The sequence below is a fragment of the Podarcis vaucheri genome, assembly GCF_965113315.1.
Source record: "Podarcis vaucheri genome assembly, chromosome: 16".
NCBI classification, from domain to species: Eukaryota; Metazoa; Chordata; class Lepidosauria; order Squamata; family Lacertidae; genus Podarcis; species Podarcis vaucheri.
The window spans coordinates 10,090,943-10,160,466 of NC_138754.1; the positions used below are offsets into that span (position 1 = coordinate 10,090,943).

A 69,524-nucleotide genomic window follows, 5' to 3' on the forward strand; every position below is an offset into this window, starting at 1 on the left:
AACTCAAACACCAGACTCTGCTCTGTTCCAGTAACAAGAAGCCGAAAGCACCAGCCTGAAGATGACGAGTGAGACCTCGTCGAAACGTCGCACAGACACCCCGACTCTTACACGGGAAGACACCCGAAGACACCAAAACCTGCATATATATATATATATATATATATATATATATATATATATATATATGAGAAGAAGGTTTCCCCAGACCTGTCATGAGCTGTGTCAGCTTGCTACCAGTCAGTGTTGACAATACTGAGTCTGTTGGGCCAGTGATCTTTCAGCATCAGATGTTCCTGTGATATTTTATTAGGGGATGAGCTCTTGATGCCTGGGGTCCTCTCTGTGTTTTCGAATGCAATACGCACCTGGGTTTGGAGCAGGCCAGCATTGGCTGGTGGTCAGGGATCATGGGAGTTGTAGTCCACCAACATCTCTGAGGCTACAGGGTCTTCAGCCCTGTCCTAGATACAGTGGTACCTCGGGTTAAGTACTTAATTTGTTCTGGAGGTCCGTACTTAACCTGAAACTGTTCTTAACCTGAAGCACCACTTTAGCTAATGGGGCTAAATGCTGCTGCCATGCTGCCGGAGCACAATTTCTGTTCTCATCCTGAAGCAAAGTTCTTAACCTGAAGCATTATTTCTGTTTTTGTTTTTTTTATAGAATTTTTATTGGTTTTACAAAGTTTTTAAATAACAAACAAACACTTAAAGAGACAAACATACACGTATAGTTTCATAACATATTTTCATAAACCTCTTTTCTTGGACTTCCCCTTCCCCCAGTTAAATCAGTTATGATCAAGTGGGCACAGGATATTGGTCATAATATTATGTCTGCTGACTGGGAAAGGTTGTGGAACACTGGTATTAAATTTACGGCATGTAGTGCTTTAAAGGAAAATGTTATGAAAATGGTCTATAGGTGGTACATGACCCCAGTTAAGCTAGCAAAAATTTTCCATTTGCCTGATAACAAATGTTGGAAATGTAAGGAAACTGAAGGTACTTTTTATCATCTTTGGTGGACATGCCCGAAGATTAAGGCTTTCTGGGAGATGATATATAATGAAATGAAAAAGGTATTTAAATATACCTTCCTTAAGAAACCAGAGGCCTTTCTCTTGGGCATTGTCGGCCAATTAGTGCCAAAAAAGGATAGAACTTTTTTCATGTATGCAACAACAGCAGCAAGAATACTGATCGCAAAGTATTGGAAGACACAAGATTTACCCACCTTGGAAGAATGGCAGATGAAAGTGATTGACTATATGACATTGGCGGAAATGACGAGCAGAATTCGTGACCAGGGAAAGGAGACTGCGGAAGAAGACTGGAAGAAATTTAAGATTTATCTTAAGAACTATTATAAACTTGATGAAGCTTAGAATGTCGAGATTTTACAGAGAGAAAGGGTTGCAGTAATATAAGATCAGATTAAGAAAGGACTATGATGAATTAGGATGGGAAAGAACATTTATAAGTTGCTATAAAATTTGGACATGAGGATGCAGAAAGGGGAGGTATGGGGAAGTCCGAGGAAAGAAGTCTATGAAAGGACATTTTGAAATTATATTTGTTTGTTTGTCTGTTTTTCTTTTATGTTTGTTTGTTATAAAAACTTTTGTAAAACTAATAAAAATTTTATAAAAAAAAAAAGCAATTTCTGTTCTCATCCTGAAGCAAAGTTCTTAACCTGAAGCATTATTTCTGTTTTTGTTTTTTTTATAGAATTTTTATTGGTTTTACAAAGTTTTTAAATAACAAACAAACACTTAAAGAGACAAACATACACGTATAGTTTCATAACATATTTTCATAAACCTCTTTTCTTGGACTTCCCCTTCCCCCCCCTTTCTGCATCCCAATGTCCATAATTTTTAGCAACTCCCAATTGTTACTTCCAACCTCTGTCATCTTAGTCCTCTCTATATTCTGACCTTATATCACTGTATCCCTTTATTTCTAAAAACCACAACACTTTAACATTCATTAAGTTTATAATAGTCCTTAAGGTAGCTTTTAAATTTTCTCCATTCTTCTTCCACCGTCTCCTTTCGTTGGTCACGGATTCTGCCTGTCATCTCAGCCAATGTCAAGAGTCTGTAACCCAGTGGCGTAGCGTGGGGAGTGCAGGGGGGCCCGGCCGCACTGGGCGCAACATCTGGGGGTTAGGGTTAGGGGGCGCAAATCCACGGGTTAGGGGGCGCAAATTACTTGCCTTGCCCCGGGTGCTGACAACCCGCGCTACGCCACTGCTGTAACCTGAAGCGTATGTAACCCGAGGTACCACTGTTCTTGTCCCAACCAATTGGGGATCGCCCACCAAATGCCCTCACGGAGGTGTAATATTCTCTTACCTAGAGCAGGGATGAAGAATCTGCAGCCATCCATTTGCTGTCAGACTACAACTCTCATCAGTCCCCAGCCAGCGCTGGCCAGGCGTCATGAATCATGGGAGTTGGAGACCACGACATTTGAAAGGCTACAGTTCTCCCCATCACTTTTTTGGGGGAAGTCTGGCTTCAGAGAACGATCTGTTTGCTTCCTCTCTTCTTCTACTGAGATAGCTCAGGTGGTGGAGCTTGCGGTTCCAGCCCCATGTTGGGCAGAAATATTCCTGTGTTGCAGGGGCTTAGACTAGATGATCCTCCCCCCCCCCCATTTTTATTGGCTTAAAAAAGAAAAAAAAATATATACAGACAGCAAAACAAAGAAATCTAAATTAACATTGCCTTCTACCAATAAGAAATAATAATAACTTAAAGGTAAAGGTAAAGGTACCCCTGCCCGAGCGGGCCAGTCTTGACAGACTCTGGGGTTTGTGCGCCCATCTCACATCTATAGGCCGGGGGCCAGCGCTGTCCGGAGACACTTCCGGGTCACGTGGCAAGCGTGACAAAGCTGCATCTGGCGAGCCAGCGCAGCACACGGAACACCGTTTACCTTCCCGCTGGTAAGCGGTACCTATTTATCTACTTGCACCCGGGGGTGCTTTCGAACTGCTAGGTTGGCAGGCGCTTAGAATAATGAAAATACTAAAAGTACCTTTACTTCCCCTTTTAAACTTCTATTCTGGCTACAACATATTACTATTCTATAAGAACCTATTATATCCTTCGCTGTCCCATTTATTATTTTATTCCCAAATTCAACCCAACCCTCCCCTCCTCCCCACTGCTTCCCTTCACCTGTGTGAGATCTCCCCATCATAATATATATTTTTTCTAGTTTCTTTGATAAAATAGAGTAACTTGAAAACTGTTAAATTATAATTACTTCTTTTGTCCTTACACGCTTAACAATTGCCTACTAAGAGTTCTGCTTTAACACCATATTTCTTCATATATTCCCCTATGCATTCCCATTCTGTATAGAATTTTTGATTGGAGCAGCCCCTGATTGCTGAAGTCATTTTTTGCCATCTCGGCAAACTCACAAATCTTAACTTGCCATTCTGTCATTTGCGGTACTTTTTCTGTTTTCCGATATTTTGCCCTAAGTATTCTTGCGGCTGCGGTTATAATAATAATAATGCAAAAATATATTCCTTTTGTCCTTGGGTATGTCGTTTCTCAATAAACTCAGTATGACTCTGGTTGTTGTTTTTTAAATAGAGCTCCTGAGGATCTTTTTGATCACCTCATGTGAAATATACTCAGAGTCAAGAGTGGATTCCATGCTCTTTATTCAGCTCATAGTGGTGAGGAGGAATGGAAGTCCCCTCAAAGTATCTGCTTTATATACATTATTTACACAATGGGCTGCACATGATTGGCTAATTCCGGAATTCTCCTGTAGGCCAATCAGGTTGTGGAGTCACTTCCACCTGGAGCTGGATTGGGTGGCTCCTGCAGACCAATCATACTGCTGCATTGTTCTAGGACCAATCAGACTGCTGTATTCTGAATCCTATTGTTCTAGGACCAATCAGACTGCTGCATTTTGGATCCTATTGTTCTAGGACCAATCAGACTGCTGCAATTTGGATCCTATTCAACTCAGTACATAACATCATGTATCTCGTTCCAAAATTGTCTTACCATCTTACACCCCCACCACATATGGTATAGACTAAATGATCCTTATGGTCCCTTACAACTCTACAATTCCATGATTCTAAAGCAAATAATGCAAAGCCTTCAAAAGTTTCCCAGTGTTCTCTTAACCAAAGGAATCTTAACCAGGCAGCACCACCCATCTCTGGTACTCAAGGAAGCAGGATGATGTAAAATATATAGCAGGGACAGTCACGTTGGAACATCTGTTTGGGGATTTCCCAGAAGGGCTCACATTCTTGTTTACCCTGTCCTACCCCAATTCCTGGCAGTGATTCTTGCACCACAGACCCAGCCCTTGGCACTCAATTAATTGCCCTCCCAGCCCACATTTTCTGTGTTTAATGGACTCCTTGCCCGTCTCACCCAGTTACGCACAGGCTGGATTTGACTGGGATTCCAGTTTTGATGGTTCCTGCTTGCTCCTCTTTGCCCCTGATTCCACCAGGCACTGGCAGGATTTTGTGGGGAGAAATTTGACAGGGTGAAAAATGAGTATCAGAAGCGCTTTTTTTTACTCTCGTTCTTTTTTGGGGGGTGAGGATTTTTAATTTCGTTTTACTACGTATATAAAACAGGGGGAACACTTGTGACAACAGACAAAAATGAAAAGAGGAAAGGCGAACTATAAAATAGGCCTGTAGGGTGAGTAGGAGTTGCGCATGGGTTAAAAGAACGAGGTCCAAATAAAGAACATGAGTGTTATTCAATTGTCAAGTGTCGTTCCAGATCTGCCAGGCTTTTCTTGGAAATGACGGTTGCGCTGTATGTGTCATAAAGGAATGCCAACTCATGTAAAAAGGGTCTGCAGGTTGTAGTCCTTGTCGCAATCTCAAATTGTGAAAAATTTCCTTTGTGATTTCTTTTTTCAAGGCGGGGAGAACTGGGCTTTAAATGTATGGTGTGTACACAGCCCAAAATTGGCTCAAGGGCTGAATTGTGTGGATCAAAGGAACTTGGCTCCTCAAGTCTTGACTGAAAAAAAGTGGAAATTGGGGTGTGTGTGTGTGTGTGTGTGTGTGTGTGTGTGTGTGTAAATGAGGGGCTCACTGCCAGTTCCCTTCACATCTCTCTCTGTGCACACAAACCTTCTATCTTATTCTTTTCTTTCGAAAGTGTCATCCATCACTTTCGCAGCCAGTTGAAATATTAAGTTTCGTTTCCTCATTTTTCCTCCGTTTATTGTTTGCCCAGCAGATTCTCTAGGACTCTGCTTTGGAACGGTTGACTGAGGGAAGAAAAAACACCTCAAACCATGTTGCAAGAGGCAAACTGGAGGCATTTCCCCCCGCTCCCCCGCTATTCCACAAATCAGCGTCAGAAGCTGTCTTATGCAGTCAGACCACTGGTCCATTGAGCTGAGTAATGCCTACACTGACTGGCAGTAGCTCTCCAGGCAAAGGTTTCTCCCAACCCTGGTTGCCAGGAGTTGAAGCTGGCACCTTTGATGTATGAATCATGTGCGCTCTCTCTCTCTCTCTCTCTCTCTCTCTCTCTCTCTCTCTCTCTCTCTCTCTCACACACACACACACACACACACACACACACAGTTATGGTCCTTCCCCTAAAAATAAAGCAAGATTCTGGTCCTCATCGTTCTACCTCGAGATGATGGGGATTGAAAGCAAGTCCCTAGGTTCCTTTTCTCAGGAGAGATGCCTAAGTCCAATAAGGAAAGGTTATAGCATTTGAGACTTTTTAGTTTAGGGAAAAGGCAAGTAAGAGAGGACAGGGTAGTTTATATAAAACACTTTCTGGCTACTGTTATTATTAACATTTGCATGGCAAAACAGGCTTTAATTCTACTGCGCTTTATCCAGATTGGAGGTCTGGGGCACTGGTGGGGGGAAACCCTACAATAACCAGCTTTCTGAAAAGGCTGGCTTTCTTTTTCCTTTTCCCAAGCAAGTTTCTAGTCATTATGGAGAGGAATATAGGTTCGGAAAGCACGTGGGTGACACCAGTCAAAATCTTAGAAGTCAGAGATTTGAAGCAGGTTTCCTGCTGGAGGAAGGGGGACCCCCCACCCTTGATTTCTCTGCTCAGCGCTGCTCATTGCCCCTCTGGGAATAAATTATGCAAGCTAAGCAGAACACCAAGGCAAAGGTGCCGAATCTGTAAAAAATATATATATACTGATTTCAGAATTTATTTCACATGCTCCTGGCTACAAATTTTGTGCCAAAGGTTGTGAAAGCATTTTGAAAAGTTGGCCAGTGGACAGAGTATTTGCAGCCCTGTGCAACGTGGCTGCGTCATTCGTGGCTCATTTGTGGTGATTTGGGAGCCTGCCAAGAAAACTCTTCCTGGCGCAGATGGGACAGTTGCCTTGTCCCGGTGTTACACACCAGCTGCTGGAAGCCTTTTGACCATTCACCGTTTTTTATCATCTCAGTATAATCTTCTTACTTTATGGTCTTATGACCCGCAATTTGCCATGTAATTCCTTTTGAAATGGCAAGGGGTGGTTGTATGGGACAGAAATGTGGTCCGCAGGCTTCCAACTGAGTCAGCAAGTTTTTTTACTTACAAGCACATCAGACTTTTCCACGAAGGAGCTCAAAATGGCCAACGTGGTCCTCAACATCTTCCCAACAACTTTGCGAGGTAGCTTAGGCTGAGGAGACAGGGACTGGTCTGAGGGCAATTCTCCATTCCATTCCCCTACAGCTTTCCATTCCCTTCTGTCCCACAGATACTAGGGGATCTCTGGCCACTGAGAATGTTTCTGTTTCGGCCACCCCACCCCACCCTGTTCCTGCCCCACTTACAGGATTGTGCCGGTCAGTAATGACATTGTTCAAAGTTGGAGTGATCTCTTTATTAGCAAAAGCATGATCGCCACAGATGTGGTTGAGCGTCAGGCCTAATAAGCAGATCAGCTCATTCGCGGTAGCCTTACTCTGAAAATCAGTTGCAGGGACTGAAATCCCTGCCTCTCCACAGCCGTCAGTTAAGCCCCCTCCTCCCCAGGGCTTTTCCCAAGCAATCAGAGACTGCGCCTGTGTGCGGCTAGCCTCTCCTCCGCCTTTTTCATGCCTCTTCTGGTTCTGGGAGACAAGTGGGGAAGGGAGCTTGTCACAGCGGGTGGGAGAGACACCTGTGACTCTTCACCAGCCTGACTTATCTCCGCCTCTTGGCCTCCCTCATCCCACTCTCCTGCCTCCGATTCTGGACTCCTCTCTGCCACCGACTCTCCCAGCTCACTAAACCCTGTGACCTCTTCCTCTTCCGAAACCTCCTCTTCCTAGTCTTCTAAGCTAAATCCTTTGAAGACAGAAGTCCTGTGGCTGGGACGGGACGATATGGGATTGGGGGGGGGGCAACTCCCATCTCTTGCGGGGGTGCAATTAGTGCCAGCACCATCCGTTAAGAGTTTGGGTGTAATCTTCGACACCTCCCTTTCCATGGAGGCGCAGATTGCAGCTACAACAAAGGCGGCATTTTTCCATCTCCGCCAAGCTAAGCAGTTGGCTCCTTATCTCTCTCGCCCTGACCTAGCCACTGTGATCCACGCAATGGTCACCTCCAGACTGGATTATTGTAACTTGCTCTACGTGGGGCTGCCCTTGAGACTGACCCAGAAACTCCAGCGGGTACAGAATGCTGCAGTGAGACTCCTTATGGGGTCTTCGCTGCGAGATCACATTCACCCGGTGCTATACCAGCTGCACTGGCTCCCGGTGGAGTACAGGATCAGGTTTAAGGTGCTGGTTTTAACCTTTAAAGCCCTATATGGCCTAGGACCCTTGTACCTACGGGACCGCCTCTCCTGGTACGTCCCACAGAGAAACTTACGGTCTTCAAATAAAAACATCTTGGAGATCCTGGGCCACAGGGAGGTTAGGCTGGCCTCAACTACAGCCAGGGCTTTTTCGGCTGTGGCTCCGATCTGGTGGAACACTCTGTCACAAGAGACAAGGACCCTGCAGGACTTGACATCTTTCCGCAGGGCCTGCAAGACAGAGCTGTTCCACCAGGCCTTTGGCCAGGGCACAGCCTGACCCCCTCCCTCAGCAATCTTCGCGGAGCTCTGGCCCAATGGTTGCCAGTGGCCTGAATTAATTAATTTTATAATGAATGATTTTAGAGTGTTGTTTGTGCTGTACTTTTGTACTGTTTTATTGTTGTTAGCCGCCCTGAGCCCGGCTTCGGCTGGGGAGGGCGGGATATAAATAACATTTATTATTATTATTATTCTCCCTCTGACCACTTGCATCGTCGCCCCACCACCAATCCCAGGGCTCTGAGCCTTCCTCCTTTGGTGGTTTTCCAGCGGGTTCCTTGCATTCCTCTGGAGCCAAAAAGTCAGTGACACGGGCCCAGAGAAAACACGGGTTCAGACGCATCTTCCATCGCCTTGTGTGTGTCAGCCAAGCTAGTAAAAAAACTTTGCCGCCTTAGCCAGGTGATAAAAAGAGACCCAGTTCTCTCTGAAGTTCCTAGTCGCTACCCCAAAAGCAAAGAAGGCAACACACCCTCGATACCAACGTAGATCCGTTTATTGTTAAATGTTATAAATATAGAATTTGTCACAGAAGCCACGGCACTTCCTCTTCCTCCCCACGCCCTGTTTGCCTCCCCCCACAACTCCAAAACCCTTCACCCAAGAATTTTGAGGTTTGCTGTTGTACAAAACTGTACACCGAGACACCACCCACAAGCACCAGGATTTGCAGATAAGGCAGTTGCCAAATTTGGCTTTCAAAAACCTCCCCTCCAAAGCATTTACCATAACAATGCTGACTGGTTAGGAACCTGTATGGAGAGGACTGTGGACTATCTCCTGTACAATGCAGATTTGGAACGACAGCATCCCTATGGAAGCATAGGATTTTTGGAGGGGAGGGGAGAGGTAACCCCAGCATTGAAGCTTAAGGATCCTGGGTTGGCAAGAAAGGGCACACTCTTTTCCTCTCCACCTTAAATAAATATTTCGGGTTAATCTTGTTCCTTCATGCGTCTGGGTTTGACTCCTCTGGAACTTTTTCGTGTTGAGGTGGAGGAAATCAGGTCAAGACGCAACTTGCCCCTCTGTATTCTCACTTGGGGGGGAACATGCTGTAGCTTAAGAACATAAGCAAAGCCCGGCTGCATCAGGGCAATGGCCCACATAATCCTGTATCTATTCTCACAGATGCCCCAACAAGAAGCTCACAACAGTGGCATAGCGTGGGTTGTCAGCACCCGGGGCAAGGCAAGTAATTTGTGCCCCCTAACCTGTGGATTTGCACCCCCTAACCCCCAGATGTTGCGCCCGGTGCGGCCGGCCCCCCCTGCACCCCCCACGCTACGCCACTGGCTCACAAGGAGGATATGAGCACAGCAGCGATTCTCCTCACCTGTGATTCCTCGCAACTAGTATTCAGAGATGGCAAGGTTGTCTGGAGCAAGGATTGTTCCATGTGTGGAGCAGGATTGCGGGGGAGAAAAGATTGGAGCACGGCTATTTTGATTATTGCACTCTGCCCTCTCCCAGGTTTCACAGGGGTTGAGATTTTGCATCCTAATCAGACTTATGTCCCCCAAAAGGCAGTACATTCAGGTCCCACTATCTGAACACAATGCGTCCCCTGGAAATCGTTCGGGAGGCAAGAGTTCATATAAGGAGTCAACGATTTCCATTGATTCCTATGGGGGAATTTCTAATGTGTTCCCAGCCATGGAAGTTTGGCCTCTAAAAGCCATAAGAAATAAATACAAATTAAACCCACCCCTTAGGAAAGCCCCATTAAACCTTACTAAAATACAGATCACTAACGGTTCAGTTCTGTTCCTCAGCCAACCAGCAAAAGGCAAACAAGGAAGTAAAAAATGCTCTCTGTTTGCATATCTGAATTTGCAATGTGTAGGTTTGGGTAGTAATTCCTCATGTTTGGATAAGTGAATTCTTGCAGAGTGAGCGTTTGGAAAGCAGGACCTGCATATTTATGTACATGTTGATCTCCTATATTGCAGTTTGAATTTTTTTACAAAAATCACTAATAGAATATTAATATTAATATTAATAAAAATAAAAATAATTAGTAAAAGTAAAAGCAAAAAAGTTCAACTTTTTCATAGTGGTGATGGGGGAAATAGTCTGGAAACTCAGAGTTTACAGTTCAGCAGCTTAGGTGGTTTCCTTTCGTCCTCATCTTCTTAGTTAATTTGTCCAGTGCAAGAGAATCTTCCATTGATCATTTGAGCCCTGGTGAGATCCTTGTGACAGGGAGTTCTGCTGAACAGAGCATAACATTCCAAGCTTGAGGGACACAGCTAGCTTTGCAAAGCATTCTCTAGTTGTCCTCATTGCTTTGGAGAGGGTTGCTTGCTCACCACACGTTTGTAAGGGGTGGATTTTTTTGGCACATCTATAGAAGAGATTCTTTCAGTTGTTGAAATTGTGCTGCTTGTTCGCCTTCAGGCAATTTGAAACTCACCACAGGTGAGTAGGCGAGTGTCTATTTCCAAGCTTGTTTGCAGAACTCATCCTTCCCATATTCACACTGAAGCCCAACAATATCCCTAAATTTACCTGGCTCAGCCAGGTTCTGGCTAACCCCCCCTTGCCAAGTCCAACTGTAGGGTGCGCTCCACCTACAGTTCATCATTGGCCATTGTGGGGTTGGTGTAGGAGAAGGGAGCGTTACCATTCCTGGGAAGATTCTGTGGGGAAAACACACAGTTAAAGGAAATGGTTAGTACAATCACCTAAGACATGTAGGAAGTTGTGCTTTGGCGCTAAACATCCCCTGCTGAGCGACTAACCATAGTCACATATTTGGCTCCAGGGTTGCCAACTTCTCTCTACTGGCCTTGCTCCTCTTCCATTAGTAAGAGAGAAATGGAACAGGAGATGCAATGCTTCTTGCATTGCTGTGCCAGAAAAAGTTCCCCCAATGGAATTTCTATCTGTCCAGTGTGTTGTATTCAATATTATTCAAACTCAAACTGAAGGATGGGAGAGAAAATAGATTCAGTTTGCATTTGCAGCAGAACCTACTGAATTCGGACTTTCCAAAACAATACAAGAATGGAAACACAGCCCTTCTTTGAAATCTGTACTTTGAATTCTGAGATGCAATTCCCCAAATAACGTTTACTTAAAATGTCTATATTGTGGGGATATAACACATACAAAATGCATTATATTAGAATAAATCATTTGCAAAAATATGTATGTTAAGTCAAAACTGCATACAAAAATGTGGGTTTTTAAAGGAGAAATTTGTACTAATAAGCTGATGAGTTTTCATGAGGATTCCGCCTCCCTACTCCCACCCCACCCCCCCAAAAAAAATCACAAACCACAGTAGGAAGGTGGATAACTGAAACCAAGCTTGGAAAAATGAGAAACAGAGAGACTCTAAATGGGCGGGACCATTCATCCCTACTTAGAGCAGATCCATTAACATGAATGGCCATTAATGGCTAACGGGCATTTCAGTTGATTTAGTTTTGAGTAAAACTGGATACAGCATAGAGAGAAAGAAGAGTAATCTGCACAGGCTTGCCAACAGTTTTACGCGCTCTGATCCTGTGAACATTCAGCAGCAGCCTGCTTATCTGAAAGGGTTTAAACTGGGAGACGTGGGTCCAAATCTTGACCCAGTCACAGACTCGTGGGTTTATAGCTTGGGGGCAACAAAGCCTCCTGGCCATGTAAAACTTCATCCTTCTTGATTTGACACTGGACTGAATAACTTACGCATGGACAAACATAGGTTTTAAAATTCTGAATATTGGCATGTCCTGTGTAAATTCTATTTACACAGAAGGCCACTGAGACCTTTACCTTGGCAACAGGGAAGTTCAGAAGCGAAAATGTCCAAAATTCTTTTGTGAGGCGTGCCAGTCATCAGGCCCCATAAAAGACGTTTTATGCCTCCTGTTCCCAGCAAAGGCACGAGGAGTTATTTTGTCACGTAACAATAAAAAGCAAACAAATGTGCCTCTTTGCATGCTAAAAAGGTTGGAACTTGGAGGATATGAGCAAATAAGGGCAGCTCAGCTGCAAGGTGTACAGGTGAGGCAAGTGGCAGAAATAGGGTACTATTGCAGAGTGGGGAGGCAGATTTTGGATGACGCCACCTGTGGACAGCTTTGCCTTGGTAAGGGCCGGCATGTGTGAAGGCTTCCTGGAACATTGTTAACATCCCTTAGCCTTGCTTTTGAAAACATCTTTGTGAGCGACCTTGAGCCAAGGGAACACGAAAATGGGTTGTACATTTAAACCAGGTGGGCCCAGTTGCAACACAGAGTGCTGAGGCTGCAGCCCGCCCGCCAGCCCCGCCCTTTTGCAGCATTCTCCATTCCACCTAGAAGGGATGCGGGTGGCGCTGTGGGTTAAACCACAGAGCCTAGGGCTTGCCGATCAGAAGGTCGGCAGTTCGAATCCCCGTAACGGGGTGAGCTCCCGTTGCTCGGTCCCTGCTCCTGCCAACCTAGCAGTTCAAAAGCACGTCAAAGTGCAAGCAGATAAATAGGTACCGCTCCGGCGGGAAGGTAAATGCCGTTTCTGTGCGCTGCTTTGGTTCGCCAGAAGCGGCTTAGTCATGCTGGCCACATGACCCGGAAGCTGTACGCCGGCTCCTTCGGCCAATAAAGCGAGATGAGCGTCGCAACCCCAGAGTCGGTCATGACTGGACCTAATGGTCAGGGGTCCCTTTACCTTTTACCATTCCACCCACCCCAAACAAAAGGCACTAAGGCTCACTGAACATGCTCTGTCTTTACTCGGTTGTTTTTGGGACCCCTGCTCTTTAGGTTCCCCCCTTCAAAATATTTTCTTCAAGGGTCTCCCAAAGGCTGCCGGTGCCTCCATCTTGTGTAAGTGTGGGGAACCTTTGGCCCTCAAAAAATTGATGAACGGCAACTCTCATCATTGCTGGCGGTGGGTCATACTTGCTGGGACTGATGGGAGTTGTAGTTCAGCAGCATCTGGGGGAGGGGGGGGGGCTAAAGGTTTCCCACATGGGGGCTCTGTCCCAGCTGTGGGTCATGAGCTTCACAGGATGGTCTGATTGGCCATTGTTGGAACATAAAAACGCCCTGCTGGATCAGACCAAAGGCCGATTTAACCCAGCATCCTTTTCCCCACAGCGGTCCATCAGAAAAGGAAGTCCACTGGGAGGGCATGGAGACCCTTCCCTCACTGTAACCCATAAGAGCATCAGAAGGGGCCTCCAGGATCCGACCAGTGGCCCTGTCCTCACAGTGGCCAAGCAGATGCCGCCATAGGAAGACTGATATGCTCCACGGAGGACCTTAAGGTCCATAAATAGCAACACTCTAGCGGTCCTGGGCCCTAAGGAAGTCAGATTAGCCTCAACCAGAGCCAGGGCCTTTTCAACACTGGCCCCAGCTTGGTGGAACGCTCTGTCTCATGAGACCAGGGCCCTGCAGGATCTGATTTCTTTCTGCAGGGCCTGTAAGACAGAGTTGTTCCGCCTGGCCTTTGGCTTGGAATCAATTTGATTCCCTCTGCCTCTTTCTTTTTTCCTTTCTCCTTCTGAGTTGGAACTCCTATTTGGGGGCTTCCCTGGCTTTTTTCTGGCCCACATAGGACCAGTCTGGATAGTTAGCCTTGGTGAAGACTTGATGTTTTTATCCCCCAAAAAGTTTTTGATTGAGATCCACTGAAATGAGGCTGCATTTTAATGTTTTAATGTTGTATTTTAATGTTGTTTTTAAAGCTGTATTCTAATCAATTGTTTTGGTATTTGGTGTTAGCCGCCCTGAGCCTGGTCTTGGCTGGGGAGGGCGGGGTAAAAATAAATTATTATTATTATTATTATTATTATTATTATTATTATTAAAGCGGGACCTGAGCACATCAGCAGCTCTGCCTCCAACAGGGGAGGTAGAATATAGCCATCGATAGAGTGGTTTAACAGTCAATCCCAGGAAACTCTGGAAATTGTCACTCTAGGAGACAAATTGAGGGTGTCCTAACAACTCTTAGCTCCCCAAACGAACTACAGCTCCTATAATTATTTTTTGAGGGGGAAGCCATGACTATTTAAAGTGCTACTATAGTGCTTAAGGTTGTGGCCTAAGTTCTCCTTAGAGTTGACCTGTTGGGGAGCTATGTTTGCCACCACCATCCATTGCAATGGGTTTGCTCTGAGTAGCACAGACACTGGATACAGCCCTCCATTTCCTTCACTTCCCCTGTTTCTCTGCTGAGGAAACGGAGAGAAGCGAAGGGCTCCGGTGCATTTCCACCTTTCCCTGTGGAACACTGAGGGCTAGCGCCTTGCTTATCCCGATAAGGAAAAAGCCAAGGTGGAGCAAGCCGACCTAAAGGGCCGTGCGCATGCAATTGCCCCAACATCCAGGGGGCCCAGATCGACCCCACTGAATGTCGCTTTCCCAGAGGGGTTAAAAATGCTGGGAGCAGCAGCCAGCTGCTGAGGACAGAGCCTTGGAAGGCAGCCAGAAACATCACAAGCAGCTCAATGTCGTGTGTAAACATTGCCCGGTCACGAGGCTGGGGAGCGGCCAGGCCAGCTAAGGTGCTGGCCACGTACCCCCAGGCAACCACACCAAGGGCAAAGGGGCTCAGTCCTAGCCTGGGACCACCACCACGTCCCCCCCGCTCCGGTCTAACCAGCGATGCCCGCTGTATTCATTTGCAGCAAGGGGACAGGGCGGGAGGGAGGAGGGTGAAGCCATTCCAGGGACCTGCGGTGCCAGGCTTGACCCTGCCCTCCCCTTTCTCTCTCCCCTCCTCCTCGATTTGCAAACAGTCCCAGGGTGCCGAGCTAAATATTTGCTCAGCGTCTCCATGTTTGCTCAGCAGAGCCGCTTAGGGAACAGGACAGGTGCGCCCGGCTCTGTGGGGAGCGAGCGGGGGGTGACTTTAGCAGGCCTCTCCCTGCCACAATGGCGCAATGGCGCCCACCCCTTCCTGAGAGCCACCTAATGCCCGGGAGGCCCTGCCGGGGTCGGTTGGCGCAGGTCGCCTTGGCAACGTGGCCTACCCAGCCATGACGGTCACGCTGACCCCGTTCTCAAGGGTCAGCGGCCTGTCAGGAAGCAGGGTGGGTGGGTGTTATCTGTGGAAGTTCCCCAGGCCTCAGCCTTGGAGGAAGGAAAACGGTTTCCATGGCAACTGGTCGAAGGCTGCCTCGGGTGCGCTAGGCCGAAGCCTTGGCCGAAGCAGCCGTTGCCACGGTGACCACAGCTGCGGCCTTTCGCACCGGCTGCCCCATTAAAGATTAACTCAGGGGCAGAGGTGGAGGGCAGGGAAACCCGCTCTGGGGTCCGAGGGCAGCGGTGAAACCGTTGTGTCATGAAGGATGAGAGGCAGGGGCTTTTGGGTGTCCTCCATCAAGACTGGCAGAGATGTTGGCTGCAGGGAAAACCCCAGAGGGTCTCTGCCCGCAAGTGGATTGCAAAGTAAAGGCTGACATAGGGGGAGTAATACAGGGTAGAGAAATGGGTAGGACAGGCAGGGATAATCAGAGGCAAACAACTGACTCGCAGCCCCATCTCACCTGCAAACATGGTGGGGCTTGGGATAGTTCCCATTAGGCCCCAACCCCTCCAATTCTTAGGGCCTGACTGAAAGTCTGCGTTTGTTTACCTTCTTCTGTCCAATTTTTTCAGATTTTAAGCTCCTGGAGTCCCTCTAATGTCAATGTGGGTGGTTTTTTAAAAAAATATTATTATTTCAATTTATATCTCGCCCTTCCTCCTGAAGGTGCCCAGGGTGAGAAAAACACTAATAATAATAATAATAATAATAATACACACACCATTCTGAAGACATCTGAAGGCAACCCTGTACAGGCAAGTTTTTAATGTTTGATGTCTTTTAATGTGTCGGACGCTGCCCAGAGTTGCTGGGGTAGCCCAGTCAGATGTACAGCATAATATTATTAATAATAATTCTAAAAACAGTTAAAACTTTCTAACAGCATTTAAAAACAGTCCCAAACAGGGTTGCCAGGAACAATGTCTTCCAGCCATCAAATGCCTGGATGAACAGGAATGCTTTTAAATTGTTCCTGAAAGCTACCAGGCGCACCTCCCCAGAGCCCCACATAAATAACACTGGTGACAAGTAGGTGCCATGTGGCAAATTCATGCCTGCCTGCATGAAACCATTAACTGTTTCTATGGGGCTTCTTTTTTTGGGGGGGGGGGAGGAGAGGAATTAGATTAGAAAGGTATAGGTAGGGGAGGCACTAGGAATGGAAACAGAAACTGAGCTCGATTGACCAAGGGCCTGACTCTGTATAAGGCAGCTTCCTCCATTCCTGTTTCATAGAATCATAGAATTGTAGAATTGGAAGGGACCACGAGGGTCATCTAGTCCAACCCCCCTGCAATGCAGAAATCTTTCAACCAACATGGGGCTCGAACCCATGAACTTCAGGTTAAGGGGCTCATGTTATACCGACTGAGCTATGGTCTCAGGCCTGTGTTTAGAATCATGAGGCCTTTCTTTCTGAGGGAAGAGATGTAGCTCAGGGGTAGAGCATCTGCTTTGCATGTAGAAGGTCCCAGGTTCAATTCCCTGCATCTCTAGGTAGGGCTGCCAGTCAGTGCAAACAACACTTAGCTAGATGGACCAACGATCTGAGTCTGCATAAAGCAGCATCCTGTTTTAATCAGCCCTTCATTCAGAAACTTGAGGACTAGAATCTTTCTCTTAAGCGGAAAGGCCATAGCTCAGGTGAGAGCATCTCCGGCCCCCCTGTCTGAAATTATGGAGAGCCCCTGCCAGTCAGTGAAGACAATATTAGGCTAGATGTACCAATGGGCTTATTCGGGGGCATGGCAGCTTCTAACATTCCTATGTACTATGTCCTTTGTCACTAAAGAGCACCCCAGGATTGGGGTTGGGTGAGTGACTCTTGCTCACCTCGCTGTATGGGTTAGGCTTGCTTCCGGGGGCAACGTATCGCCCGTGTGTGTGGTACGTCGGGTACTCACTCATGACGTGGTAGGAGTCTTGGTTGCTGAGCAAATCAAGTTTCCCTCGGTGATTCCGTCGACACCAGTAGATGATCTGGAAGGGAGTGAAGAAGAGTAAGTGTAAGGAAAGGTCATGTTACTGGGAGAGATGGATTGGGAAGGTGAGAGAGAGCTGTGAGAGCAGGGGTTGGACTAGATGACCCGTTGGGTCCCTTCAAACTCTACAGTGCTAGGATTCCAAGTTCTACTTCTGAGTAACAACGTATGACAGAAATGGGGAGCCTATTTTCATCAGCGGGCTGCATTCCCTTCTGGGCAACCTTCCGAAGGCGACATGCCGCTAGTAGGTGGGGCCAAAGAGCTATTACCAATCAAAGGGTATTAGCTAGGGTAGCTAGAGGAAGCCTCCAGCTTCAGAGGCACTCTACCTCTGAATGCCAGTTGGGAAAGAGTAACAGCTGCTGCTATTGTTGCCCTGTTTGTGAGTTTTTGGGAGGCAGGCGCTTGGCTGCTGTAGTGGAAAATGGGGCTGGAATAAATGGGTCTTTGTGGCCTGATCCAGCAAGGCTCTTCTTAAGGCTCTTTAGCCACAGCAGCTCAATGGCACTTCCATGCTCCGTGGCAGTACCTCCAAAGGGCATATACTGGGGTGGCAAGGAAGACAGGAGGGTTGACGGGACAAGAGATTTAGCTCTATGTTTCATTTTACCCAATGCACTATGGTGCATACGCAGCCTGGCAATCACCCTGTTGTTCTGTGCAATGGAATCTGCAACGTGCACACTAATTTGCCTCATTTATTCTGGTTATATACCAGAATATTCTGGTTATATATATATATTATATACTATATACCAGAATATTCTGGTTATAGGGATGCGGGTGGCCCTGTGGGTTAAACCACAGGGCCTAGGACTTGCTGATCAGAAGGTCGGCGGTTCGAATCCCCGCAACGGGGTGAGCTCCCGCTGCTCGGTCCCTGCTCCTGCCAACCTAGCAGTTCAAAAGCACGTCGGAGTGCAAGTAAATAAATAGGTACCGCTCCGGCGGGAAGGTAAACGGCATTTCCATGCGCTGCTCTGGTTCGCCAGAAGCGGCTTAGTCATGCTGGCCACATGACCTGGAACCTGTATGCTGGCTCCCTCGGCCAACAAAGCGAGATGAGTGCTGCAACCCCGAGTCGGTCACGACTGGACCTAATGGTCAGGGGTCCCTTTACCTTTATTCTGGTTATTGCAATGAGGACTAGAAATCGCCAGGCACGTCTGATTCACTACTGAGTAATAGGCTGCTAAGCTAGATAGACACGAGGCCTGATCCTGCAGGTTCTTTCTTATGTTCCCCATATCTGCCAGGTGGTCCATTGGCTCTGCCCCAACCACACCCACTAGTCTTGCACCTCTGACTCTGAGTCTATATAGAGCCAGCTCCCTGAGTCTCCAGCCGCCTGGTGGGTTGATGTAGCTGGTGGCGGAGCTGTTGTTTTGGGCCCAGTGGGTCTGCACCTCCACCAGCTTGATTTTGAGAAAGAAGGCTGAGAGGCTTACCAGGATCAGGAAGGCGATGAGCGCCAGCAGAAGAAGGATGCAAACTAAGACGAGGAGAGCAATGCCCCAGCCTGGGACAGTCTCTGGGTGAGTGGTTGGGGTGGTTGTAGTCGAGGTTGTTGTTGGGGTGGTTGCCAGGGGGGAGGTTGCTGTTGAGGGCGGGGGGTTGGGGGGTTCCGTGGCGTCTGAGGTCACTGGAAGATAGCAAAGAATCCCATTAATAACCCACTTTAGGGAAACACCTGAGGGATTTGTGGCTGATGAAAAAGAGACATGCCTGTGGTCCTCTTCGGGGATTGGTACTAGAGGTGGGCAAGATTTGATTCAATTTTCAGGGTTCCATACGCCTTTGTAACTGAAAGCCTGCTTCACTGCATTTAACCACCAGCCATTTTCCATTTCATTCAAGAGCACTTTTTTAAACTCTGTTCTCCTAGCTATCTGAGGGTGTTGTTGATGTCCCACCCCCTGTTTTATTGTCCCTTTCTGTTTTTTCTTTGGACACTGCAGATCCGTGGGGGGAGAGGTGCCCTCCCCAGCTGCGGCAGGAGCAGCCTCTGGAGAAGCCCAGTGAAGCAGCTAAGCCAACCTTAAACCTGCAGGAATGGGTATGAATGGGCGTCTCAAATGGGAGTCTCCTCCATGACCATTTTGGGAGGAATGGAAAATTTGTGGGGAAGATCCATGGCTCATCTGCGTTGCATGCAGATGGTTCCAAGTTCAGCCCCTGGCATCTTCAGGTAAGGCTGGGAGAGACCCCTGTCTGAATGGAACACCCTGAAGGATTATGGGATTTGTACTTTTCTAAAGGTGCTGGGAATTGTAGCTCCCTGTGGTAAAGTACAGTTCCCAGGATCCAGGGGCGAGGTTTGCTTAAATGTTTGGTGTTTAACCATTAACAAGGATTTCTGCCTGTGAATGAGACAGTCCTCGCTCTCCTCCCACCTCCCAAAGTGAACCCTGTGCTCCCTCCAGATCTGCTCCAGAAGGCCATGGGAACCCCAGAACAGTTTCAGGAGGGGTGTGGGGAGAGGAGAGCGTCCCCCTGTGCAGGGAGAAATCCTCATGCTGATGGAGGAAGAAATCTAGCGCTACGCTGCAGTCCACCCAAGGGCCTTGAAATGTATGGTGCATTCTCTGCTTTGAACATCATGCCATTGTGTTGCATAATGCAATGTGCAATGAGCATACTAATATGTAGAAGCAACACTGAGTGCTAGAAACCTGCCTAGACTTCCAGGAAGGGAATTCTGTGTCTTGAACTGCACGAGGGGCTCTGAGTCTTGTGTCGCAGACCCAGCCCGAGGGATGCTTTGCTGTAGTACCCAGCCCCCCACTGTTCATCCTTCAGCCCTTCACCTTCAATCTGAGTCAGGTTGAGACCCTGCCGTTTGTCTTCAGGTGCGTTGCTCAGAGCAGTGCGGAGCTTATTGGCGGAAACATCTGCACTTTCCTGGAAGCGTACCGTTGTATCTGCCAGCACTGAGCCATTTCTGTACGTTAGAAAGGGAAAGAGAAGCGTTGGCGGATCTGGAACTGCAGCTTGACAGCCCCACACTCCCATCACTCAGCAGAAGAGCAGCTGCTTTGCATGCAGAAGATCCTTGGTTTAAAACTCTGGCTTTGCCAGGGAACGCGGCCAGAGAGGATTGTTTTCTGCCTGAGCATATCATGGCATGAAACCAGAATTGTAGACGTGGAGGGGACCTCAAGGGCCATCTGTTCCACCCCCTGCAGTGGAGACATGTACATGCTTAGCAGAAACACAGGAAGCTGCCCTATACTCAGCTGGACCCACCTAGCTCAGGTGGGTGCCCGCATATAATCCCCCTTCCGTACCTGAAAGAATTCACCGTGTATCCTAGATATTTCCCTTCAGCAGAGCATCCTGAGCAGTTGAAAACGTCCTCATACTGCGGAAAGAAAAGGGTAGTACGGATGTTGTATTATGCTATTAACTCTTTTTCTGAGGCTTGAGACATGGCTGGGATGAAGTCAGCCTTCTCACCTTCTGTTTGCCCCACCCCACCCCACAGGAAAAGAGAGGCACAGAGGAGAACCTGCGAAGCAGTAGGGACGAGGGGAATTGAAGACTGTATATAGGGGCTGACAATCCCCAGGAAACTGCGTCACAAACCTGGAAGCCCCATACTCTGCAGTGGCACAGAGATATCTGCCCCATTCTTTACAGATGAAAAGGCCGCACCCGCGGACTGAGAGGCTGGGGGGCAGCATTTTCCTCCCCTGTGCGAGGGGGCACCCAGGGGGTGGAAAGGCCACAGAACTTACCATCTTCTCGATTTTCGCAGTCAGGTTCTGGTACGCTTCGGAGGACGGATTGGACAAGTCCTCAGTAAAATCCATTGTGATGTGGTAAGTGACGGTGAACGTCTGCTCTATGGGAGGCTTAGGTGTGGTTGTCTTTGAGGTGGTGCTAGCTGTGGTAGGAGAAGGTGGCGTCGTCTCCTGCTTGGTCACTGAGGTGAAAGGAAACGATCTCATTAGGACCCCTCCCTGAAGGAAAAGATTTGTGGCGGAGGAAGAAGAGGCAGGCCTGCTGTCCTGCTCAGGGATTGTGCCTAGAGGTGCTCAAGCTTGGGTTGGAGTCTTACTTTCAGGATTACGGGAAGCCCCCTTCTTTGCATTTGTCCCACTCCCAGCCCTTTTCAGTCCCATTGATCTCCATCCCCATACATAGTCACCTGCGAGGGTTGTTGAAGTTTGAGCATCTCTTTCTGCTCTTTCTATGGGCACCACCTGAGCAGGAAGCAGATCAACGGGGCGAGAGGGGCCCCCCAGCTGGAGCAGGAGGAGCCTCCGGAAGGAGACCTGGAAGCTGCCTCCACAGTCAAGCGTTCCAGCCCACCATCACCCCGCAATGGTAGGAATGTGTAGGTAGGAATGGGTGTTTCCAGTGGGAGTCCCCTCCATGTCCATTTACACCTCTCCCTTTGGGGAGGAATGGGAAAGCTGTAGGGAAGACCCATAGCTAACTGGGTAGATCATCTGTGGTAGAATAAGCTGGATTCTGCAACCTCACTACATCCCTCAAGCTCTGTACCCACCATATGTTTAAATGCATGGGAAATCTGCAAGGATCCTGGGAACCAGGTTGCTAAGGATGCTTGGAATCATAGCTCTGTGAGCGCTCAAGGACTATTCCCAGGATACCTGGGGGCAAGCTGAAGCGGGCGGCATTCAGCTATTGCGTCCTGTCCTCGCAAGGCTTGCTGTTTGCTCAATGGGACATTTCCTCCTCTCCTCCCTCCCGGCCCAAGTGAACCCTGTGTCCTCTCCAGATCTGCTCCAGAGGGCTGGGGGGAACCCCCAGAGCAGTTTCATGAGGGGTGTGGTGAGATGAGAGCGTCCCCCTGTGCAGGGAGAAATCCTTGTGCCAATAGATGGAGAGGTTGAGTGCTACTTTGGTGTCCAACCAAAGGGCCTTAAATATTTGGTGTGTTTCCGGCCAGAGCGTCATGCTGTTGTTTTGCATAATGAAATCTACGGTGTGCATATTAATCTACAGAAATCATCCCAGTTTCAGCACTGAGGGCTGGAAACCTGCCTAGACTTCCAGGAAGGGAATTCTGTGCCTGGAGCTGCACAAGAGGCTCTGAGTCTTGTGTCGCAGACACAGCTTGAAGGATGCTTTGCTGTAGTACCCAGCCCCCCACTGTTCATCCTTCAGCCCTTCACCTTCAATCTGAGTCAGGTTGAGGCCCTGCCGTTTGTCTTCAGGTGCGTCGCTCAGAGCAGTGCGGAGCTTATCGGCGGAAACATCTGGACTTTCCTGGAAGCGTACCGTTGTATCTGCCAGCACTGAGCCATTTCTGTACGTTAGAAAGGGAAAGAGAAGCGTTGGCGGATCTGGAAATGCAGCTTGACAGCCCCACACTCCCATCACTCAGCAGAAGAGCAGCTGCTTTGCATGCAGAAGGTCCCTGGTTTAAATCTCTGGCTTTGCCAGGGAACGCGGCCAGCGAGGATTGTTTTCTGCCTGAGCATATCATGGCATGAAACCAGAATTGTAGAGGTGGAGGGGACCTCAAGGGCCATCTGTTCCACCCCCTGCAGTGGAAACATGTACATGCTTAGCAGAAACACAGGAAGCTGCCCTATACTCAGCTGGACCCACCTAGCTCAGGTGGGTGCCCTCATATAATCCCCCTTCCGTACCTGAAAGAATTCACCGTGTATCCTAGATATTTCCCTTCAGCAGAGCATCCTGAGCAGTTGAAAACGTCCTCATACTGCGGAAAGAAAAGGGTAGTACGGATGTTGTATTATGCTATTAACTCTTTTTCTGAGGCTTGAGACATGGCTGGGATGAAGTCAGCCTTCTCACCTTCTGTTTGCCCCACCCCACCCCACAGGAAAACAGAGGCACAGGGGAGAACGTGTGGGGCAGCAGGGACGAGGGGGAATTGAAGATTGCATATAGGGGCTGACAATCCCCAGGAAACTGCGTCACAAACCTGGAAGCCCCATAGCTCTGCAGTGGCACAGAGATACCTGCCTTACTCTTTACAGATGAGCAGCCCCCCCCCCCGGACTGAGAGGCTGGGGGGCAGCATTTCTCTCCCCTGTGCAAGGGGGCACCCAGGGGGTGGAAAGGTTGTAAAACTTACCATCTTCCTGATTCTCGCCTCCAGGTTCTGGTACGCTTCGGAGGACGGATTCGACAAGTCCTCAGTAAAATCCATTGCGATGTGGAAAGTGACGGTGAACGTCTGCTCTATGGGAGGCTTAGGTGTGGTTGTCTTTGAGGTGGTGCTAGCTGTGGTAGGAGAAGGTGGCGTCGTCTCCTGCTTGGTCACTGAGGTGAAAGGAAATGATCTCATTAGGACCCCTCCCTGAAGGAAAAGATTTGTGGCGGAGGAAGAAGAGGCAGGCCTGCTGTCCTGCTCAGGGATTGTGCCTAGAGGTGCTCAAGCTTGGGTTGGAGTCTTACTTTCAGGATTACGGGAAGCCCCCTTCTTTCCATTTGTCCCACTCCCAGCCCTTTTCAGTCCCATTGATCTCCATCCCCATACATAGTCACCTGCGATGGTTGTTGAAGTTTGAGCATCTCTTTCTGCTCTTTCTATGGGCACCACCTAAGCAGGAAGCAGATCAACGGGGCGAGAGGGGCCCCCCAGCTGGAGCAGGAGGAGCCTCCGGAAGGAGACTCGGAAGCTGCCTCCACAGTCAAGTGTTCCAGCCCACCATCACCCCACAATGAAAAGAACGTGTAGGTAGGAACAGGTGTTTCCAGTGGGAGTCCCCTCCATGTCCATTTACTCCTCTCCCTTTGGTGAGGAATGGGAAAGCTGTAGGGAAGACCCATAGCTAACTGGGTAGATCATCTGTGGTAGAATAAGCTGGATTCTGCAACCTCACTACATGCCTCTTCCTGTGTACCCACCATACGTTTAAATACATGGGATCTCTGCAAGGATCCTGGGAACCAGGTTGCTAAAAATGCTGGGAATCACAGCTCTGTGAGCGCTCAAGCACTGTTCCCAGGATACTTGGGGGCAAGGTGAAACGGGCGGCATTCAGCTATTGCGTCCTGTCCTCGCAAGGCTTGCTGTTTGCTCAATGGGACATTTCCTCCTCTCCTCCCTCCCGGCCCAAGTGAACCCTGTGTCTTCTCCAGATCTGCTCCAGAGGGCTGGGGGGAACCCCCAGAGCAGTTTCATGAGGGGTGTGGTGAGATGAGAGCGTCTCCCTGTGCAGGGAGAAATCCTTGTGCCAATAGATAGAGAGGTTGAGTGCTACTTTGGTGTACAACCAAAGGGCCTTAAATATTTGGTGTGTTTCCGGCCAGAGCGTCATGCTGTTGTTTTGCATAAATGAAATCTGCGGTGTGCATATTAATCTACAGAAATCATCCCACTTTCAGAACTGAGGGCTGGAAACCTGCCTAGACTTCCAGGAAGGGAATTCTATGCCTGGAGCTGCACAAGAGGCTCTGAGTCTTGTGTCGCAGACACAGCTTGAAGGATGCTTTGCTGTAGTACCCAGCCCCCCACTGTTCATCCTTCAGCCCTTCACCTTCAATCTGGGTCAGGTTCAGACCCTGCCGTTTGTCTTCAGGTGCGTCGCTCAGAGCAGTGCGGAGCTTATTGGCGGAAACATCTGCACTTTCCTGGAAGCGTACCGTTGTATCTGCCAGCACTGAGCCATTTCTGTACGTTAGAAAGGGAAAGAGAAGCGTTGGCGGATCTGGAAATGCAGCTTGACAGCCCCACACTCCCATCACTCAGCAGAAGAGCAGCTGCTTTGCATGCAGAAGGTCCCTGGTTTAAATCTCTGGCTTTGCCAGGGAACGCGGCCAGCGAGGATTGTTTTCTGCCTGAGCATATCATGGCATGAAACCAGAATTGTAGAGGTGGAGGGGACCTCAAGGGCCATCTGTTCCACCCCCTGCAGTGGAGACATGTACATGCTTAGCAGAAACACAGGAAGCTGCCCTATACTCAGCTGGACCCACCTAGCTCAGGTGGGTGCCCTCATATAATCCCCCTTCCGTACCTGAAAGAATTCACCGTGTATCCTAGATATTTCCCTTCAGCAGAGCATCCTGAGCAGTTGAAAACGTCCTCATACTGCGGAAAGAAAAGGGTAGTACGGATGTTGTATTATGCTATTAACTCTTTTTCTGAGGCTTGAGACATGGCTGGGATGAAGTCAGCCTTCTCACCTTCTGTTTGCCCCACCCCACCCCACAGGAAAACAGAGGCACAGGGGAGAACGCGTGGGGCAGCAGGGACGAGGGGGAATTGAAGATTGCATATAGGGGCTGACAATCCCCAGGAAACTGCGTCACAAACCTGGAAGCCCCATAGCTCTGCAGTGGCACAGAGATACCTGCCTTACTCTTTACAGATGAGCAGCCCCCCCCCCCGGACTGAGAGGCTGGGGGGCAGCATTTCTCTCCCCTGTGCAAGGGGGCACCCAGGGGGTGGAAAGGTTGTAAAACTTACCATCTTCCTGATTCTCGCCTCCAGGTTCTGGTACGCTTCGGAGGACGGATTCGACAAGTCCTCAGTAAAATCCATTGCGATGTGGAAAGTGACGGTGAATGTCTGCTCTATGGGAGGCTTAGGTGTGGTTGTCTTTGAGGTGGTGCTAGTCGTGGTGGGAGAAGAAGTCGTTGGCATCTCCTGCTTGGTCACTGAGGTGAAAGGAAATGATCTCATTAGGACCCCTCCCTGAAGGAAAAGATTTGTGGTGGAGGAAGAAGAGGCAGGCCTGCTGTCCTGCTCAGGGATTGTGCCTAGAGGTGCTCAAGCTTGGGTTGGAGTCTTACTTTCAGGATTACGGGAAGCCCCCTTCTTTGCATTTGTCCGACTCCCAGCCCTTTTCAGTCCCATTGATCTCCATCCCCATACATAGTCACCTGCGGGGGTTGTTGAAGTTTGAGCATCTCTTTCTGCTCTTTCTATGGGCACCGCCTGAGCAGGAAGCAGATCAGTGGGGCGAGAGGGGCCCCCCAGCTGGAGCAGGAGGAGCCCCCGGAAGGAGACCCGGAAGCTGCCTCCACAGTCAAGCGTTCCAGCCCACCATCACCCCGCAATGGTAGGAATGTGTAGGTAGGAACGGGTGTTTCCGGTGGGAGTCCCCTCCATGTCCATTTACTCCTCTCCCTTTGGGGAGGAATGGGAAATCTGTGGGGAAGACCCATAGCTCACTGGGTAGATCATCTGTGGTAAAAGTAGTTGGATTCTGCAACCTCACTACATCCCTCATGCTCTGTACCCACCATATGTTTAAATGCATGGGAAATCTGCAAGGATCCTGGGAACCAGGTTGCTAAGGATGCTTGGAATCATAGCTCTGTGAGCGCTCAAGCACTATTCCCAGGATACCTGGGGGCAAGCTGAAGCGGGCGGCATTCAGCTATTGCGTCCTGTCCTCGCAAGGCTTGCTGTTTGCTCAATGGGACATTTCCTCCTCTCCTCCCTCCCGGCCCAAGTGAACCCCGTGTCATCTCCAGATCTGCTCCAGAGGGCTGGGGGGAACCCCCAGAGCAGTTTCATGAGGGGTGTGGTGAGATGAGAGCGTCTCCCTGTGCAGGGAGAAATCCTTGTGCCAATAGATAGAGAGGTTGAGTGCTACTTTGGTGTCCAACCAAAGGGCCTTAAATATTTGGTGTGTTTCCGGCCAGAGCGTCATGCTGTTGTTTTGCATAAATGAAATCTGCGGTGTGCATATTAATCTACAGAAATCATCCCAGTTTCAGCACTGAGGGCTGGAAACCTGCCTAGACTTCCAGGAAGGGAATTCTGTGCCTGGAGCTGCACAAGAGGCTCTGAGTCTTGTGTCGCAGACACATCCCGAGGGATGCTTTGCTGTAGTACCCAGCCCCCCACTGTTCATCCTTCAGCCCTTCACCTTCAATCTGGGTCAGGTTCAGACCCTGCCGTTTGTCTTCAGGTGCGTCGCTCAGAGCAGTGCGGAGCTTATCGGCGGAAACATCTGGACTTTCCTGGAAGCGTACCGTTGTATCTGCCAGCACTGAACCGCTACTGTACGTTGGAAAGGGAAAAGAGAAGCGTTGGCGGATTTGGAAATGCAGCTAGACAGTCCCACACTCCCATCACTCAGCAGAAGAGCAGCTTCTTTACATGCAGAAGGTCCCTGGTTTAAATCTCTGGTTTTGCCAGGGAACGCGGCCAGCGAGGATTGTTTTCTGCCTGAGCATATCATGGCATGAAACCAGAATTGTAGACGTGGAGGGGACCTCAAGGGCCATCTGTTCCACCCCCTGCAGTGGAGACATGTACATGCTTAGCAGAAACACAGGAAGCTGCCCTATACTCAGCTGGACCCACCTAGCTCAGGTGGGTGCCCTCATATAATCCCCCTTCCGTACCTGAAAGAATTCACCGTGTATCCTAGATATTTCCCTTCAGCAGAGCATCCTGAACAGTTGAAAACATCCTCATACTGCGGAAAGAAAAGGGTAGTACGGATGTTGCATTATGCTATTAACTCTTTTTCTGAGGCTTGAGACATGGCTGGGATGAAGTCAGCCTTCTCACCTTCTGTTTGCCCCACCCCACCCCACAGGAAAACAGAGGCATAGGGGAGAACGCGTGGGGCAGCAGGGACGAGGGGGAATTGAAGATTGCATATAGGGGCTGACAATCCCCAGGAAACTGCGTCACAAACCTGGAAGCCCCATAGCTCTGCAGTGGCACAGAGATACCTGCCTTACTCTTTACAGATGAGCAGCCCCCCCCCCCCGGACTGAGAGGCTGGGGGGCAGCATTTCTCTCCCCTGTGCAAGGGGGCACCCAGGGGGTGGAAAGGTTGTAAAACTTACCATCTTCCTGATTCTCGCCTCCAGGTTCTGGTACGCTTCGGAGGACGGATTCGACAAGTCCTCAGTAAAATCCATTGCGATGTGGAAAGTGACGGTGAACGTCTGCTCTATGGGAGGCTTAGGTGTGGTTGTCTTTGAGGTGGTGCTAGTCGTGGTGGGAGAAGAAGTCGTTGGCGTCTCCTGCTTGGTCACTGAGGTGAAAGGAAACGATCTCATTAGGACCCCTCCCTGAAGGAAAAGATTTGTGGTGGAGGAAGAGGAGGCAGGCCTGCTGTCCTGCTCAGGGATTGTGCCTAGAGGTGCTCAAGCTTGGGTTGGAGTCTTACTTTCAGGATTACGGGAAGCCCCCTTCTTTGCATTTGTCCCACTCCCAGCCCTTTTCAGTCCCATTGATCTCCATCCCCATACATAGTCACCTGCGGGGGTTGTTGAAGTTTGAGCATCTCTTTCTGCTCTTTCTATGGGCACCGCCTGAGCAGGAAGCAGATCAACGGGGCGAGGGGGGCCCCCCAGCTGGAGCAGGAGGAGCCCCCGGAAGGAGACCCGGAAGCTGCCTCCACAGTCAAGCGTTCCAGCCCACCATCACCCCGCAATGGTAGGAATGTGTAGGTAGGAACGGGTGTTTCCGGTGGGAGTCCCCTCCATGTCCATTTACACCTCTCCCTTTGGGGAGGAATGGGAAAGCTGTAGGGAAGACCCATAGCTAACTGGGTAGATCATCTGTGGTAGAATAAGCTGGATTCTGCAACCTCACTACATCCCTCAAGCTCTGTACCCACCATATGTTTAAATGCATGGGTTATCTGCAAGGATCCTGGGAACCAGGTTGCTAAGGATGCTTGGAATCATAGCTCTGTGAGCGCTCAAGCACTATTCGCAGGATACCTGGGGGCAAGCTGAAGCGGGCGGCATTCAGCTATTGCGTCCTGTCCTCGCAAGGCTTGCTGTTTGCTCAATGGGACATTTCCTCCTCTCCTCCCTCCCGGCCCAAGTGAACCCCGTGTCATCTCCAGATCTGCTCCAGAGGGCTGGGGGGAACCCCCAGAGCACTTTCATGAGGGGTGTGGTGAGATGAGAGCGTCTCCCTGTGCAGGGAGAAATCCTTGTGCCAATAGATGGAGAGGTTGAGTGCTACTTTGGTGTCCAACCAAAGAGCCATAAATATTTGGTGTGTTTGATGCCAGAGCGTCATGCTGTTGTTTTGCATAATGAAATCTGCGGTGTGCATATTAATCTACAGAAATCATCCCAGTTTCAGCACTGAGGGCTGGAAACCTGCCTAGACTTCCAGGAAGGGAATTCTGTGCCTGGAGCTGCACAAGAGGCTCTGATTCTTGTGTCGCAGACACAGCCCGAGGGATGCTTTGCTGTAGTACCCAGCCCCCCACTGTTCATCCTTCAGCCCTTCACCTTCAATCTGGGTCAGGTTGAGGCCCTGCCGTTTGTCTTCAGGTGCGTCGCTCAGAGCAGTGCGGAGCTTATCGGCGGAAACATCTGGACTTTCCTGGAAGTGTACCGTTGTATCTGCCAGCACTGAACCGCTACTGTACGTTGGAAAGGGGAAAGAGAAGCGTTGGCGGATCTGGAAATGCAGCTTGACAGTCCCAGACTCCCATCACTCAGCAGAAGAGCAGCTGCTTTGCATGCAGAAGGTCCCTGGTTTAAATCTCTGGCTTTGCCAGGGAACGCGGCCAGCGAGGATTGTTTTCTGCATGAACATATCATGGCATGAAACCAGAATTGTAGAGGTGGAGGGGACCTCAAGGGCCATCTGTTCCACCCCCTGCAGTGGAGACATGTACATGCTTAGCAGAAACACAGGAAGCTGCCCTATACTCAGCTGGACCCACCTAGCTCAGGTGGGTGCCCTCATATAATCCCCCTTCCGTACCTGAAAGAATTCACCGTGTATCCTAGATATTTCCCTTCAGCAGAGCATCCTGAGCAGTTGAAAACGTCCTCATACTGCGGAAAGAAAAGGGTAGTACGGATGTTGTATTATGCTATTAACTCTTTTTCTGAGGCTTGAGACATGGCTGGGATGAAGTCAGCCTTCTCACCTTCTGTTTGCCCCACCCCACCCCACAGGAAAACAGAGGCACAGGGGAGAACGTGTGGGGCAGCAGGGACGAGGGGGAATTGAAGATAGCATATAGGGGCTGACAATCCCCAGGAAACTGCGTCACAAACCTGGAAGCCCCATAGCTCTGCCGTGGCACAGAGATACCTGCCTTACTCTTTACAGATGAGCAGCCCCCCCCCCCGGACTGAGAGGCTGGGGAGCAGCATTTCTCTCCCCTGTGCAAGGGGGCACCCAGGGGGTGGAAAGGTTGTAAAACTTACCATCTTCCTGATTCTCGCCTCCAGGTTCTGGTACGCTTCGGAGGACGGATTCGACAAGTCCTCAGTAAAATCCATTGCGATGTGGAAAGTGACGGTGAACGTCTGCTCTATGGGAGGCTTAGGTGTGGTTGTCTTTGAGGTGGTGCTAGCTGTGGTAGGAGAAGGTGGCGTCGTCTCCTGCTTGGTCACTGAGGTGAAAGGAAATGATCTCATTAGGACCCCTCCCGGAAGGAAAAGATTTGTGGCGGAGGAAGAAGAGGCAGGCCTGCTGTCCTGCTCAGGGATTGTGCCTAGAGGTGCTCAAGCTTGGGTTGGAGTCTTACTTTCAGGATTACGGGAAGCCCCCTTCTTTGCATTTGTCCCACTCCCAGCCCTTTTCAGTCCCATTGATCTCCATCCCCATACATAGTCACCTGCGAGGGTTGTTGAAGTTTGAGCATCTCTTTCTGCTCTTTCTATGGGCACCACCTGAGCAGGAAGCAGATCAACGGGGCGAGAGGGGCCCCCCAGCTGGAGCAGGAGGAGCCTCCGGAAGGAGACCTGGAAGCTGCCTCCACAGTCAAGCGTTCCAGCCCACCATCACCCCGCAATGGTAGGAATGTGTAGGTAGGAATGGGTGTTTCCAGTGGGAGTCCCCTCCATGTCCATTTACACCTCTCCCTTTGGGGAGGAATGGGAAAGCTGTAGGGAAGACCCATAGCTAACTGGGTAGATCATCTGTGGTAGAATAAGCTGGATTCTGCAACCTCACTACATCCCTCAAGCTCTGTACCCACCATATGTTTAAATGCATGGGAAATCTGCAAGGATCCTGGGAACCAGGTTGCTAAGGATGCTTGGAATCATAGCTCTGTGAGCGCTCAAGGACTATTCCCAGGATACCTGGGGGCAAGCTGAAGCGGGCGGCATTCAGCTATTGCGTCCTGTCCTTGCAAGGCTTGCTGTTTGCTCAATGGGACATTTCCTCCTCTCCTCCCACCCGGCCCAAGTGAACCCCGTGTCATCTCCAGATCTGCTCCAGAGGGCTGGGGGGAACCCCCAGAGCAGTTTCATAAGGGGTGTGGTGAGATGAGAGCGTCCCCCTGTGCAGGGAGAAATCCTTGTACCAATAGATGGAGAGGTTGAGTGCTACTTTGGTGTCCAACCAAAGGGCCTTAAATATTTGGTGTGTTTCCTGCCTGAGCGTCATGCTGTTGTTTTGCATAATGCAATCTGCGGTGTGCATATTAATCTACAGAAATCATCCCAGTTTCAGCACTGAGGGCTGGAAACCTGCCTAGACTTCCAGGAAGGGAATTCTGTGCCTGGAGCTGCACAAGAGGCTCTGAGTCTTGTGTCGCAGACACAGCTTGAAGGATGCTTTGCTGTAGTACCCAGCCCCCCACTGTTCATCCTTCAGCCCTTCACCTTCAATCTGGGTCAGGTTGAGGCCCTGCCGTTTGTCTTCAGGTGCGTCGCTCAGAGCAGTGCGGAGCTTATCGGCGGAAACATCTGGACTTTCCTGGAAGCGTACCGTTGTATCTGCCAGCACTGAACCGCTACTGTACGTTGGAAAGGGAAAAGAGAAGCGTTGGCAGATTTGGAAATGCAGCTAGACAGTCCCACACTCCCATCACTCAGCAGAAGAGCAGCTGCTTTGCATGCAGAAGGTCCCTGGTTTAAATCTCTGGTTTTGCCAGGGAACGCGGCCAGCGAGGATTGTTTTCTGCCTGAGCATCAATTGGCATGAAACCAGAATTGTAGAGTTGGAATAGACCTCAAGGGCCTTTTATTCCACCGCCCTGCAGTGGAGGAACACGCATGCTTTGCAGAAACAGAGGAAAACAAGAAGTTGCTATATGGTGAGCTACACCATTGGTCCACCCAGTTCAGTATCATCTGCACTGACTGGAAGCAGCTCTCCAGGGTTTTAGACCGGGGGTCTTTCCCAGCCTTACCTGGAGAAGCTGGGGGTTGAACCTGGGACCTTCTGCATGCCAAGCAGATGCTCTGCCATTGAGCATTCTGCATTCTGGCCCTTGAATGTAGTGCTTGGCTGTGGTGAGCATGCCATGGCACTTCAATATTGTACAATGGTTTTTGGAAACACGCCTTAGAATCATAGAATCATAGAGTTGGAAGAGACCACAAGGGCCATCGAGTCCAAGCCCCTGCCAAGCAGGAAACACCATCAGAGCACTCCTGACATATGGTTGTCAAGCCTCTGCTTAAAGACCTCCAAAGTAGGAGACTCCACCACACTCCTGGGCAGCAAATTCCACTGTCGAACAGCTCTTACTGTCAGGAAGTTCTTCCTAATGTTTAGGTGGAATCTTCTTTCTTGTAGTTTGGATCCATTGCTCCATGTCCGCTTCTCTGGAGCAGCAGAAAACAACCTTTCTCCCTCCTCTATGTGACATCCTTTTATATATTTGAACATGGCTATCATATCACCCCTTAACCTCCTCTTCTCCAGGCTAAACATGCCCAGCTCCCTTAGCCGTTCCTCATAAGGCATCGTTTCCAGGCCTTTGACCATTTTGGTTGCCCTCCTCTGGACACATTCCAGTTTGTCAGTGTCCTTCTTGAATTGTGGTGCCCAGAACTGGACACAGTACTCCAGGTGAGGTCTGACCAGAGCAGAATACAGTGGCACTATTACTTCCCTTGATCTAGATGCTATACTCCTATTGATGCAGCCCAGAATTGCATTGGCTTTTTTAGCTGCCGCGTCACACTGTTGGCTCATGTCAAGTTTGTGGTCAACCAAGACTCCTAGATCCTTTTCACATGTACTGCTCTCAAGCCAGGTGTCCCCCATCTTGTATTTGTGCCTCTCATTTTTTTTGCCCAAGTGCAATACTTTACATTTCTCCCTGTTAAAATTCATCTTGTTTGTTTTGGCCCAGTTCTCTAATCTGTCAAGGTCGTTTTGAAGTGTGATCCTGTCCTCTGGGGTGTTAGCCACCCCTCCCAGTTTGGTGTCATCTGCAAATTTGATCAGGATGCCCTTGAGTCCATCATCCAAGTCGTTGATAAAGATGTTGAATAAGACCGGGCCCAAGACAGAACCCTGTGGCACCCCACTAGTCACTCTTCTCCAGGATGAAGAGGAACCATTGACGAGCACCCTTTGGGTTCGGTCAGTCAGCCAGTTACAAATCCACTGAGTGGTAGCAGAGTCAGAGGCCTTCAGTGCCTGGCCCGAAAGAAACAACCCTGAAAGTCTTTCAATAGTGGAACTTGCTGATTCAGAAACTGTTTCACCCCTCTTTGTTGGGGTTATTGTGGAGAGTGCCACCTATCAAGAATGCTGTGGCCGTGGATTTACTGCACATTGGCATGCGGTTGCACTAGGTGACTTTTCAGTTCCCTTGCATCACTATGATTTGTACCAGTGGTGGTGCACAGAATTCATATTGAAAGTGGAAATGTTGTATTTGAAATGTGAACGTTCAAAAGTGAGTGGAGAAACTGTATGTTTCAGAGCAAATTGTGTACGAGTGGGTGTACACAGATGCCACATCCAATGAATTTTGAGCTGAAATTATTTGTATTTTAAGAAGCCAATGAATTTTGAGCTGCATATTTGTATTTTAAGAAGCATGATTAATATAAGAAAATAAAGACACAACAGGTCTCAAGGATTGACTCTTCCCATAGGAACCAACCTGGACCCTTCAATCATCATCTGAGGTCCTTCCTCTGTGAGAGGTTCAGTAGGCTTGTGGGATGTTTTCCCTAAGGAGGTTCACCTGGCACCTTCATTACATATATTTAAGCGCCAGGTAACAATATTCCTCTTATCTTGGGCCTTTGGTTAATTAAACCATCTATCTCGCCTTTTAATTTTTTCTATTACTTTTGTTTGTTAGTATGTTATGTATTTTTGTGGTTTTATATTGTAAACCACCCTGTAATCCTAGGAGGAAGGTACACAACTTATCTATCTAACTATCTATCTATCTGTCTCTCCACATCATCTATTTACAGCAAACGTATACCACACTGAAGAGATGTAGATTTCCCCCAAAGAATCCTGGGAGTTGCAGGTTCTTAAGGGTGCCAAGAATTGTTAGGCGGCTCCTGTTTCCTTCCCAGAGCTAAAATTTTCAGAGTGGTTTAACAACCAATCCCTCTCCCCAAGGAAATCTGGGAATTGTAGCTCTGGGAGGAGAAAAGGGACTTCCAAACAGCTCTCAGGACCTGTAACAAACTACAGCTCCCAGGATTCTTTGGAGGAAGCCATGACAGTTTAAAGTGACATGGTAACACTTTAAATGGAAGATGTGGATTTGAACAGAGTGCGGTTGGGATTCATGTGCAGAAGTGCACACCCCAATTTGGTGGCTTCCAACACATATAAAAATCAAAAATTTTTGCTTTCATGTTTCCGTGTGGCTGTGAAGTACTTTACAGGTAATTGGGCAACACTAAAGGATACTGAAGAGCATGGTGAAGGTATTTCTTAAGCTTTCAGCAGCAAGAGCTGTATTTTGCAGCACTACGGAAAGAGAGCAAGCTGTTCTTAATGAGACCCTTGCAGTCAACCTAGGGTTGGGGGCAGGTGGTGGCAGTTAAGCTGCTCTTGTTTTTGTGAGAACCAGAAAACCCAACATGACACTTTTCACCAGCCCTCATTTAATCCACCTTCCATACCTGAATCCGTTCACAGTGCATCCAAGATATGTCCCATATTTAGCATGGCACGTAGAGCAGTTGTAAATGTCATCATACTGTGGAAGAAAGGGGAGGTGTGCATTTTGTATTAGGAGATAAACTCAGTTTCTAGGGCCCAATCCTTGACTGGTTCTGCCCTCCCCTGTGATACAGAGTCACAGAGGGAAAAGTGTGGGGCAGCCATAGCTAGAGGAGATCACGCACGGAAAGGGGTTTACAATCACCATTAAGCCAAGGTCTAGATGGACCTTGGATGCAGCTCCCCGACTCCTTCATAGCTCCGTGGAAGGGGAGAGATACCTGCCTTACTCTTTACAGATGAGCAGGCCCCACCCCACCCCCGGACTGAGAGGCTGGGGGCAGCATTTTCCCTCCCCTGTCCCCCCTCCCCCAGGGGGGTGGAAAGGTTGTAAAACTTACCATCTTCCTGATTTTCGCCTCCAGGTTCTGGTACGGTTCGGAGGACGGATTCTTCAGGTCGTCAGTAAAATCCATTGCGATGTGGAAAGTGATATTGAAATTCGTCAAAGGGGGCTTAGTCGGGGCTGCTGTTAGGGTGGTCCCAGGTGGGGAAGTTGCTGTGGAACTTTGGGGTTCTCCTGAGGATGTGGAGGTTTCCGTGGATCCCTCTGTAGAGGCGCTGAAGATTTCTGTCACATGGGATTTTGTGGTTCCCTCAAAGGTGGTTGCTGTTGCAGAGGATTCTGTAGGGGATGTTATTGGTGGGGTTCCAGTTTTGGAAGTTGCTGTGGAACTTTGGGGTTCTCCTGAGGATGTGGAGGTTTCCGTGGATCCCTCTGTAGAGGCGCTGAAGATTTCTGTCACATGGGATTTCGTGGTTCCCTCAAAGGTGGTTGCTGTTGCAGAGGATTCTGTAGGGGATGTTATTGGTGGGGTTCCAGTTTTGGAAGTTGCTGTGGAACTTTGGTGTTCTCCTGAGGATGTGGGGGTTTCCGTGGATCCCTTTGGGGAGGGGGAGGGGTTTTCTGTCCCTTGAGAGTTCGTGGTTTCCTCAACGGTGGTTGGTCCTGTGGAGGAATCTTCTGTTGAAGGGGTGTCAGACGTGATTGCCAGTGGGGAAGTTATTGTTGAGGGTTCGGAGTCGGTGGTTTCCATGGTGGTCGAGATCACTGGGAAGATAGCAAAGAATCCCATTAATGACCCACTTTGGGGAAACACCTGAATGATTTGTGGCTGGTGAAGAAGAGGCCTTCCTGTTGTTCCTACCCATCTCCTAGACACATGTCCCAACCTATCAGGGATCACACATGAAATGCACTTAGGTGTAAAATAGGGATGGGGACATTGTTATACTCCAACTCCCATCAGCCCCTGCAGCCAGCATGGCCAGTGGTCAGGGATGGTAGGAGGTTGTAGACATTCTGGAGTGCCACAGGTTCCACTTCACTGGGCTAGATGGAGCGATATAAGGATAGCACATTCAAAAGAACGGTTTTGGGTAATCAGTCTATTTTTCTAACGTTGGACTGCTTCCAAAAATCCTGAGGAAAATACCAGCTGTGTATAGTCACCAGAACAGCTGCCTCTTTGATAGGCGCAGGGAAACTTAAAATACTAGGCAACGAGTGAGCATATGCAGCCACGTCCAATCCAAACTGTAAGGGAGTTCAAGGGCAGGGAGATACGACATAGGCAAGGAAGAGTGACATCTCTTTATTGATCTCTGCCCTGTGCTTGCTTTTGTAGGAGACTGGCAGATGGCATGCACAAAAACAGGCGTGTGTGGCCAGTATCATCCTGGAGGTTTCCCCATCCGCTGTGAGTCTGGAAGTGGCGTCATTTATCCAAAGAGCATTCCACCCATGGGTTTTGCTCCAAAAAGCCTTCTGCTTTTAACATGCCTGGCCAGGCCTTAAGAACTTAAGAAGAGCCCTGCTGGATCAGGCAGAAAGAGACCATCTTGTCTGGTGTCCTGTTCTCACGGTGGCCAACCAGATGGGAACCCCACAAGTAGAACCAGAGTGCAACAGCAACTCTCCGCAGTTGCAATTCCCAGCTAGCTGGTATTCAGAAGCACATTGTCTCTGGCAGTGGAGGAAGATGGCCTTGGAATGGCAGGGGTAGCTTTCTTTTTAGAAGACACAATAAACAGTCCAGGTTTGGACTGTTCTCTGTTCTTTTATTTAGTTCTGTCCCTAAAAAAAAATACTAATTTAATGAATACCTTCCTAAAATGGACACTGCAACGAAATGCTGCAGCGTGGAGTACTCCCTGGGTGAGCCATCCATGACTCTCTTCCAGGATACACTATTTCTGTGGTGGAGAACCTGTTGGGACGCCATCAGACCCCATCTCCCATCAGATCTCCCATCAGATGATCTCCCACCAGACCCAAGCAGCATGGCCAGTGGTCAGGGATGATGGGAGTTGGGAAACTGGCGGCCCTACAGGTTTCTTACTGGTGGTAAAAATACAAAGGCAGTCAAGGTGATACCCTCCAGGTGTCAGGCTCCAGTTCCCATAACCCCCCTGTTGGCAGCTGGGGATGATGGGAGTTGTAGTCCAGCAGCATCAGCTGCATAGGTCAGTTGGTTAGCGCATGGTGCTGATAACGGCAAGGTTGCAGGTTCAATTCCTGGAAGGGACAGCTGCGTATTTTTGCATTGCAGGGAGTTGGATTAGATCAGGGGTAGTCAACTTTTTTATACCTACCACCCACTAATGCATCTTTTCTGTTGGTAAAATTTCCTTACCGGCCACCAGTGCTTGATGGAAGGAGGATTCAGCTTGTGTCGTAGAACCCCCTACTGCCCACCTAGAGTCCTGAAATGCCCACTAGTGCGCGGTAGGGACCAGGTTGACAAACCCTGGATTAGATGATCCTCAGGGTCCCTTCCAACTCTGATTCCATACCCACTAACATTTTCCCGATGAAAATAGGGACGCCCCATTTCATAATGATAATTTTACTATTTATACCCCACACATCTTATGGGGTTGCCCCAGCCACTCTAGGCAGCTTCCAACATACAGTACAGTGGTACCTCGGGTTACGTACACTTCAGGTTACATACACTTTAGGTTATAGACTCTGCTAACCTAGAAATAGTAACTCGGCTTAAGAACTTTGCTTCAGGATGAGAACAGAAAACATGCTCTAGTAGCGCGGCGGCAGCGGGAGGCCCCATTAGCTAAAGTGGTGCTTCAGGTTAAGAACAGTTTCAGGTTAAGAAGGGACCTCTGGAACAAATTAAGTACTTAACCTGCAGCTCCCCATTACTAACCTGCAGCTCCCCGACTCCTTCATAGCTCCGTGGAAGGGGAGAGATACCTGCCTTACTCTTTACAGATGAGCAGGCCCCAACCCTTAACCATACTGAGAGGCTGGGGGGCAGCATTCCCCCTCCCCTGTGCCCCCTCCCCCAGGGGGGTGGAAAGGTTGTAAAACTTACCCTCTTCCCGAGTCTCGCCTTCAGGTTCTGCGTATGATGAACAGACTAAGATTTCTGTAGTGGGAGGATAATTATAGCTATCAGCTATCAACTCTCGATGAACATAACCCCAAAGCATCCCCCCCCCCCCCCCGTCTCCCATAAAGGGATGGCCAAGCAATGTGGATTCAGTTTGCATTTAAAAGTGAAGTTATGTCATTTACACTTTCCACAGTAATTGGCAAACTGAAACCCAGCGTCTATTCGCAGTTCTTCAAGTTTTGCAGATCTCCATGCAAGTAATAGGCATAAAAGTGCATGTACTAGGATCAGATCTGCATAAAAATGCATCTGTTACTGCAAATAAACTGAAAAATGTATGATAAGCAAATTGCTTTGCAAAAATGTGTACTTTAGGCAAAGTGTAAGTTGGGAGAAATTTGCACTAAAATGCTAATGAATTTTCATCAGGACATTTTTATTTTTTTTAAGAATGTAGAGAACTGAATTTAATTTTGATGTTTAGCTTATTTTTTAGTTGCTGTTTTGTTAATAGTGTTTTATAAATCCAAATTGTTTTATTCGAGCCTTTTCCCCCAGCTGGAACCTGCTTGAACTCAGTTCCGGCACCTCTCAGGTGGGCGTCATTGCCATTCTAACTAAGAGAACGAGGTAGGTGTTCATGGTGAGTTCTGGCACCTCTTTTTCTAGAAAAACAGTGCTGGTTTGATTGATTATTTTATATGATTCATGCTGTATTCGTGGTGTTCTGTTATGTTTTATTATGTTGTTGCTATTTATTGCTTGTGAACCTCTATGAGATTCACTCGGTTGAAAAGTGGCCTAGAGATACAACAAATCAAATAAAAGATTGGAAAAATGAGAACTGGATGGGAAACCGAAACTGTACCTATTCCAGTGTGAACCGTAAGCAGTTTCTGTTTGCTGGCCTCCTCTGGAACCTACACCCTTAGACCGGTCCAGAGCAGTCAGCTTGATCTCTCTGGCAAAGGCCTGGGCATACCCTTGATGGCGAGAATGACCCAAGGATTGTGCAATTTCCTTTCCAGAGTCCTTCCCTCACAGCACAGCACATTGCAGCAACACCTCTGGGACCAGGGTGGATCAAACCTCAGATTGCCGCAGTTAGTGCTGTCTTCTGAAAACCATCGCCAGCCTCTCCCGATCCCTCTTGAAATGTGGGGCATCTGCCAGAAGTGTGGTTTGGGGGCCAGGAAACCCCAGAATTGGCTTGATTGGGAGGGATTCTGGCATGCATGTTTGCAGCGTCAGGGCAGGAAATGGCCAGAACCTGTCAATTGGGGCTTGAAATGGGCTCTAGCTCAGTGACAGAGCACCTGCTTAGCCTTAGCATGCAGAAGGTCCCACATTGTTGTTGAATAAAAGGTAAAGGGACCCCTGACCATTAGATCCAGTCGTGACCACTTTGGGGTTGCGGCGCTTGCCCCACGTCACAACAGCACTCATCTCTCTTTATGTGGCCAGCATGACTAAGCCGCTTCTGGCGAACCAGAGCAGCGCATGGAAACACCGTTTACCTTCCCACCGGAGCGGTACCTATTTATTTACTTGCACTTTGACGTGCTTTCGAACTGCTAGGTTGGCAGGAGTGTTGTTGAATAGGGTGTTCCTATTTTCACCATAGAAATGTTGGAAGGTATGCAAGACCCCCCAGTCTAAAGCCCTGGAGAGAGGCTGCCAGCCTGTGTTGACAGAGCTGAGCTAGATGAACTCACGGTCTGAATCAACCTCCTGGACCTTTGTCATTCCCCCCTTCCTCCCCCACACAAAGAATGCAGGATTTTTTGGGTTTTAAAAAATCTGCATCCTGCATCACTCCGAGAGGAAAACGATCGAGGAGACAGGCTTTCCGCAGGAAGTTTAAGGGGCATGCACTGATTGGAAATGAAGGACGATGTCTGCCCCGAAACTTTTGCAGGCATAAAAAACAGGACTGAAAACAGGGTCGCGCATAAAGAGGCGGAGCTAGCAAGTGTCACACATGCTGTGCACATGGCGACAGGGCGAGCGTCCCAGGGGGGCACCACGGCCAGCGTCCCAGGGGGCAAGCTACCCATGGGGGGTGGAGCGAGCCGCCCATGACAGGCTGCTTCCTGGACAGGGAGGGGAGGGAGCTGTGCCGCTTTGCCAGCAGCCTTCCTCCCTTCCCTCTTCCTTTTGACAGCTCAGGGGAGGCTTCCCCCGCCCCAGGAAGCAGCCCGGGTGTCATCACTGAGGGGGGTGACATTTGACATTCCACCTGCCCGCAACTCCCAAGCCTCCCCTGAGCTGTCGAAGGGGAAATGAGGGAAGTGTTAAGTTGTGGGCGGACATATCAGACGACACAGCGATTCTTCAAACAGCTCTTGTTTATTCAGAGGCCAGAACTGAACTGAAGAGCTCAGTCAGCCTGCTTATATAGAGCTCCAGAACAACGTAACTGTAGCAACTGTCTAAAACTATCCAATCACTGAACGTCACTTTCGATCCTTCATTTGCACAACTATCTACAGTATCCCCCTGCTGGCCCAGGGTGAGAACTTCAGTACATAACAGGAGGGCCTCCACCAAGGCGGCGCAGCTCCCCCCTCCCTCGACTGCTTGAGGTAGGCTTGGGAGTCGCGGGCAGGCGGCACATCGAATGTCACCCCCCTCAGTGATGACACCCGGGGAGGACCGCCCCCACTGCCCCCCTTCCTCCGCCGCTGCACGCATAACGGCCCTGGTGATCATCATGAATGCACAAAAAAGGACATTTGTAGGGGGCTCTAGGGAGGTTCTGAGGAAAGGGGAAATCTCCCCACAGCCCCACAAAAAGCAGCCTTTGCTTTTTCCTTAGTTGAAGTATTACAGCTCTAATAGCTGGTAGAGCTTCCACGTCCAGGAGTACTGTACCAGAGGAAAGCTTGTTTGTCTTAACAAGGTTTGTTATTGACAATCGCATCACACTCCCAGTTTGGGTTGAGTCAGAATTTGTTTCTCCCCCTCCTCTAAACGGAGGACAGTTCTCCTTATCGAAAAGCCTTCCTCCTTATTGCAGCAGGAAAATCTGTTTGGCCTTGGGATCGGTCTGATTTGCAGCCCTTCCTTCCCCTTTCTCTTGTGTCCCCCATAGACATCCCTGCACTCCTGCCTTTGCATTAATCTACAGTGTGTGTGTGTTTAAAAATGGATGGAAATCCACATTTAGATATGTTTGAAATGCATTTTTCTTTTAAACATACATTGGGTTGCATCCAAGTAGCTTCCGCCTAGCTTTGCCATATTTTGAAGAGCAAAAAAGAAGACACATTTGCCGACTTCTGCTTTTAACTATGGATCACTATGACAACTCTACCCATGAAAAAGGGGACGTGTCCTGGAAAAAGCGGACATATGGCAACCCTAATTTGCTCACACTAGACATGTTTAAATTAACCAACCTAAGTCATTCCTGTTTATTAACTTTAATGGGCTTACTCTAATTAGGATTTAGCATTGGCTACAACCATCTCAACTTCCACATTTCTAAATACATTTTCTTTCCAAATAGCATTTTTAAATGACTCTTTTTTTAGCCGAAACCTGCATGCCCACATTCAGGGAAGTGCGAAACTCGATGGATCGCTATGTTCCGCTCCTCTCGCGCCTTAGAGATGTGCATTAGAGCTGGCAAGCAACCATAGCTCAGGACAGAGTATTTACTTTGCAAGCAAAAGGACCCAAGTTCCCGGCATTGGCTGGGAATCTCTCCTGCCTGAAACCCTGGAGAACTGCTGCCAGTCAGTGTAGGCATTGCTGAGCTAGATGGTACAAGGCAGCTTCATATGTTCCTGTTTAAAAGCAGCCGTTTGTTCAAAACCATGAGGACTAGAATCATACTATTATATTTAAAAGAAGGGCTCCAGGGCAGCGGCAGAGCACATGCTTTGCCTGCAGAACACCCCATATTTAATCTTCAGGTAGGGCTGGAAATCTCTCCTGCCTACAAACCTGGAGAGCTGCTGCCAGCCCGTGTAGGCAACACCAAGCTAGAATGACCTGCTTCCTAAGATCAAATTCCTTAAGGAACCCTTAAGGAATGCATATATATATATATATATATATATGCAGGTTTTGGTGTCTTCGGGTGTCTTCCCGTGTAAGAGTCGGGGTGTCTGTGCGACGTTTCGACGAGATCTCACTCGTCATCTTCAGGCTGGTGCTTTCGGCTTCTTGTTACTGGAACAGAGCAGAATCTGGTGTTTGAGTTCCTATAAATACTGTTGAGGGGTGTGGTGTATAGCCTCCAACGTTCTGGGCAGAGAGGAAGTTCCTAGATTAGTGTGCCTTTTCTTCTTTTGTTCCTTAATTACTTGAGGGATATCTTGAGTGATTTCATGAGTGATATTCTGAATACCACTGGGTGGGTCATTAAGTGTAGATTAGTTGCTAAAGCTTTTGTGTCTTGACCTCTTGAGCTTGTGAAGAGTTTTTCTGAGAAGATGGCTGTGCTGCATTTAGTTGTGCTCTGGCTTGGCTTCGTGTATAGGGGCGAGCTGTGGTTTTGTGCCTTGTGCCAGCCAGATCTGTGTAGGGATTGCAGGGGGGTGCAGCATCCGGAGGTGCCACTATAGTTTGGCTACTGGATGGAGTCTGTAATATGTCTGTGGAGAGGGTCTGGGTTTGGGTCTGGTGTGGTTGATTGGTGACGGCGTTCTGTGTGCCTCTGGTTCTGGTGTCGGTTTTTGTGGGGAGGGCTAATTTCCAGATGTCTGGCAGGCGGGACGTGTCGTCACGCTTGTTCATGTTGTGAGGGTGTTTCTCTATCTCGATGGCTTCCATGATTATTCTCTTGTGGTGATGTTCCATGTTAAAGAGCAATTTGGAATCTGCAAAATTAATTTCGTGTCCTGTTTCTTTCATGTGTTGGAAAAGAGAGGAAGTTTTTTCTTCTTTTTTGACGGCATTCTTGTGTTCTGCGATACGTGCATTTATTCGTCTGTTTGTTTGTCCAATGTACGTGGCTGGGCAGACTTTGCAGGGTATTTCATAGACCCCTTGGTTTTCCAGCTGGATTTTGTCTTTTGGGTTTCTGAGGATATTGGCTATTTTTTGGTTGGTGCAGAAGGCTGTTTTGATATTGTGTTTATGGAGGATTTTGCTGATTTTGTCTGTAGTGAGTTATAGGAACTCAAACACCAGATTCTGCTAGTGAGTAGTGAGTTATAGGAACTCAAACACCAGATTCTGCTCTGTTCCAGTAACAAGAAGCCGAAAGCACCAGCCTGAAGATGACGAGTGAGATCTCGTCGAAACGTCGCACAGACACCCCGACTCTTACACGGGAAGACACCCGAAGACACCAAAACCTGCATTCCTGTACCCGTGAAAATCTACGAAAGCAAATATATATATATATATATATATATATATATATATATATATGTAAAAAACCCCGCCTAACCTAAGCAACAAAGAGACACTTTAAAGCGTTGGCACCTGAAGGCCAACAGATTTATTGTAGGATCAGTTTTCCTGGAAAAGAGGCCAATACTTCAAAAGGCCTCTGCCCACTCTCCCATGCCCCTGATTTGTTTTCCTTTCATCTACATTCCTGTGCTCAGGAACGATAACAAATGAGCTGGAGATTAAAGTGATCTCCTTACAAAACTGGACCCTCTCCAGATCTCATTTTTTAAAAATTGTACTTTCATGATTATGTTGGTACAGGGCTGCTATAGGGCACTCCACTCCCAGTCCTGGCTGCGCCTGGAAGAGTTTCTGAGCAGACAGACTGCTTCATTCCCCCATTTGTACACATCCTGTAACTTCACCTGCTGAAATCCTGAAACTTTTTATACCACAAACGTCTGCATTTATTTTATTGGTGGAATAGCTCAGTTGGTAGAGCACGAGGCTCTTAATCTCAGGGTCATGGGTTTCGGCCTCACTTTGGGCAAGAGATTCCTGTGTCGCAGGGGGTTGGACTAGATGACCCTCGGGGTCCCTTCCAACGCTAGGATTTTGTGATTCTGCCTAGGGCCCCTCTGGACCAGGTTAACCAGGACGGGATGAAGGCACTTAGAGGCCCCAAGCACTGAAATGATTATTGTGCCCCCTCACCATATGCGGTTCAAAATACAATGCTAAACCATAAAATAAAATCTGTAAAATAACACAAAACAAAACACAGATTTACAATTTGATTTCCTCACACTGTTTCGGTCGCTGGTAGTAGGAACCCCCCCTAGTTTTGTGGGGAATAAGTACCGTAATCAAAAGAGAGCAGAAAAATGCAGAAAAGAGAGGGAAGGAAATGTAAAGAAGTCTAACGAAGTCTTGATTTTTCCTGTGGTGACTTCTTCAAATGTCAAATTCTTTCCCCCCAAAATTCCTCGTTTTCTGAGGTGCCCCTGATTTCCTGGTGCCCTAAGTAACCCAGCACTGCTGCCAGCACTGGGGGAAGCATTGCAAAACAACTTAGCGGAATGATGTCCGGACAGCCCAGTATAAATCCATAGCTAATGAATTATTATTGCGGCAATGACATGTAGCAGGATACATCCACCGAAACACCCCCCCCAGCCTGAAGGAGCCTCAGGTCTTATCCTCGAGGCCCCCACAACATCCAGCCCATCTCCATATAGAAAGAGCACACCGTACCCTAGAATAACCACTCTCCTTCCTTCCACCTTCTCCAGCCACACCCGTCTACCATTCTCCCTTTCGACACACCTGCAAAAGGTGCCCAACACCCCTTTGTTATCGCTCTGCCTGACAAAAGTCCAGCACAAGATTTGCCACAGGTTTTTGCCCCTGCCCGACAATATCTGTGGGGCTGATCTCCCTCCCCATTCGCTCCCCCCTCCACACGAAGCTCCAGGCCACCCACTTTGCCATCTGCTCACCTGGGCACAATGCCAGGAGCATCAAGGCCAGGGTGACCGTCTGCAGGATATTCCGTTCCATGGCAAGGATCCGGGGATGTGGGGTGGACAGGTGTCCGAGGCACACGGGCTTTTGTAAACTCCCAAGGCAGGTCGACCGAGCAGCAGGGTGATCAGGGATTGCCAGCGAGCGCCTCCAGGTAAGAATTTATAGCCGAAGCACCTGAGCACAGGTAAGGGGCGGGGAGGGAGGCCACCTCCCACAGGACTGGCTGGGCTGAGCACTCAGAAGGAAACACGGGCCCCTGGGGAGCTGTTTCCTTGAAGAGAGAAAAGGCTGCTCCTTTCCTGCCTCGCCTGTTTTCACATTGGGGAAGGGAAGGTTTGCTTTCAGTGTGGGGATGCCTTGTGGGGGAGTCATAGGGGAGCTAAAATACGGGAGAGGTCAAGAGCTGCAGCACGCTGGGAGCTTAATCTGAATACTAAAGAGACCCTGGAAAGTGTTAGATCCCAATTCCATGTCATTATTCTAGAATAGAAAGGGACATAGATCAGTGGGAGAGCATCTGTTTTGCATGTTGAAGTTTCAATTCCAGGGAGGGCTGGGAACGCCTGAATGCCTGTAGATGCCCCCGTGGTCCTGCTATAAGTCAGCTTCTTATTTAAATCAACCCTCTTCTCCATACCTTGAGGGCTAGAATATTGCTTTATTTTAAGGGGGAACACCAGAGCTCAGCGACATAGCATTTGCCTGAAATCCTGGAGAGGCTGCTGCCAGTCAGTGTAGAAAATGACTAGCTGGATGGACCAGTGGTCTAACAGGGTAGAAAGAAGTTTCCTGTATTCCTAACAGGGATGGGGGAGAACTCCAACTCTGTTCTTATTTAAAGGAGAGTTCTCAATTCATACTTCCCAAAACAACAGGTGAACCAAAATACAGTCTTCCGTCGGAATTCACACTTCTCTTGAAGCGCAGTTCCCCAGCCAAGTAATGTGTGCAAAGAATGTACATGCTAGGGTAAAGTGTGCGTAGGAATGTATATATTTGTGAAAATACAGTGGTACCTCAGGTTACAGATGCTTCAGGTTACAGACACTTCAGGTTACAGACTCCGCTAACCCAGAAATATTACCTCGGGCTTCAGGATGAGAGCAGAAATTGTGCTCCAGTGGCGCAGCAGCAGCGGGAGGCCCTATTAGCTAAAGTGGTGCTTCAGGTTAAGAACAGTTTCAGGTTAAGAACAGACCTCCGGAACGAATTAAGTTCTTAACCCGAGGTACTACTGTAACACATGAAAGTGCATAGGAGAACCCGGGATTTCTGTGAGGAGAATAGGTGTGTCTCCCAGCCACCCTCAGCACCCTTAACTCACTACAGTTCCCATGGTTCTTGGGGGAAGGCATGACTGTTTAAAAAAGATGTATCACCTTTTAATGGCTGCTGTGGATGTGGCAAGCAAGACCCAGGTACAAGGGTGGGTGGGGATTACAAAAGCAACTTTGGAGCGGGGAGGGGGGGATCCTATGGGTTTGTGGGGCAGGAAACCTCAAAAGAGCTCAGCCAGGAGAGTTGATCCTACTCAGTGGACATGAAGTGCTGGCTGGCTGTTGGAGGGGGCAGGTGTCCAGGAATGGAAAACCAAGAGGGAAAGGAAACTGATATATACTCAGAGTCGCAAAGTGATTTCATGCTCTTTATTGAGCTCATAGTGGTGAGGAGGAATGAATGAAAGTCCCCTCAAAGTATCTGCTTTATATACATTATTTACACAATGGGCTGCACATGATTGGCTAATTCTGGAATTCTACTGTAAGCCAATCAGGTTGTGGATTCACTTATATCTGGAGCATGATTGGGTGGTTCCTGCCAACCAATCATACTGCTGCATTGTTCTAGGACCAATCAGACTGCTGCATTCTGAATCCTATTGTTCTAGGACTGCTGCAATTTGGATCCTATTGTTCTAGGACCAATCAGACTGCTTCAGTTTGGATCCTATTCAACTCAGTACATAACAGAAACTCAATGGAGTATCTTGGAAAAGGGCACGTCCAGCTGGACTCCAACCGGGTAAGCAAGAGCTGAAGTAGACAGTCAAAGTTCAAGGGCCTAGTCCAGCCAGGCAGAGAGCAGTTTAACAACCATTCCCTCTTCACAGGAAACCGAGAACTGTAACTTTGTGAGGTGAATGGGGGTGGAGGTGGGGTCTCCTAACAACTCTCAGCACCTGTAACTAATGGCAGGATTCTTTGGAGCAATTCACGGCAGTCATGGGGCCAATTCCTAGGTGCCGAAGTCCCTTCACCGCCGCCCCAATAAAATATTTGAGGGGCCCCTCAAAATTGATAGACATTGCCATTCAAATGGTGACATGGGCTGTGTTCTGTGGCCGATTATGCAGGCCAGGGCTTACCTGGCCTTACCCCACCACCTCTATATTTTATTCAAATTGGCACCCCTGATTCCTGTTAAGAATGCTTAGAGTTGTTCGGAAGCCCATGTTCCACACCCAGAGCTACAAAGTGGTTTTAACCAGGGATTTTCTTAGCCAGAACTCAGTTCTGGCACCTCTCAGGTGGGCACCATCGCCGTTATAAGAGAACATGAGGGGGGTGGATTCATTGTATTTTTTCTCAAAAAGTAGCACTGGTTTTAACAGTCAATCTTTCTTCACAGGAAACTCCTGAGAACTGCGGCCCTGTGAGGGAAAGGAGGGGTCTCCTAACAACTGTCAGCACCTTTAGCAAACTACAGTGGCACCTCGGGTTAAGTACTTAATTCGTGCCGGAGGTCCATACTTAACCTGAAACTGTTCTTAACCTGAAGCACCACTTTAGCTAATGGTGCTTCTATTCTCATCCTGAAGCAAAGTTCTTAACCTGAAGCATTATTTATTGGTTAGCGGAGTCTGTAACCTGAAGCGTATGCAACCTGAAGCATATGTAACCCGAGGTACCACTGTACAGCTCCCAGGCTTCTTTGGGGGCCATTTAAAGCATATCGTAGCGCTTTAAATGTATGGAATAAACGTGGCCTGAGAGAAACTGAAACTGATAGATTCATCCATCTCGAAAGGTTTTTTTTTGGCATGCCACCCTTTTCATTAGGCCTGACAAGCCAAGGAGGAACACCCCCTTCTCTCTCTTTCTCTTTCTCCCTCTTTCTCTCTCCCCCCATCAGGTCACCACCCCTGTTTGCTAAGAGGGAGAGGAGAGGATGGCAGAGTAGGTGGAGCTGGTGATATCACTTTTGCCGTGGAGGGCGTAACCAGGGAAGGGATGCTGTTGCCAGGGTACCTTGGATTAAAGCAAAGAGGTGCCTCAGGCCTGCAGAGCAGGCTTAGCAGACAGGGAATCAAACCCATCTGAAAACACACTGGTTGTCTATTGCCTCTTGATGGGAACTGAACCAATGGCGTTGAATTGGATCTGCAACAGGCTGTCGTCACATTAAACAGTTGTTTCTTATTATTATTATTCACATTTGCTTGCCTGTTTCCCCTCCCCAAGCATTTTGACCCAGACCCTCCAGGACAGTTTCTGTAAATCCAGGACTATCCCTGGAAAAAAAGGGCCAGTTGGAGGGTCCGAATTTTGCATTCCCGCCAAGCATGGAAATATGTCCCAAGGTTCCCACAACCCCTCCAACAAAGCTTTGGGCTTTAAAGAGCGGGTTTTCGAGGGGAAATCTCCAGAGCAAAAAAATAAATAAAAGGCCACTCGGACGCAGAGCTTTCAGTGGCGGACTGTTCCTTGAAAGAGGAAAGGTGAGTGTGGCTAAGCCCTCAGTTACAAAACAACCACGGGGGCAGACAGAACATTTGACGCACCCTAAAAGGTCAGCAAAATGAAAAGGCCTGAATCTTAAAGAGAGATGGGCCAACAAAAATGTTTACCGTCTGCGGTATCTCATTTCATTGTAGAAGGGATTAACGTAAGGACCTGCTGGATCACGCCCAAAGGCCCGGCTAGTCCATCATCCTGTCCTCACAGCGGCCAATCAGGTTCCACAGGCCGGGCGTGGAAGCAGCAGCCATCCCTCACCGTTACAGACCCTCCAAGTGTCCCTGTTTTCCAGGGACAGATCCGGATTTACAGAAGCCGTCCTAGTTTCCAGTTTGATACTGGAATGTCCAGCTTTTCCTTCGGATGTCTCTCTTGGAGTGTATGAGCTTATGCAACCCCTGAGCCAAGGAGATAAGAAACTATGAAAACTTTATAAGACATTTGTATAGGGAAGTATTTTTAAATGTTTAATGTTTTATTATGTTTTAATATTTGTTTGAAGTTGCCCAGAGTGGTTGGGGTAACCCAGTCAGATGGGTGGGGTATTATTATTATTATTGACTAGGGCGTCCCTATTTTCATCGGTGAAATGTTGGAGGGCATGTCGTTACCCATAAGAACATCAGAAGAGGCTTCCTAGATCAGGCCAAAGGCCAATCTAGTGATCCATGTCCATATTAGGAGAAGTTAGCACTGAAATGCTGACGGATCTTCATTTTGCTTTAAAAAGCAAAATCCCACAAACTTCTGCTGCAACGTGGAGAACCGAATATGAGATTGGGAAAAATGAGAAACTTAGAAAACCTGAAACAGACAGTTTTGCCCATCCCTTGTGAACTTCTGTAATCTCCCTTTAAGGCAATCATGGGTAAGCCATGGGTAGGCAAACTAAGGCCCGGGGGCTGGATCCGGCCCAATCGCCTTCTAAATCTGTCCCGCGGACGGTCCGGGAATCAGCGTGTTTTTATGTGAGTAGAATGTGTGCTTCTATTTAAAATGCAGCTAAGAAGAAGAAGAAGAATTTTATTATTTGTACCCCACCCATGTGACTGGATTGCCCCAGCCACTCAGGGTGGCTGCCAACAAATATAAAAGCATAATAAAACATCAAGCATACGTCTAGTACCATATTTTGTTCCCATGGCTGTTGGCTTTTTGAAGGCATAGTCCCAGCTGCAGTTTGAAATGAGATTACGCCCCTGTAACATTTGGAGCGACAGATAAATCATATTCGAAAGTATGCCAGAGATGCAAAAAGCACAATGGAACATAAAAATGGAAGAGGGGCCTGTTGGATAAGGCTAATGGCCCATCTAGTCCACATCCTGTTCTCACCATGGCCAACCAACAGGAATCCCAAAAGCAGGACCTGAGTCCGACAGCAACTCTCCCCAGCTGCGGTTTCCAGCAACTGGTATTCAGAGGCACAATGCCTTTAACCAGGCATAGGCAAACTCCGGCCCTCCAGATGTTTGGGACTACAATTCCCATCATCCCTAGCTAACAGGCCCAGTGGTCAGGGATGATGGGAATTGTAGTCTGAAACATCTAGAGGGCTGGAGTTTGCCTATGCCTGCTAACAATTGCTGCAATTATCCTATGTGATGGACCTGTAGTTTCTGCACTAAAATACTGGAAGATGCATATGACAGTCAGAGCAAAAATATCAAAGTAGGAAGTTCCCTTCGATCGATTATGATTATACCACTCGATACCTGCAGGTCTCAGGGTGGTTCACAACTCAGATACAGTATACAAAGTACCGTATTTTTCGCCCTATAGGACACACTTTTTCCCCTCCAAAAATGAAGGGGAAATGTGTGTGCGTCCTATGGGGCGAATGCAGGCTTTTGCTGAAGCCTGGCGAGCGAGAGAGGTCGGTGCGTAGGAAGCTCTCCGCAAGCCTTGGGAGCCCGCGGGAGTTCCCGCCGGGCTCCCAAGGCTTGCGGACAGCAGCCTGTTCTGGGGGCTGGGGTCAGGGGAAGCCTGGGGGGGAAATAAAAAAAAATTATCCCCCCCCAAAAAAAACTAGGTGTGCCCTATGGGCCGGTGCACCCTATAGGGCGAAAAATACGGTATACAGTAATACAAAATACCTAATAAAAATACTGAAGTACATGTCACCTATCATAAACAGAATATAAGGAAGTTACATCTTATCTGTAAACACCTGCAAGAATGTTACGGGCTCAAAACTGGAAAGTTGCATCACTCCCTTATTGGAATAAATGGTTTCATAAAGTATTGGACTTGGCTATAATGGCAAAAGTAACATCTAAGAGTAGGAATAGCAAGCAACTATAGAAACCGCCTTGAGATCTATGGATGAAGCATGGTATACAAAATTTAATAATAATAATAATAATAATAATAATAATAATAATAATAATAATAATAATAATAGAAACAAATTCTGAAGAAACTGGTGGGCTCTTACACAATATTGCCAAGAAAATTATTGCCTCCTGTGAAAACAAAATCCAGTGGGATTTATTTTCTTGCAGAATACCATGAGCAGAAGTAACTTCTTCTGGAACAGCTTTCTTGATTGTTCTTATAATTGTCAAATGATTAAATTGAAAAGAAATGAAATGGGATGCTGGTCTCAGAAGGATTTTCTCATTTTCTGCCCTTTCTGTTTTACCAGCAGGGGAAATGATCCTGGTCTCCGTTTTGGAAAGATCTTCATTAACCTCCGTTGGTCTTGGGAACTGCGCTGCAGCCCTGCAGGTAAGATGTGTCAATTCCACACTCTTTATCACTCCCAGCCCAAACAACCAAGGGCTGCATGTGTGTCTGACCCTGACAGTGGGGGTTAAGGTGATGGGATCTCAGAAGTCAGAACTGGAGACTGCAAGGGCATCTCTGTGCGTTGATAAGCAGAGTACAGCTCCCTGTTTGTAGGTTGCTTTAGTTCAGTGTGGTTTTGTTCCAATGTCCAAGTCTTGCCGAGACTCTTTCCCCATTGCATGTCTCCGGGAGCTGCTGAGTGTTGCAATGCGATAGCCTTCACCCTCATTGCAGCCAGGGCGTTGCTCTAATCCCAAATTGCAACAGGGCCCCCCCAAACACTCCAAATGTCCCAGTTTAGGGATGTCCTTTGTATTCTCTGCTGGAACCAGAGCCGTCTTTCCCATAGGGCTTAGTGGTGCATTGCGCCAGGGTGCCGGCCTCTCAGGGGCACCCAGCGAGTGGGGGAGCTGCGCGGCTTTGCCAGTGGCCTCCCCTTTCCCTGCATGCCCACCAGCTGTGCCCCATCAACCATATGGCTGGCGGGCGTGCAGCTTCCTTCCCAAGCCTCCATGGGAGGAGAGCGATCCCTGCAGAGAGCCACTGTGGTGTAGTGGTTAAGAGCGGTAGACTCGTAATCTGGTGAACTGGGTTCGCGTCTCCGCTCCTCCACATGCAGCTGCTGGGTGACCTTGGGCCAGGCACACTTCTCTGAAGTCTCTCAGCCCCACTCACCTCACAGAGTGTTTGTTGTGGGGGAGGAAGCGAAAGGAGAAGGTTAGCTGCTTTGAGACTCCTTTGGGTAGTGATAAAGCGGGATATCAAATCCAAACTCCTCTTCTTCTTCTTTAGGAAGTTGCGCCCCGCCAACCATATGGCTGGCTTCCCTCCCAAGCCTCTGCAAGAATTGCTCTCCCGCAACAGCGTGGGGGAGAGTTGCCTCCCCCACGGCTGGCAGTGCGCAGCTTCACCCCTCCCATCCATGGTAATTTGGGGGCTCTGAGCAGATATTTGCACCCTGGCGCCGCATCTGCTAAAGATGACGAAGAAGAAGAGTTTGGATTTGATATCCCGCCTTTCACTCCCCTTCAGGAGTCTCAAAGCGGCTCACATTCTCCTTTCCCTTCCTCCCCCACAACAAACACTCTGTGAGGTGAGTGGGGCTGAGAGACTTCACAGAAGTGTGACTAGCCCAAGGTCACCCAGCAGCTGCATGTGGAGGAGCGGAGACACAAACCCGGTTTCCCAGATTACGTGACTACCGCTCTTAACCACTACACCACACTGGCTCTCAAGATGGCCCTGGCTGGAACCTAAATCGCAACAGGTGACTCCTATGTGCTTCAAATCTCCCATCTTACCAGGGAAACACACTGTTTTCTGTGCCTCGCAACAGGGGACTCTCATGTCCTCTTGGGTTTCATGTTACAGAGGCAAGGGAACACTGAGTGTGGTCAGGCATGCACTCTGGGCTTTAAGAAGGCCAATTTTGAAAAAGCTTAAGGAACTACAGTGGTACCTCAGGTTACATACGCTTCAGGTTACAGACTCCACTAACCCAGAAATAGTACCTCAGGTTAAGAACTTTACCTCAGGATGAAAACAGAAATTGCACGGTGGCTGCGCAACAGCATCGTGAGACCCCATTAGCTAAAGTGGTGCTTCAGGTTAAGAACAGTTTCAGGTTAAGAACGGACCTCCAGAACGAATTAAGTACGTAACCCGAGGTACCACTGTACAGGGTGAGAACCCATGGTCAGAAATACTCAAAAGAGAAGGGAGCCCAAGATGGAGGGGAGTTTCTTAAAGGTGAAATGTTGAAGTCACAAATGCAGACAATTCCAACAAGAAATAAAATTGGGAGGCACCTAAAGAAAACAGTGTGGCTGCATAAGGAGCTTACAGACTGGCTGACATTTAAGAAGGGGATGTCTGCCCCACCCCCATGCCCCACCACTGCCCAACCATGAAAATCTGAGCTATAAACATAATTATGGACTAATGTAATTTTATGGAGTGGGGAGGAGTTTTCTTGGAAGAGTGTCGTAACACCTGTATGCCTTCGTACCATTGCTTATTTCCTGCAAGTTCCTGTCTCTTTGCTAGGGACAGGGAAGAAATTTAGTTTGCATTTAAAAGCAAACCTGCTTAAGTCGTACTTTTTGACACAAGATGCGAACTGCAATGCAGCCCCTCTTCGAAATCCGCACTCCTCTGAAATTTTGCAGCGCAGTTCTCCAGCCGAGTAATGCATATGAAGATGAATATGTTAGGAGAAAACATGCATGTATTAGTTGATTTTTTTAAAAAAGTCTTAATGAATATAACCTACAAAATTCCATATATTATGCAGAAATGACTTTGCTAAAAAAGGGGTGGGGAGTGTTTATCAGGCACAATGGAACTCAAGGTACTTATGAATTTTCGTGAGGATTTTTTAATTGCAAATTCATAGGTGTTGATGTTTATTCTTCCAGGCTCCAAGTACAAGTCTCTTAGCTGCCATAAAGGCATGCAAATTCCTTTTTCGTTCTTCTGCCGTTAATCCCCACCCTACAGGAATTAAAAGTATAGCAAGTATAAAAGGATCTCACTGATACAAAATTGATAAGACTTCATGAGGACTTTAAAAAATAATAATAATGAATGTGATGGGAAACTAGGACTAAGACAAAAATGGGAAATCAATAAGGGCAGGTTTACTTGACCTGATGCAAATATTTGTGCATGAAAACCAAGACACTGCAGGGCCAACAGCTTCCCACATCACAACCTGGAGAGGTAGCAGTCCCCTTTGTTTAAATGTACAAACTCACATCTTTATCTGAGATTCCTGGAGTCCTCCTTCACGCAGCAGAGAGTTAAACTATGGAACTCACTCCCTCAGGAGGCAGTGATACAGTGGCGTTGCAAGGTGGGGGCAGGGGGGCGGTGTGCCCCGGGTTCCATGTTTGGGAGGGTGACAAGAAGGCACCCCGCGGCGTGCTTGCCCTGCCACCTGGCCGCGGTGGTACAAGCAGCCATCATGCCACCGCAGCCACATGTGGAGGATCCTCCGTTCACGGCTGCAGCCATGAGCAGAGGATCCCACCACCGTCCGTACGGCATTTCGGTGCCGCCGGTGGCAAACCGCTACATACAACGCATGTGCGGTGTTGCACATATGCGCTGTGCGTAGCGACGCCACACATATGCTGTACTGGCGCTCCCCGTGAGCCGTATGGACGGCGGTGGGATCCCTCCGCCGCCGGCAAGAGCCACTTATGGCGAGCCGGGATGGGAGGCTCCCGCTTTGCCGCTTTACAGCGAGCCAAGGAGGGAGCACCCCGGCAAAGCGGCATAGCTCCCCCTTCCCCCGACGGCTCGGGGTATTTGGGAATTGCAGGGGTGCGGCGCAGAGGTGTAGGAAGGTGGGGCGGACATTCGGCGCCCGCCTGTGATTCCCAAGCCTACCCCGAGCTGTTGGTGTGGGAGCGGGATAACAAAAAAAATTGTGCCCCGGGTACCGCCTGGGCTTGCTACGCCACTGCAGTGATAACCACCAGCTAGGGGGGCTTAAAGAGGACTGGACAAATTCATGGAGGAAAAAGTTATTGATGGCCGGAGGCAGTAATGCTTCTCAGTATCAGTTCCTGGAAACCACAGGAGGGCAGAGGGCTTTTGTCTTCGAATTCTGCTTGCGGGTTTCCCACAGGCATCTAGTTGAGAACAGGATATTGGACTAGATGGGTCTGATCCTGCAAACTTTTCTTATGTCCTTATGGAAGTGTTTCACTGCTGCTGGACGAGGGCAGCGTTGACCATGTTGGGCTGAGGGTGGCCTGGCACTCACAACCTCTACCTGTCCTCGGGTGACCTTGCCCAAAAGGTGCCCCTCTAAATCGTGCCCAGGTTTGCCACCTGAGGCAAAGCTCTCAGGCCGCCTCGTGGCTGGACGGCCCTTATTTGCTCATCCAGCCTCTACAGAGCATGCAAAAAAGGGTACATTTGTGGGAGGGGGGAGGTTATTGTTCACGTGGCGCAGTAGCTCCTTATAGCATTGCTGGGAACAGGAGGTGTAAAATGTCTTTCATGGCTTTGTGGCCGGCACGCCCCACAGAAGAATTTTGGACACTTTCTCTACTTCCCTATCACCTAGATAAAATATCTGTGTGGCTTTGTATAGTTGTTGCCACACCTTGATAGAATTTTCTGGGCTACCAGTAACCATCCACCCTCCGCTCTGTTCAGAATTTCAAAGCAACGTCCCTTCACAGGTAACTGAATTGGTCCAGCACCCAATCAGAAAGCCTTTTCCTTTGCATCGGGGTGGGGAATCTTTTTGCAAAGCTGCGTCCCAGGCTGAACCGCCCTCCTGAGAGCTACATGAAATGCAAACTTTTCTCTTTCTACAGTAGGCCACATAGCACTCTCTGCCCCGCATCCTGGCAAGCAAAGTGGCGTGATCGGGGTTCAGAGGCCAGGCAGAAACACTCACGGAGGGTGAAAAGCAGGGCTGCTGAAGGGTGTGGCCTGGGGAGAATCCTGAGGGCCAGGTGGAAAGGCCTGGAGGGTCACATTTGCCTCCCAAACCTGAGGCCCCTCACCCCTTTCTCGCACCAACTGTACGTTGGCCAATGATGACATGTAAGAACCAGGGGCATAGGAAGGGGTGTGTGGTGGGGGCGGTGCCCTGGGTGTCATCCCTGAGGGGGGTGACAAAATCCCCTCAGCAGATCATGTCGCTGTGCTGGGATCACTATCCCCCGGCAGATCGGCCCACTCCAGTAATTGCATCAGGAATTTCATTTATATATATAAAAGCAGGAGATTTTGTGGGCCTGCTGAGTAACCTCCTGCTCTCTAAATGAACTTTGCACACGCAGAGAAAAGGGTGAAAGAAAGGTTTGGTTAGCATAACTGAATTTCTTTTGTGTTCCTTTCAAGCAAAACCAAAAGTTGGCGTGATCCTTGAGTTTCTTGTGTGTGTTTTTTTTTAGCCTTGGAGTTAGTCCTTCCTTGATGACGGGTGAAGGGATTTCGGTGGGGTGAAGGGCAGCCACTCTTCGTGTGCTCAGAAACACTCTCTGCCTCCACTGTCGGGACATGGAGCTGCAGCCTTTTCCCATCCCCACCCCTTGACACCCCAAATTCCCTGCCTCCTTTTCTCACTGAAATTCAGTCTTGCTTTGGTAAAGGGCAGGCCAGTGGACAGGCACCTGCAGAAACTATTTCCCACTGTTTTAGGTGATTAATGGCACCTTCTAGGGAGACTGCCGCTGAATGCCAATTGCTGGAATCACCTGCTTCCCTGCTCCTCCCTATGCCCCACGAACCGCAAAACCAAGAAGAAGCAGAGGCGGCAACCTCTCCCACAGCGACTGCCTCTGAATTCCAGAAATAGATTCAGAATTTGCACAACCTGTTCAGAGACTGTGCAATCAGGAATCTTTGAGGCCGAGCGGTTGGGTGCCTTTGTAAAATGATGTTATTTACCGAGAAAACATCCCTCCGTTGCTTCCAGGCCCTGCATCCCTGTGGCCTTTCGCTGTCGATGGGGCATGGCATGATGCTGTCAGTCTCTTTGTCCCCTACCTTCCCTTCATTGTTCTTCCCTGCATGCATAACATCTTCATTCAATGGGACAAAGAACAGGCTCTCTCAAACAGCTGCAATGCCGTGGACAGGCTCAGGGCTGCATTTAGGTTGATGAGGCCCTAAGCTACTGAAGGTAATGGGACCCTTTATATGTCCAGCTGTCCTGTTTTTGTGTGTTGAATATATGCTATATGGTTATTTATGGACCTAATGGGTATCTAAAGCCATTTAAACATAACAAAATATTTATCAAAGTACAGTGGTACCTCAGGTTACATACGCTTCAGGTTAAAGACTCCGCTAACCCAGAAATAGTGCTTCAGGTTAAGAACTTTGCTTCAAGATGAGAACAGAAATCATGCTCCAGCGGCGCGGCAGCAGCAGCAGGCCCCATTAGCTAAAGTGGTGCTTCAGGTTAAGAACAGTTTCAGGTTAAGTACGGACCTCCAGAACGAATTAAGTACTTAACCCGAGGTACCACTGTAATTGTTGAACTGAAACACAATTAAGAAGAAGTATATAAATAGTGAAATACAATTATTAAGCTCTAACTTGCAATGATTTTTTATTCGTAACAAACTTAATAATGCAAACACATTGGCATTTGGCTATAACAAAAGTTCCTTTAGAAACACAATTTACAAAGACTCATAACCTAGTCTCTAGAAAATTGCTATAACATGAAATAATGCAAACTACTAATAATTACAAATAGCAGAATGTAGGCACCCTATTGCTGCCAACCTAGCAGTTCGAAAGCACGCCAAAATGCAAGTAGATAAATAGGTACCGCTTTGGCGGGAAGGTAAATGGCGTTTCCGTGCGCTGCTCTGGTTTCGCCAGAAGCAGCTTAGTTATGCTGGCCACATGACCTGGAAAAACTGTCTGCGGACAAATGTCAGCTCCCTCGGCCAGTAAAGCGAGATGAGTGCCGCAACCCCAGAGTCGTCCGCGACTGGACTTAACTGTCAGGGGTCCTTTACCGTTTTTTAAGGCACCCTATATAGAAATGAGCAAACCAGTGATATTTTAGGGAGCAGGCTAGCAGGCAGAGCCCATTTCTTACAACACAGGAGCCTACACAACACAAAACACTGTTGCTGTGTGTAGGTTTTATTTTATTTGTTCTTTATCTTATATTTTGGAAATGTACATCCATTTTCCTCCCTTTAAACTTTTAGGGGGGCCCCAAGAGAGTGGGGCCCTAAGCTATAGCTTGTTTAGCTTATAGGTAAATCCGGCACTGGACAGGCTGAATGCAGAGAAGAGGTGGAAGGAACCAGCCCGGGGAAGGCGGCTCAGAGCCATAGCTGTCACCTTTTCCCTTTTCTTGTGAGGAATCCTATTCGGAATAAGGGAATTTCCCTTTTAAAAAGGGGAAAGTTGACAGCTATGCTCAGAGCCCGGAGACTGGTGGTGGGACAATGAGAAGACGACTGGGAGCAGGATGCGTCGGAAGCTGAAGAGGCCACAGGGTTTAGCGAGCAGGGAGAGTCTGTGGCAGAGAGCAGTTCAGAATCAGAGGCAGAAGTGGAGGCAGGAGAGGAGGGAGACAAGAGGCAGAGCTGAGTCCGGCTGGTGAAGAAGCCAGAGGGGTCTCAGCCTCCAACAAGTTCCCCTCTCCCCTAGTGTCCCATTACCCCCTTTCTCTTTCGAACACCCTCTTTTCTTCTTCCATCACCGCTTCTCTTCCTTCCTTTCTGCCCAGCAGGCTGTCAGGAGAGAAAAAGATGCTTTTTCTCCAGAAGCCTGAACCAATCACTTTTGAAATTAGGCCGAGGGCCACATGTGCCCCCAGGACTCCAAGTTGCCTCCCCTTTCCTATACCCTTTCCACAAACCCAGTGGGCGCTCTTAACTGCTGAGCCTGTGCACGGCGCACCCCAAAGTCATTCTGTTTTCTGCAATAACACAGGAGCTGAGAAGGACCTTTACAGAAGGAGGAAGTATTGCCAGGCAGTTTCCCCTTATTTTGAGCACAGATGCTGCTGCTTTTATTTCATTTTTATGGTCTGTTTATGGTTTTATGTTCTCTCCAGGCCCACTGTTTATATTATGGCAAAATGGCCAGTAAAATAACAGCAGTGTTGAGGCATGGGAGACTTTATTTGCTCAGTCAGACCAAGTTCTGTCCTGTCCAGCATCCATATTCACACTGACAGATGCTTCCTGGATCACCCACAGCTGTTCTTCACTGACCACCCCCCCCCAGCCCAAACTGTTTTCTGGAGGTAGAATGCTTCTGGGTAGAGAGGCTCTGTCTTCAACTATTATGATGACTAACAGATACTGATAGACTGGCGTGCCATGGAAAACGCCTCACTCTCGCTCAGTCGGACCAAAGTTTCGTTTGCCCAAGCACCCTGTCTCTGACAGGGGACAAGTGCCTGCTTCTGGAAAGCTCATGAGCCAGGCAGAAGACTGAGACAGCTCTCCCCCCACCCCCCACACAAAAAAAGAAATAAATTGTTTGACCTCTAGTTTGGGAAGGGAGCTGCCAGCATGCCAGGAAACAGAGGCAGAGGAGTGGGGCAGCGGTGAGAAAAATCGCCCTATTTTCTGCCACACCCCTCTGCAAACACATGATGCATGGGAAAAATGAACAGCAGCTACCAAGAGAAAGAAGGATCTTGCGGTGGCTCCTTGACGTACACTTTCTTTTCCTTTGTCGTGACTAAATCTGCCACCGCCCTCCCAGGGCTGCAAAATATTAACAGATTAAGTATGAGTCCTTCAGGGTCCCTACTACAATTCTATGATTCTATAATGGAGAGGGAGAGAAACCAGTCACCTTTCAACTCCTTCCAGCCCCGTGGCAAGCCAAGTTAAATTTCATCCCTTCTAGGAAGAGGAAGTAAGATCAAGGGCGTTGAAAATAAACAAACTTAAAAAACCAATAAAAGGAACTTCAATCCTATGGATGCTATTTTTAGGCAGCTAGGTGGATGATCTCATTTCAGTAATAAATCTTTTTCACACAGTGCCTTTCCTTGTGAGAGTGTCACGGTGTGTCAGAGTTACGTTCGGGTAGCAGCTGGATTGCTGCCACATATTTTGCTGCTGCTTCACCCGGCCAGCGCATAGTTAAACTACGATGTTCCCTCCCATGAGATGTAGTGAAAGCCGCTAACTTGGAGGACTAGAAAGGAGGAACCCTGGAGAAGAATGGTAGAATTGTAGAGGTGCATGGGACTCTGGGGGTCGTCTAGTCCAGCCCCCCGCGACGCAGGAACATGCAGCTATCTCACATGCAGGGATCGAACCTGCAACCTCGACGTTATCAGCACTACTCTCTCGCTGGCTGAGCTATCAGTATTCACAGAAAGGCATCGGTGGACTAGATGCCCCTTTGGGTTCCTTCCAACTCTACAATTCTACGGCGCAGCTCCTTTATGGATCCTTTCTGGGCTCGCCTTCCTCTGCTTTCTCCTCCCTTGAGAGAGTTCAATCCAAACTCCTTAGAGCTCTCCTACAAGTCCCCAGATGTGTTTCAAACGCATGGGCTAGACTAGAAACGGGGATGATGAGAGTGGAGGCTTATATCCACCTAACATCAGTCTATAAATGGCTGACATTGAATTTGCTCCCCCGAGGAATAGCCCCACTGATCCTCTGCGACCAGTTCCAGTCAGGCTGGCAGACAGCAGTCCTGAATCCCCCTTCAGAAACTGGGTTTTGCCCCTCAAGCCCTTCTAAGTCTGGGGTTGGGCCAGGCAAAAGCCACGGTCAGACAAAGAATCATAGACACCGAGAGACAACAGGACTGCTCTAGGTGCCCCGACTATAAAATTGGAGAAATCAAAAAATATATAGCCGCACTGGCAGCATATCTCTTCTTTCTCGTATCCAAAAATGCAAGAAGGGCTTTTACACTTGCCAGAAGCTCGGCTCTGCCCTCGCCGGTCCTGGAAGGAGCCTTTAAAAAAGTCCCATATGCTCAGAAACTTTGTGCCTCTTCACTGGGGGAGATAGGAAGCCCAGAACACTTGTTCTTTAGATGTCCTTTTTATGAAGAGGCACGTAGTGAGACCATTGATCCCCTGCTGGTGAGGCTCGCTGACCTCCCAGAAAAGCAAAAATTTGACCTTTTCTTGTTAGGCAATGATCATAAGACGACCCGGATGGTCGCCAGATTCTGTGTACAGATCTATAGGCGCAGACCACCCTCCGATCCAAACCAATTCATTAAGAAAATCCCCAAACTCGGTTCCATGGGTGACTCTGGGTCATCTCTCTGCAGCAGCTTATCTTAAAGTTTTAAGTGTCTATAGGCTTATCGCATTTATAAATTTTAAATGTTGTACATTGTTTTAAATGTTTGTTTTCCTTCTGGGATTGTTCCCCCAAGTGTGTTTTATAAGCTGGTCTCCGACCGTAATAAACTATCTGTCTATCTTCTACGGTGGAGAAGAATAGGGGAAAGTCTTTCTCCTCCTCTCGTAAACACAGGAAATGGCAGACGTCCAATGATGGAAGGTTCAAGACACCTTGAGCTCCTTTTTAGTGGGATGGAAATGCAGCAAATTAACAGCAAGGCTATTGAGGGAGACCAGCCACCAGGGCTGTGTCCAGCCCCTGCTGGAAACGGGCGCATGTGAATCCTGGCTCGGGTCTGAGCCTCGTGCCTGGATCATGGGCTCGTACAAAGGGCAAGGAGTCCAGAAAGTGCACGGAACACTTAATCATACCTGTCTGGGGACGGCGGAGGGAACAGGAGTCAGAATAAATAAAAGAACCTTGTTAAAACATTTCGAGACCAGTCTCTGTATCACCCAGAGGCCCTTTCCACACCCATTGCAAATATGAGATGAATAAAGCGATAAAAGTGTGAGCTCCGGAGCCTTTTGACGTCACAGCGCAGCCAAATTTGAGGGGGAAACATCGTTCAGCTGTTATGGTTGGGCAAGACGGGTCATTGAAATTTAACAACCCAAGCGCCTGAACTGAAGGGAGGGAGCAAAGTAGCTTGCAAGGACACCTTCGGTTCCCTGCCCCACCCCCATAATTTTTTATTAGTTTTCAAACAATTCAACGAATTCAATTTCAATGCAGTATTTCCTTAAGATTTTGATTTCCCATCCTTCCTTCCATGATGTTTGTATTCAAATCTTTCATCTGCTGCCATATATGTAATATTTATCTAAAGCATAATAATAATCATATTTTTATTATTTATACCCCACCCATCTGGCTTGGTGTCCCCAGCCACTCTGGGCGGCTCCCAACAGAGGACTAAAAACAGAATAAAACTTCAGACATTAAAAACTTCCCTAAACAGGGCTGCCTTCAGATGTCTTCTAAAAGACAGGTAGTTGTTTATTTCCTTGACATCTGATGGGCGGGCACCACTACTGAGCACATAAATATTACATTGCATTCCTTTATCATTCTCATTCCTTTGCCTATATTTCAAGTCCTGTGCATAGCTGTCAACCTTCCCTTTTTTTGCGGTAAATTCCCTTATTCCAGCGCCGTTTCCCACTGCTTCCCGCTGCTATCCCGGATTGTTAGATATCCCGTAGACTGTCCCCAGGACAGGTGAGGCTGCTGATACCTTATTATTTTCAAATCTGAAGGTTGACAACTATGGTCCTGTGATTTCATTTGACTATAATATTTTCTCAACTAATCCGAAAAGGGTCTCCGTTCTTCCGCACGCGTTTCTCCTTTTTGGTTTCTTATTTTCGACGTCAGTTTCTCCATCTCCACATAGTCCAATGATTTCAAGATCCTCTCCTCTTTCATTATTGGAACTTCTTTCCATTTATGTGCGCACAGAATTCTGGCTGCTTCGGTGGCACACATAACCAATTTAACGAGCTTTTGGGGGGACCTTTGCTATTGGCTCTGCTCTTGCGACTTTCGCTCGAGGCTATGGCACCCCACCGGGATGTGTTCCCTTCTGGGCAGAAGCCCCGTGATCACATGGCCATGGTGGGCAGGGCCAAAGAAAAAAGGGGCGGAGCAAACCGATTGAATTTTGTAGAGGAGGCTGATTTCAACACAAACACACACAAACCCCTCAGATAGAGAGGCTTGGAAGGGCCGCATTCGGCCCTCCAGGCCTGAGGTTCTTCACTGCTGGAGGAGCTTCGCAGGGGAAATCTCCAAAGGGTCAAAACAGTGCAAGAGAATTCTTGCATTGCATTCCCTGTTTCTTTTAAGTGAAAGCTCCGGTTATAATATTTTGGCTCCTCCGTTCCATTCCTAGATGCTCCCTTTGTTCTTTGGCATCCACAAAATTTTCTGGCTACAGGCCTGAACTGCCTTTTCCCCAAAACAACCTTTCTGTTTTGCAAAACTCGAGAGATCCACACCACAGGGATGGGCCGATCGGTCTGTTTCGGTTTCTCCTAACTTCTCTTTGTTCCGGGTTTAATTTAATTCCACCATGTATCTGCATCGATTTGTCAGTTTCACTTCCAAGGATCCTCATGGAAACTTGCCAGCATTTTAGCCCCAGTTTCTCCAAAATTATATGCATTTCTATGCACTATTCTGCCTAATGTACACCATTTTCACAAGCAGCTTTCCCTAAGTGTGGCATGTTATTTCCACTAATACATGCGTTTTGAAATGCACGCTTTCCCCTAATATGCACCATTTTTTAATTTCAGTTCACACAGAACAGAGGGGACAATTATAACAAGAAACGAAAAATAAAATATGAAAAGCAGAAGTGAAAAACCATGCAAATTAGTATAATCGCATACAAAGTCCAAATCATCAGTGGTGGAGGGGTGGGTGGGAAGGTGAGAATTAAAGTTGTCTCCATATATAGAAAACATATTGGGAGTTACTTGACTGCCATGCATAGTTTCAAGTTTGCCAGGCTGATGTACCCATTTTTTTGCAGACCTTTTTTGATTGGAGAGCTGCATTACAAATTTGGAGGAGTATATAGAAAGAGATGCTTTGATTTCAGTCCTCATGGTGCTAGACCTCATGGTTCTGTTCCTGCATTGCAGCGGGTTGGACAAGTTAACCCTTTGGGATCCCTGCCAACGCTACAATTTTAGGATTTTACACAAGAGGTGGACTTATATAGGAACACAGGAAACTGCCTTGTACAGAGTCAGAGCTGTGTTCCAGCTAGCTCAGTATTGTCGACACTGACTGGCAGCAGCTCTCCAGGGTTTCAGATACGGAGCCTGGAGATGCCGGGAATTGAACTTGGGACCTTCTGCATGCTGCAACCACTGAGCCTTTCCCCAAATATCAGTTTTGGGGTGTCCTCTGAATGCCAGTTACTGCAGAGAGATCTCAGCCTTTGCAGAAGGGAAAGGGGGGAAAGAGAGTGATCCTGAGCATACACAGAATGTTTTGCACTAAGAACTCCTGCCAGTCCATCTCCAGACTGGTTTGAGCCCCTGAACCTGCCACTTTAGAAACCCAGCACTGCTGTCCACCCTCCCCAAGTCCAAGGCCCCAGACCCCCCCAGCGCCTAGTACAGGTTTCCTCTACCTCGGCCCTCCAGATGTTTTGGGGCTAGGTAAAGGTAAAGGGACCTCTGACCATTAGGTCCAGTCATGGCCGACTCTGGGGTTGCGGTGCTCATCTCACTTTACTGGCTGAGGGAGCCGGCATACAGCTTCCGGGTCATGTGGCCAGCATGACTAAGCCGCTTCTGGCGAACCAGAGCAGCGCACGGAAACGCCATTTACCTTCCCGCTGGAGTGGTACCTATTTATCTACTTGCACTTTGACATGCTTTCGAACTGCTAGGTTGGCAGGAGCAGGGACCGAGCAACGGGAGCTCACCCCATCGCGGGGATTCAAACTGCCGACCTTCTGATCAGCAAGTCCTAGGCTCTGTGGTTTAACCCACAGTGCCACCCGCGTTCCATTTTTGGCCTACAACTCCCATGATCCCTAGCTAGCAGGACCAGTGGTCAGGGATGATGGGAATTGTAGTCTCTCAACATCTGGAGGGCTGAGGTTGAGGAAGCCTGGCCTAGTACATCTACACACACTTCCAAATATACTGTGCACAGTCCTTCCTGGAAGAAGCCCACAAGCCCGGTAGCACTTCCCACATGGCCAGGGCTGCAGCACCACCTGCTGGCTATTCCTTGCCAGCAACTTAGCCGGGCAATGGCTGGGCACGAAATTTCTAAATGGCACCTGAGCATCCTGTAAATGCATTTTTCAGCTTGAGGGCCACATTTCCTTCTGCACAACCTCCCAGGGGCCAGAGGCAACAGTGACCAGAGCAATGCGTGTGAATGTTTACATCTGAACAGCAGGTTAGTTCCTGCACATGCACTCCTGCGTACGCCCTTCTCTGCTCTCCACCCAGACAAGAAAGACGAATGTTCGGGGTTCAAGGGCACATTCCAGCCGGGCAAAAGCCTTCAAGGAGGGTGTGAAGACAGGGCCAGGGATGGGTGCGGCTTAGGAGAGAATTCTCACTCTCTCTTTTTTTTAATAACTTTTTTTATTCAAAATTAAAACAAAACATATTATCCAGAAACATATCATCCTTATTCCCCCCCATTTTTCCTCCCTCCCCCCACAGAACCCCCCCACCCCCCAACTTCCCTCAGTTCCAGTCTTTGATTTCTCTAAAAGTGCTGTTTTCTGCATGTTACACAGTTGTATAGATCCTCAAACTATTTAGCTGATTATTATCAATAAAAAGTTTGTGAATGTTTATTCAAAGCCAGCCAAGGAGTCCAGTTCGCTTTGTTGCGTCTTCAAATACTTTGCAAAGGGTATTCATCTTTAAAGTCACAGTTATCCTTGTCCCGTAGCTTGTATGTCAGTTTTGCCAGTTCTGCATAGTCCATCAATTTTTCTTGCCCACTTAGGGGAGAATTCTCAGCTCCAGACAGAGAGGATTGCATTTAGCCCCTTTCCATCTTTGGGTGTGTGTGTTTTGGGAGAGAAATAAGTGTGTTAACATGTCGAATTGCAGCACCCACCAACTCACTGCGAAGGCTGCCCATTGTGCCATACTCTCCTTGGCCAGGGTGGATAAAAATCAAACTTAGGAAGTCCTGAGAAGCCCTACTGGTCACAGGGCCTGGCTCCTGCACGCACTCCTGACAGACACTGAATGGAATCATCTTGAAAAGCAGATGTGCTGCCGCTCTGCCTGCTGCCACTGCCACTGCTTCGCAGAATCACTGAACTGCAGTGAGAAGGGACCCTGACGGTCATTTAGTCCAACCCCCTGCAACGCAGAAATCTCAACTGAAGCATCCATGACAGGCGGCCACCCAACCTCTCTGTTTAAAAACCTCCAAGGAAGGAGAGTCCACAACCAACAGAGTCCTCTGCCTCCCCTGCTGCATCGGCAAGTTCCGGAGCGGTTTCCAACGCCATCCTGCTGCTGCTTCTGCTGCCGCCCAGGGGCTTCTGCCACCTGAGGCAGCCGCCTCAATCTCTCTAATGGCAGAGCTGGTTATGTTGAAAAGTAGTCAGTAACGATCAAAGAACACTGAGATGGAGGCGAAAAGCCTTTCAACAGTCAATATCCTGCAAATATGCAGTGATAGGGTTTTTGCCTTAATAATAAATTATTATTATTATTATTATTATTATTATTATTATTATTATTCTTAATGCCCCGCCCATCTGGCTAGGTTTCCCCAGCCACTCTGGGCGGCTTCCAACAGAATATTAAAATACAATACTCTATTAAACATTAAAAGCTTCCCTAAACAGGGCTGCCTTCAGAAGTCTTCTAAAAGTCTGGTAGTTGTTTTTCTCTTTGACATCTGGTAGGAGGGCGTTCCACAGGGCGGGTGCCACTACTGAGAAGGCCCTCTGCCTGGTTCCCTGTAACTTTGCTTCTTGCAGGGAGGGAACCGCCAGAAGGCCCTCGGAGCTGGACCTCAGTGTCCGGGCAGAACGATGGGGGTGGAGACGTTCCTTCAGGTATAAAGGTCCGAGGCCATTTAGGGCTTGAAAGGTCAGCACCAACACTTTGAATTGTGCTCGGAAACGTACTGGGAGCCAACATAGGTCTTTCAAGACCGGTGTTATGTGGTCTCGGCAGCCGCTCCCAGTCACCAGTCTAGCTGCTGCATTCTGGATTAGTTGTAGTTTCCAGGTCACCTTCAAAGGTAGTCCCACGTAGAGCGCATTGCAGTAGTCCAAGCGGGAGATAACTAGAGCATGCACCACTCTGGTGAGACAGTCTGCGGGCAGGTAGGATTCTTTATACTTACTGACTACGCCTAATATTTCTGTTCATGGAACATTTATTTGACTCCTATTAATTCATGCACATTTTACATGTTTGCTGCTTATGAATTGTGAAATGAGATAACGTTATCAATTTATTGTTAATACATGCCGCGTGTTACTTGGGGTTGTTCAGAGTTTTCTCTTTTGCAACACAGGGGATACTCTCAGAGAGGTGGCAGCTGGAGCCAAAAATGGCAGAACCCATTCATTACAAGTTTGTGCCCAAATGGACTAGTCTCCACTGTACGTTCTGCCAGAGTGCAGGGCCGGCACATCACTAGGAATACCTGGGATTATATACAGTGGTGCCCCGCAAGACGAATGCTTTGCAAGACGGAAAACTCGCTAGACGAAAGAGTTTTCCGTTTTGGAGGTGCTTTGCAAAACGAATTTCCTATGGGCTTGCTTCGCAAGACGACAATGTCTTGCGAGTTCCTGCTGGTTTTTTCCCCCTTCCCCCCCTTTTTCTAAGCCGCTAAGCCGCTTATCAGCTGATCCGATCAGCAGATAAGCTGCTAAAAGCCGCTAATAGCGCTAATAGCGCTAATCCGCTAATCCGCTAATCCGTCAATGGGCTTGCTTCGCAAGACGAAAAAACTGCTAGACGAAGGGAATCACAGAACGGATTCTTTTCGTCTTGCGAGGCACCACTGTATATATATTTTGTAAGCCAATTTGTGGTAAGAACTGTGGAATTTCCCCCTGTGTGAAAATTTCATCTGCTTCGTGAACTTTTCAGAATCCAATCCCCCCCAAGGGTGTCAGGCTAGGCTCTGGGATATACCAGAGTTCAAATCCATGCCTGCCCGTGAAGCTCACTCTATGACCACAGTAGCCAATTACTGGGTGAACAACCTCGCAGGGCTGTTGTGCGGATGGAATGGGAGATGGGGAAGAGAGAAAAAATGAGTTTGCTGCCTTGAAGGGAAGGCGGGAAATGAATAGAACAGAATGCTTTTCGGCAGCCTCCACAACCTCGCAGGGTTGTTGTGAGGGTGAAATAATAATAATAATAATAATTTTTTATTTATACCCCGCCCTTCCCGGTTCAGGAAACCGGGCTCAGGGCGGCTAACAACAAATTTAAAACACTTAATTGATGCTACAAAAAACCCAGTATAAAATACGGTATAAAGTGTAAATAATAATAAAATAGGAAGGGGGGGGGGTGAGAAGTGTGGCCCTGTATTGAGCTAATCGGAGGAAAGCCTGGGAATGAATGAAATAACAGAATGCCTTCAGCATGGAAAAGGCGGCCTATAAATTTAACAAGTGATAAATACAAATTCAGTCATACCTTGGTTCTCGAAGTTAATCTGCTCCAAAAGTCTGTTCGGCTTCCGAAAAACGTTTGAAAACTGGAACCCTTACTTCTGGGTTTTCATCATTTGGGAGCCAATTTGTTTGACAACTAAGCCATTTGACTGTAAAAGGGGGTGTAACTGAGAGTGAAAGGCAAAATGTACCCTTGATACTGGGAGTAGGGCTGGGAAACCTCAGGTCTGGTGGCTGAATGCGGCCCTCAAAGCCTCTCTGTTTGGCCCTCGAGACTCTCACCAGGCCACGCCCCTCTGAGGCCACGCCTCTTGCTGGCCCAGCTCCGCCCCCTGAGCTGAGGTGGGTCGCTGAGCTGTGGCTGTCCCTCTTGCTAGCTATGGTGGAGAACAGGGCGGTGGGTGGAGCAGCCTCGGTCTGTTGTGTGTGCCTGGCATATAGCCCTCTGTTGCAAAAGGTGAGAGACAGATCCATCGCTGCGCCCGCTCTTGCCTTTTATCCCACCTACCGCTTGTGTGGAAGGGAGGGAACGTATATCCCTGTTATTTATTTCATAGAATCTATACACCGCTTGACTGTATAAACAAAACAAAAAACCTCATAGCAATTTATGAAAAAAGATAAAACAATAAAATTATCACGAAGGAAAATGAATGACCATAATTTAAAACTTTTGAAAAGTTTTTTTAAAAACCCCACAAACCAAAAGACAGATCAAAACTCGCATCGTTTGGGTAGCCTTGTCGAAACAAAAACGTTTTTAGCAGGTGTCAAGCACAGTACAGTGGTACCTCGGGTTAAGTACTTAATTCATTCCGGAGGTCCGTTCTTAACCTGAAACTGTTCTTAACCTGAGGTACCACTTTAGC

The 69,524-nt window shown here is 48.4% G+C and overlaps 2 protein-coding genes and 2 long non-coding RNA genes across 9 annotated transcripts; 3 read left to right on the top strand and 1 right to left on the bottom strand.

The window, feature by feature from the left end:
* The first annotated feature begins 8,258 nt into the window (after positions 1-8,258).
* Positions 8,259-10,086, top strand: LOC309520710. The gene is made up of 2 exons (XR_014214323.1): positions 8,259-9,232; positions 9,382-10,086. It is a non-coding gene; the product is annotated as an uncharacterized lncRNA (long non-coding RNA).
* A 137-nt stretch (positions 10,087-10,223) lies between these two features.
* MUC1 (mucin 1, cell surface associated) lies at positions 10,224-45,683 on the bottom strand. 3 transcript variants are annotated; one of them, XM_082202217.1, is made up of 12 exons: positions 25,485-25,819; positions 25,033-25,106; positions 24,553-24,686; positions 23,145-23,332; positions 22,693-22,766; positions 22,213-22,346; positions 20,806-20,993; positions 20,356-20,429; positions 19,876-20,009; positions 18,517-18,710; positions 16,917-17,063; positions 10,224-10,708 (listed from the first exon to the last, which is right to left on the bottom strand). In XM_082202217.1, the coding sequence occupies exons 1-12, from the start codon at positions 25,698-25,700 to the stop codon at positions 10,640-10,642; spliced, it is 1,626 nt and encodes a 541-aa protein (XP_082058343.1). In that variant the 5' UTR covers positions 25,701-25,819; the 3' UTR covers positions 10,224-10,639. The 3 variants fall into 3 exon arrangements, with proteins under 3 accessions (XP_082058343.1, XP_082058341.1, XP_082058342.1); XM_082202215.1 differs by lacking the exons at positions 10,224-10,708; positions 16,917-17,063; positions 18,517-18,710; ... (4 more) ...; positions 22,693-22,766; positions 23,145-23,332 and adding exons at positions 26,896-27,029; positions 27,377-27,450; positions 27,830-28,020; ... (2 more) ...; positions 35,252-35,961; positions 45,115-45,683 and having other exon boundaries at positions 24,418-24,686; positions 25,485-25,675; XM_082202216.1 differs by lacking the exons at positions 10,224-10,708; positions 16,917-17,063; positions 18,517-18,710; ... (4 more) ...; positions 22,693-22,766; positions 23,145-23,332 and adding exons at positions 26,896-27,029; positions 27,377-27,450; positions 27,830-28,020; ... (1 more) ...; positions 29,721-29,794; positions 30,173-30,594 and having other exon boundaries at positions 24,418-24,686; positions 25,485-25,675.
* On the top strand, positions 17,070-22,349 carry LOC309520760. 2 transcript variants are annotated; one of them, XR_014214385.1, is made up of 3 exons: positions 17,070-17,316; positions 19,027-19,124; positions 22,255-22,349. It is a non-coding gene; the product is annotated as an uncharacterized lncRNA (long non-coding RNA). The 2 variants fall into 2 exon arrangements; XR_014214386.1 differs by lacking the exon at positions 17,070-17,316 and having other exon boundaries at positions 18,717-19,124.
* Positions 28,045-54,131, top strand: LOC309520633 (uncharacterized protein). 3 transcript variants are annotated; one of them, XM_082202631.1, is made up of 5 exons: positions 28,045-28,438; positions 36,539-36,610; positions 38,825-38,896; positions 51,527-51,609; positions 53,716-54,131. In XM_082202631.1, the coding sequence occupies exons 1-5, from the start codon at positions 28,422-28,424 to the stop codon at positions 53,856-53,858; spliced, it is 387 nt and encodes a 128-aa protein (XP_082058757.1). In that variant the 5' UTR covers positions 28,045-28,421; the 3' UTR covers positions 53,859-54,131. The 3 variants fall into 3 exon arrangements, 1 of the variants encoding a protein (XP_082058757.1); XR_014214279.1 differs by lacking the exons at positions 36,539-36,610; positions 38,825-38,896; positions 51,527-51,609; positions 53,716-54,131 and adding exons at positions 29,282-29,688; positions 31,622-31,725; XR_014214280.1 differs by lacking the exons at positions 28,045-28,438; positions 36,539-36,610; positions 38,825-38,896; positions 53,716-54,131 and adding exons at positions 45,723-46,560; positions 48,275-48,409 and having other exon boundaries at positions 51,527-52,643.
* Positions 54,132-69,524: the final 15,393 nt, after the last annotated feature.

Bases quoted from the DNA above. Each gene is read 5' to 3' on its own strand.
- LOC309520633 (XM_082202631.1), top strand. The intron at 38,897-51,526 runs GTAGGTGTTCAT...CTGTTTTACCAG, and splicing joins ATTCTAACTAAGAGAACGAG to CAGGGGAAATGATCCTGGTC. The intron at 51,610-53,715 runs GTAAGATGTGTC...TCTCTTTGCTAG, and splicing joins ACTGCGCTGCAGCCCTGCAG to GGACAGGGAAGAAATTTAGT.
- MUC1 (XM_082202215.1), bottom strand. From the start codon at position 45,175: ATGGAACGGAATATCCTGCAGACGGTCACCCTGGCCTTGATGCTCCTG. The intron at 34,888-35,251 runs GTAAGTTTTACA...TTTCTTCCACAG, and splicing joins AGGCGAAAATCAGGAAGATG to TATGATGACATTTACAACTG. The intron at 24,687-25,032 runs GTACGGAAGGGG...TCTAACGTACAG, and splicing joins TACACGGTGAATTCTTTCAG to AAATGGCTCAGTGCTGGCAG.